This window comes from Saccopteryx bilineata, chromosome 6, assembly GCF_036850765.1.
Source record: "Saccopteryx bilineata isolate mSacBil1 chromosome 6, mSacBil1_pri_phased_curated, whole genome shotgun sequence".
Classification (NCBI taxonomy): Eukaryota; Metazoa; Chordata; class Mammalia; order Chiroptera; family Emballonuridae; genus Saccopteryx; species Saccopteryx bilineata.
Genome location: NC_089495.1, coordinates 134,010,706 through 134,082,794, shown reverse-complemented (window position 1 = coordinate 134,082,794; position 72,089 = coordinate 134,010,706). Strand labels below are relative to the sequence as shown.

Sequence of the window (72,089 nt, the reverse complement as noted above, 5' to 3'; positions counted from 1 at the left end):
AGTTGCCACTTGGCACCGCTCTTTGTTGTATAAGTGAGCTCAGTGGGGTCCCTTAGCACTATGGAGGTGACACCATCCCAGCTGCCACTTTTTTCCTTTTTTTTTTTCCTTTTTGCAAACATGGCTTCTTTCTCTGCCTCTTCTCTAGCAGATTTTAGCAAAACAATGGCTCCTCCCAAGCAGGAATATAATCCAACCCACCACTTACAATCAACTGCCTTGCTCTGAGTGGCTGCCCAGCACTATTTCTAACAATAAAAGTAGCAAACTAAAAAAACACAAATTTTACAAACTCATTTTCCCAAAAGTGGGCTATTCTAGTTCACACCAGGTCCTCAATTTCCCCGGGGACATAGTAACCCTATAATCCCCTGAGAACCCTTTCTTACAATTCTTGACCATCATGGCTAAAGCAGTGGCTTTCCCCTGTGAACCTCATGCCTCCCAATCAGATGACAATTATGCCACACAAAGGAATTGGCCCTGTGGGAGAGAGTCAGAACCCTCTCCTAGTGTCAGTCTTGTTCATTCTGCACTCATTCTCTTTCCCACAACTTCTCACACACCAGTGGAGGGTGACAAGTCACTACTCCTAACCTATGGAGGGCCTATGTGACTTTCTTGTCTTAGGGGAGAAGCAGTTGGAGGGTCTGTTCCTGATAATCCCACCCCCATAATCCTATCACTCATGATCCCATCATACATTCTCCTTCCTGGAGCTGCAATTCATTTCAAGGAACTGATAACCAGCAGTGTCCACACCCATGGTTTGTTATTTTCCAAACATTTCCATCTGGCCCTGTTCCCTTTTCTTTCTCTAAGATTCTTCTAAAGAAAAGTCCTAATCTTTTCTATTTTCCTTCTTAATACTATTCCTACCCTGTATCTTCCAAATGGGTAAAACTTCTTTGGGTCAGTAGATAAATATCTGAAACTAGTTTCTACTCTATACTTCCTCTAGCACTCTCTTAGGTCTTCAGTTAGTTTTAAGCTTTAAGCAATATATTTCTATGAATTTTGCTAGCTTTATAATTTGTGGGCTTGTTTACGAATTTCCCTTCACTTTTGCCCTCTGATTTTAAGCCAGAAATTTCCAATTGAAATCGCCTCTTTAAGGCTAAGTGCCTCACACAAGAGAAGAGATAGGAGCTAACAGAAAAAGCAATTTCCTCTGGGGAAAAGTCAGAGCCCTGAAACTAGAGGTCTTGGATCCAAGAAAAGAAATCTAGCAAGTCCAAGAAAGGAGGCTCGGACCAGAAAATGTCACAAGATATTTCTCTGATGAACAAAGAGAAACTTCAGAACAGACAATTTACCATGTACATTTACACTTGACTTTTAGGTAGTTCAATGGACAAGGGAAGGGGTTGCCCTGCCAGAGACCTCTCAGGTGCTCACCTGGCCACGTCCCTCGCGAGAGCCACAAACTGGAAACTCAGGTGCAGGCACCAGAGATCCCCACTCACACACCAATCAGGGGGTTTTAGACAGAAACAATAAAAGCAAAGAATAAGATCTCAACATGGACAGACAGAACAAAGGTGTCCCTGGAAATCCGAGTGTTGGGCAGATAAAATATATTATGCTCACTTTGTTAAAGATGGCACTGCCCACATGGAAGCCCATTGCCCAGGTGACATTAATGTGTGTGGGGGGCAGGCAGGATCCTTGTATCCTGGGGCTTGGTTTTAGGACTAAGCCTTTCCCACCCTTTTTGATGTGGGGTGTTGCACTCTCATGAGGAATCCCATCATGCCTCAGATAAGTGACTCTGTATTAGAGACTTCCCTATTTGTATATTGGATTAAAGGTTTGGATTTCTACACTATAAAGTGGGGCAGATCATGAGCTTGCTTTCTCTTGGTTCCTGAGATTAGCATGAGAGAGGAGAGCAGAGAAAGGCCACGTGGAGGAGGCCAGGAGAAGCAGCCAAGATGGTGGAGTGCTGAGTGAGAAGCCAGTTTGTGCAGAGTTTGTGCAGGAAGAAGGAAGGAGATGGGGAACAGAGGTGATTAAGTCTGGTGAGCTAGGAACCTTTGATTCTAGGAAACTCAGATAAGTCAGTGGCTTTGTGAGCACTGACTGAGTGGGTTTTGGAGCCCAGTGTGTGTTTTTATTTGCCCACTGGGTGCAAGCTAGGATTAAAGATGATGGCCCACCAGTTCTTGGCTCCATTGTTTCATTACCGTCTGTCCGAATCCAATGCAAACCTGCACGGGACCGGCAACTGTGATAGTGGCCGTGGCTACTGGGTTTACACTGATGCAGGACTGATTAACTCAGTCCCCACAAATTATCTTCCCCGACAGCACAAACGTATGTCCCTGGAAGCCCGAGGCAGGACTTACCTCTCCACCAATGTCTCGGTCTTGGAGAGCCTATTGTGTGAGTTTGATCACATCCGATCCTTTGCTACAATAGTTTCAAATTGACTAGTCACAAACAGAAAAGCTAGAATAGAATTCAGAACAGACAGAAAGCTGGAATTCAGCAAAATATTTGCCTTATTTACCTCTGGAGGTCAGAATTTACACTCCTCGATTTCCCTGCTGAATCATTGAATTTAGGGACTGGGGGTGTCTGCCAAGAAGTTGTCCGAGACCCACAGGAAAACTGGAGCCCTGGACTATCTCAGGGGGCGCCCCTCCTAGAGATCCAGTGGGGTCAGGCAACCTTCTGGAGAGGCCGGCCGGTCCAGGTGTCTCCATCCGGTGATGCAGAACACCAGCATACTGGATGAGCCCCCAAATGTTGTAAAGTACTATACCTTAATCCACGAATTACACAGAGACACCAAGTCCAAATGAATTTTTGAGGAATTAATTAGCTGGCTAGCTACATGGGGCACAATCCCAAATCATGTAGGCCTTTTCTTATCATTCTAGACCTTCTTTTATACAAAATCAAGTACTGGTTGGGGTGGGTAAGGAGGGAGCATGGTACAATAGTCAATTACTAACAAGCTTACAACATCTATCTACAGCAGTGGTCTCCAACCTTTTTTGGGCCACGGACTGGTTTAATGTCAGAAAATATTTTCACGGACCGGCCTTTAGAGTGGGACAGATAAATGCACAAAATAAAATTATGCTACTGGCGTAAAAACTGTGGTATTTTTAAATATAATTGTCGAACTTACTATATTTATTGAGCTAAGTTAAAGGAGGAATGAGCATGTCCTCATTATTCAGGCTGTATTTAAATTTGTTATTCTGACATTGTTTTATGTCTGACATCAATATATAATATGATAGGTTCAGGCTCGCTACCAATCATGAACCTACAACAATAAAAATAAACATGAATCCACTGTGTACTCGTATGCAACTTTATTAGAAGTGTCCTCATAACATCGCACCAACAACATAACATGAGTAACATCCTCTCTGCCTCCAAACACTTTCCAGTCACTATGGTAATGTTTAAACATGCCTTAAAAATAAGGCACCAAAATAAGGCACCAGAAAGTTTTTTCCTCTGCTGCTATCTGGTGTTCATTTTGAAATTAAAAGCTGAGTGCATGGAACCAAAAACCTGTCAATCTACTTTTACACCACTGATGTGTCTTTTCCCATCTTCCTACCCTCCTGGAATCCTGAGAGTGATGTATACCTCTAAACAAAGGGATCATGAGACCATTCCCCTTGCTTGCAAAACCTTCATTCTGTAACATTTTATATGCTTTCTAATAATCATCCCTCTTGAAATCTTTTTTTTTTTTTTTTTTTTTTGTATTTTTCTGAAGCTGGAAACGGGGAGAGACAGTCAGACAGATTCCCGCATGCACCCGACCGGGATCCACCCGGCACGCCCACCAGGGGCAATGCTCTGCCCACCAGGGGGCGACGCTCTGCCCCTCCGGGGGGGGGGGGGTCGCTCTGCTGCAACCAGAGCCACTCTAGCGCCTGGGGCAGAGGCCAAGGAGCCATCCCCAGCGCCCAGGCCATCTTTGCTCCAGTGGAGCCTTGGCTGCGGGAGGGGAAGAGAGAGACAGAGAGGAAGGAGGGGGTGGGAGTGGAGAAGCAAATGGGCGCTTCTCCTATGTGCCCTGGCCGGGAATCGAACCCGGGTCCCCCCCGCACGCCAGGCCGACGCTCTACCGCTGAGCCAACCAGCCAGGGCCTTGAAATCTTTTATATGTATAAAAACTTGTAAACTAAACAAGTGGGACTAGCTTATTAGGTTTCCTAAGCTAGCCCCAACACTTTTAGCAAAGGTATTTCCAGTTAGCCTCTCTCCTTATCCTAAGCTAACCATTTTGTTGTGGCGACAGGGATGGGGGGTAGACACTAGAAGATTTGGGTATGTCTTTGCCGGGTATGTAAAACAATTATCACTACTGTGTTATCTTGTGGTCTTGATGTGTAAGAATGCTTTTTCCTTTTAATAGATCCTGTAGATCAGTGGTCCCCAAACCCTGGGCCATGGACTGGTACCAGTCCATGGGCCATTTGGTACCGGTCTGCAGAGAAAGAATAAATAACTTACATTATTTCCGTTTTATTTATATTTAAGTCTGAACGATGTTTTATTTTTTAAAAATGACCAGATTCCCTTTGTTACATCCATCTAAGGCTCACTCCTGATGCTTGTCTTGGTCATGTGATACGTTGCTGCTAAAATTAAACCCATAAACTAACAAAATGAGTGAAAAACAAAATTCCATCGAAAGTTTTTTTGCGAAGTGGAAAAGGGCCAGTGAGGAGACAGAAGAAGAACCTACAACCTCGAAGAAAAAGAAGGCTTTATTTAACAGACAATACTAGGAGTCCTACTTGAAGTATGGATTTATCATAACTGGTGATTCTCGTGCACCAAGGCCACTCTGCATAATATGTGGTGACTGGCTAAGTAATGAGGCAATGAAGTCTTCAAAACTGCTTTGCCACTTGGAGACCAAGCACCCTACTTTAAAAGACAAGCCTTTTGAGTATTTCGAAAGAAAAAGGCATGAACAAGGACAGAAACAATTACTGGTGGCCACTACATCAATAAATGCGAGTGCACTGAGAACATCATACTTGGTGGCTAATCGTATTGCTAAGGCTAAGAAGCCATTCACCATTGGTGAAGAATTGATCCTTCCAGCCACTAAAGACATTTGTCATGAACTTCTAGGAGAGGCTGTGGTTAAAACGATATGCCTCTTTCAGCTACCACCGTCACACAGCGCATTGAGGAAATAGCAGAGAACATTGAATCACAATTGTTGGAAAGGATTAATAAATCACCATGGTATGTTCTCCAGGTTGACGAATCTACAGATATTGACAACAGGGCGATGCTACTTGTTTACGGGCGTGGTGATGCTACTTGTTTACGTGCGTTATCTTTATCAACAGGATGTGCATGAGGATATGTTATGTGCACTATCATTGCCAACCAAAACCACAGCCGCAGAACTATTTAAATCGCTGAATAAATATATATCAGGAAAACTGAAAAGGTCTTTTTGTGTCGGCATGTGCACAGATGGAGCTGCTGCCATGACCGGAAGGATGTCTGGTTTAACTACTCGGATTTAAGGAGGTTGCACCTGAATGCGAGTCTACGCACTGTGTCATCCACAGGGAAATGCTGGCTAGCTGAAATATACCACCGGAACTTAACAGCGTATTGAATGATGTCGTTAAAGTTATTAACCACATCAAACCACATGCCCTTCACTCACGCCTGTTTGAGCAGCTTTGTGAGGAAATGAACGCGAAGCACAGACACCTTCTCTTATACACAGAAATAAGATGGTTATCCCGAGGGAGGTCCCTGGCCAGAGTGTTCGAATTACAAGAGCCGCTGCAGAGATTTCTCTCAGACAAAAGTCACCGCTAGCAGCACATTTAAGTGACGAGGAATGGGTCGCAAAACTCGCTCACTTGTGCGACATATTTAACCTCCTCAATGAGCTCAATCGGTCACTTCAGGGGAAAATGACAACTGTCTTCAAGTTGGCAGATAAAGTAGCTGCATTTAAAGCCAAACTGGATTGGTGGGGACGACCACCAAACGCCCTGGCTGGATGGCTCAGTTGGTTGCAGCATCGTGCTGAGATGCAGAGGTGGCTGGTTCAGTCCTAGGCTAGGGCACATACAGGAACAGATTGGTGCTTTTGTCTCCCTCTCTGCCCCTTCCCCTCTCCAGACCTGGTAATAATTCCTATTTTAAGACCCTCACATGCCTCAGCTTACCTACTGTTCCCATTTGCCAAATGAGACAGGGATGATTCCATTTCAGAGGTGTTTGAACTAAAGATTGATTCTAACATAGTTCAAAGTCTAGAACCGATGGTCCAAGATGGGCCAGAAGAGTGTGCACACACAGTATCCTGGACAAATCAAGCAATCCAAGTACTCCTTCCAGCCTTAAGAAAATCTGCACATAACCTGATGGTTCAGCTTGCCATGTTCTCACCCAAGGTGGTGTTTGGGGTGGAACTTGGGCAGGAAATGAGATAGGATAGGTGGAGAGGGAGGAGGTGGCTTGGCCCTTCCCAGGTGCTCAACCAACGGCAGACCCCTTTAAGAGTGCCCTCCCCACTTCAGACAGGGCCCCTCCCTGTCTGATGGCACTTTAAAATCTGTTCTTTAGTCCAGAGCATTGATCTGCTTCTACCCATGTGTACCTTCCTCTGAGGCCTCACCATTGACATAGCTTCCCACAGGCTCAGAATGAACTCTAGAGCTGACTTCTGGCTCCACCATCTAAAAGCAAATTAATGAAAACTCAGTCTCATCACTCAAATTGGGAGAACCGCTTTCTCTCGGGTGACTGTGAGAATTCAGGAAAGTTCATTCCTTAGAAACCACAGTCTGAGAAGGGATACTGAGGGGCCACCTGAAAAGGGGATGCATCCAAAGGAAAAGGGCAGAAGGACTCAGTGCCAGAGGCGGATTAGGGACGGTTGAGGCCCCGGGCGCAGAAGAAATACTGGGCCCCTTACATTATGAAAAAGTGTGAAGTTGAGGTTTTGCAGGGCCCTTCAGAAGTCAGGGCCCAGGGTGCGCACCCGGTACGCTCACCATTAAATCCACCTCTGCTCAATGCCCATAACCCCCACCATTATTATGACTTGCTCTTGAACTTCTCCAGAAGCAGAGCAGCTATGGCACAGAGGGGCCAGACCCACAGGCTGCTGGGCTGTTTTCCCTAAACTCCTTCCTGGCATCTAATTTGAGATCCTCAAGCTGTAGCAATAGTTCATATGGCCTTACTGGGATCTCTGTAACATTGGGACTCTCCAACCTATTCACTTAAAAAAATTAATTTTTAAAGTTTTTATTAATTTTAGAGAGAAAAGACAGAGAAAGGCGGGGGAGGAACGGGAAGCATCGAGTGGTAGTTGCCTCTCCTGTGTGCCTTGGCCAGCAGAGCTTGGGGTTAGAAACCAGCAACCTCAGCATTTCCAGCTCAATGCTTTCTTCACTGTCCCACTGCAGATCAGGCTCCTTAGTGATTTTAGAGAGCAAGAGGAAGAGGAGGGGGGGGGGGAGACAGATAGAGGGTGAGAGAGAAAAACATTGATTTGTTGTTCCACTTATTTAAGCATTCAATGGTTGCTTCTTAAATGTGTCCTGACCAGGGATCAAACCCACAACTTTGATATATTGGGAGGACACTCTAACCCACTGAGTTATCCAGCCAGGGCTTCACCCTATTCCTTTTGTAAGTTAGCTCTCAATATGCCAATGTGGCTTCTCTGTGTCCATGGTTTAGAACTGGGACACCTTCCAGTGCGTGTTGACCTGGGCCTCCTTCACTCACTCCTGCCCGACTGGAACACAGGGGACAATGAACTTCTGAGGACACAGTGGATTCCTGAAATGGGCCATCAAGCCGAGAAATACTTGAACTTTCGTGCTGATTAAGTTTAAGCTAAATGGAATGTTGAAGCTTCTTCCTAAAACAGGCTTTCCTAGGTTTATAAAATATAATGTCCAAGTTCCTTACATCTCTTTCTCCACCGATAGCCAGCTAGCTGTCTATGAAAACACAACAACCATTACTTGACAGACACCAGACAGAGGCCACAGACAGACTTGGGACCCCATAGACCCCCACATTCCTCCTCCTAAACAATAGGCCCCAAACCAAAAGTAGGACCCTGGGCCAGGGCCCAAATCCAAACACTGTTCTCCAGACCCAAGTCAGACCCTGGAACCCAAATGCCAGACACCAGAAACTGACACAAGAACTTGGACACCAGATGCCACACATTACATCTTATGGCTAGAGCTGTGTGTGGGTCCCACACTGGAAACCAGGACATGGAAACACAAATATAAGGACTCCACACCCCAGATGCCACACAACTCAATATAGATTCAACCACAGACCCCGGAGACTGAATCCACATCTGTAACCAAGACTCTACAGCCAAACTCCAGACATGCAGACAGACAACGGACCCAAGTTTCCACACGACTGATGCAGGAGCTGAACCGAATCTTCACAATGTAAACACAGCCAGGACTCAATACAGAAAACTCATGACTCTGAGTTCAAGCAGCTAGTTTCTCAGATGTGTTTTCATGCCAGTGAAAATGAGGGAGCACTACATAATTCCACCAAACCCTACAGAAATGAACCCAGGCAGCTGACAGTGAACAAAAATAACGGTGACCCTAGCTGGAAGCTGTCCACATCTCAGCTGCAGCATGGTCCTGTAGTTAGTTTCTCATCCTTTATCTTCATATGCCCAGCTCATCGAAAGTGTGGGGGATAAAAAAACAACAACAACAAAAAAAAACACATTTCCTTGAACCTTGTACGTTCCAACAGCTGTGCTAATAATCAAGCTCACTTTGATGTAATTCCCATTTTAAGCCCATCACAGGCCTCATTTTACTTATTGCTCCCATTTCCAAGGTGAGGCTGAGACAATTATCTCCATTTCACAGATATTTCCATTTAAGACTGATTCTGCACTGGCCAGGTAGTTCAGTTGGTTAGAGCGTCTTCCCAATGTGTCACGGTTGCGGTTCCATTCTGTCATAGCACATGCGAGAGGCAACCAATGAATGCATAAGTTAGTAGAATAACAAATCCATGTTTCTCTCTTTATCCAAAATCAAACTTAAAAAATTTTAAATGACCAGAAGTATATTTTGTGTCATTCCCAGAGGTTTTCAAGGAAGATTGCGCACTCCTTTAATAGAGTTCAAGTGCATCAGAGGAATGGAGGACACTTGAATCCATAACTAAACAGAAGTTGGAAACTATGAATTTTGTGGGAATCTGCCCATGAATAAAAGGACTATTATATCTGAAGGATACTTTTATAAGATACCACAAAGTACATGCATTATGGGCAGACATGTTTGAAGATATATTTACCTTTTATGGCCCCATCAGTGTCCTGCAGCCACACCATCACCCTCCTGCGTTTCCAGCTCAATATCTACAGATCATGAGACTTCTTGGCCTTCACACTCATGTCATCCAACTCCTTATAATAAATCTTTCTATACATACACCCAGCTGGTCCTATTTCACTTCAGAACCATGACTAATACAATTACCTTAAGGAAGTTTGGAAACCTTGCAATGTGCTTTTATCAGTTTTGAAATTCATTCAAAAAAAAAATTTAACTCAAACACACATGGTTTATTACTGTAAGACAAATAATTTATATTAGGGCTTTTTACATTTCTGTTTCCAAGGTCCCTGAAAACTCTGAAGTACCAAGATGTGGAAACTGAGAAAAAAACAATGACTTGATTCACCTGCAAAGGCATGTGGATAAACAGGAAAGGATATTATCATCACGACAAAACAATGAAGTGTGAAAGCTGATCAGAAAATTGCTATATGTGAATTCCAGAATCTCAGAATGGTATTTTAAATAGAGAATTGATTGCTGGTGCATGAAACCAAGTGAGAAACATGAGTGAATGCTACAAAAACAAAAAATGGTACAATAACAAAACATTTACAGGAACAAACAAGAATGTCATATAGTGGTGGCTGAAAGGCATAAGCCACTCGAAGCCCCTGAAGTCCAATAGGTGAGATCAAACCGTCTCAGGTCCTACCTTTTCCAGACAACGATCCAGAGCCTCCTTCAGACAAGCTTTTCCCCATCACCTAGAATGTGGAAGATGATTCATCTCAGCCAGGCTCTGTTTTGAACACACCTGATGACGTGTGGTAAATAAAGCCCTAGCCCACAATTGCTGAGGTCAGGGAGGGCTCAAGGGCAACTTCAGTTCAACGAGAAAGGAATACTAACTTTGGTCCCTAGGACATGGGTCACTGGGACAGATTTTTTTTTTCCACAATGTGGCTTCTCTGATGTTGAACAAGGTATGAAGTTCAGGTGAAGCCTTTCCCATATGCATCACACTCATGGGGTTTCTCACCGGTGTGGATTTTTTGATGTTCAATAAGGCTTCTGTACCTACTGAAACTTCTCTCACATTTGTTACATTTATAAGACATGGGAATCTCAACATCTTCCTGTGGACTCTCTGTCTTCCCGTGATTCTTGCAGGTATCTCCATGCTCAGGATCCTGAACCTTTCTGTCACTATGGACCCTCTGATGTTTCAGGAAATGTGAATTCTGTCTAAAGGTTTTACCACACATGCTGCACTGGTATAGCTTCTTCCCCGTGTGGATTCTGTGATGTTCAAGGAGGCTGGAGCTCTGGCTAAAGGCCTTCCCATAGTCATCACATTTGTAGGGCTTTTCCCCAGTGTGCGTTCTGCGGTGTTTGATAAGGTCAGACCTGGTACCAAAGACCTTACCACAGGGGTCCCCAAAATTTTTACACAGGGGGCCAGTTCACTGTCCCTCAGACTGTTGGAGGGCCGGACTATAAAAAAAACTATGAACAAATTCCTATGCACACTGCACATATCTTATTTTAAAGTAAAAAAACAAAACGGGAACAAATACAATATTTAAAATAAAGAACAGGTAAATTTAAATCAACAAACTGACCAATATTTCAATGGAACTATGCTCCTCTCACCAACCACCAATGAAAGAGGTGCCCTTCCAGAAGTGCGGCAGGGGGCCGGATAAATGGCCTCAGGGGGCCACATGTGGCCCGCGGGCCGTAGTTTGGGGACCCCTGCTTACCACATTCTTCACATGCATAGGGTTTCTCACCAGTGTGGACTCTGGTGAATGACAGGGGCTGAGCTCCCAATGAAGGACTTGCCACAGTCTTCACACTCATACTGTTTCTCCCCAGTATGGATTCTCCTGTGCTTAGTCAGTCCTGAACTCTGAGCAAAGCTCTTTCCACATTCATAACACACATGTCGCCTCCTTCCAATGGCATTTTTCTGCTTTCTTTGTGAGCCGCCCTCCTGTTCACTAGTCCCTGCACATGTAGGTATCTGGGCAATGGCTTCACCCTGGTGGCATGGTATCTGCCCAGGCTCCTGTTCCCGATGTTCCTCAGCTAGAGGCAAGTCTCTGATCGTCGTCTGTATTTCACCACTTGAAATAACAAAGGGCCAGCAACTGTCAGTTACAACCTGGCAGGGAGGAAAGCTCTCTGCTGAGCCCCAGGGGGCAAGAACGACAGAGGTCTGTCTGTGCCATGAAAGAGTGCGTGTACAGGAATCAGAATGGAAGGACAGAGGGAAAATAAGAGTGCTGGGAGAAAGGAGACCCGGAACAGGAAGGGTCCTTCGGGAGAAGAGTACCACTGAGAATGGAGGGAAGGGGTGAGGATTGCGTGGGGGTGTGCACAGAGGCTCTAGGTTCTAGGGATCGTCCGGCAGGATGTGCACCTAGGAATGGATAATAAAGTGCTGAGCAGAAGGTGATTGTAAAGCAAAGCAGGTAAGAGGACTTCTGAGCATTCTGTACGAATTAGAGATACACAGAGCTCAGAAAAGCATCGTTACCTCTGCTCTCATCCTGGGCAGAGGCAGGGTCCACTCACAGGGCTGGCTTCGGTGCTGGAGGATCTGAGTTGAAGTCCCCACTGTACCACCAATGGGCTATGCGGACACAGATAAGCCAATGCATCTGTGAGCCTCTGCACCCTCATCTCTGCAGTCAGGCTATGTCATCATCAGTGTCTAAGTCACTTCTAGCTGTCACACTGGCCCTATGGTGTTTCATGAAGAGATCTCGCCCCCTATAGCTCTCCTCCCATCAGGGAGGGAATCCACACTGACTGAACATCTGCTCTGAGCCATACCTGTCCTGTCTCATCCCACATAACCTAATTAGAACGCTAGGCAAGAAGGGTTAAAGAGCGAGTCAGTCACAGGGTTCAGAACCCATGATCTGAATCCAAACATAGTGGGTGGGACTCGGTAGCTTCTAACAGCCCAGCAGGTTCTAATACACAGAGGAAGCCAGGAAACATGAGCGGTGGGTGCCCATCCATCTTACCTAGGGAGGTCAGAGTGCCACAGCCGTCCCATCTCTCACCTCCGCAAACGTTCATCTTAGCTGACTTCAACTCTGTCCATCCAGGGCAGATGGTCAGAGCCACTTCTTCCATTTTCAGCAACCCCTGCAACAATAGGTAACCACACCTACCTCCCCTGCCCAAGATCCATCCCAGAGCTGGGCACATACAGAGAGAATGTACGCCCTGTAGAGGGGTCCATGAAAAAGAGCAAACAGGCACGCTCTTACCGACTTCACCCTCGTTCTCATCACCAAAGGAAGGAAATACTACACACATTAGGAAAAGTACTTTCACTTAATCCTAAACAGTCCAGAGGGTGAAATGGTTCGGGAAACAAGGGAAAGTGCCCTGAATGCAGTGACACCATATCCAAACCTGTCAAAAGTTACAAGGGTGGGGGCTCACATTAATACCTTTTTAAATACAATGAAATCTACGTCTGAGGTGAAGTAGGAAAGGAAAGGCTGGGTAAGAAGTGAAATCTCAGTTTAAGTAAAGATTGTCCCCAGTGTATCAGTAAACTTTAAACAAGAGGATATGCCTTCTCTGTCCCTTCAAGTTTAAGTTCCTAGAGAGCAGAGGCCATGTCTTTATATGCACTAACAGCATAGTTGATGACACTTGAGAAAACAAAACTACATCATCAGGACAAAATCCTCAGTTTGCATTGGCTGAATTGCTCTCACTGAACAACAAAAATCCCACTGAGAAAGGAGCTGACCAGACAGATGGGTAAGGAAGATAGGGGAAGCACAGACAGCCCACCCCCCAAGCTGGGAGTAAACCAGGAACATCATCTTAAGTGGGCACCCAAATAAAGGCAGACAATGGTTAGCCAGCTTGGGATAGATGAGAAAACAAACCCTGTGTGGAGCAGGGCGGGGCTGGCGGACCTGGGAGGGAAGGGATCTCACCATGAGCTCAAGAGCAGGAACAGGGTGCTGGTGCTGGGGAAGGAGGGGCTCCAGCTCACGTGGGACTCTGGGGTGAGTCTGGCAGCCACCATTGCATCTTCTGTGTGGCCCCCTCCCAGGGCAAGCCCAGGAACCTGCACAGCTGAGGAGAGCTCTGCATGAGATCTAACCTCACACTCAGCCTCCCAGCCTGTGGAGTTCGAGTTCAAACACTGGGTTAGGACATTCCTGCCAAGCAGTTTACACAGTGTGCTCCTTTCCCAAATCCCTGATCTCTCCCAGCTCCAGCCCCAAGGCCCTGAGAGATAGGTGTGCTCTGTAGATACACAAAATCAGTGGACACTTTGTAGGAATGAGATAATGAATGAAAAATAAGAAAAGTTTTTCATCTGCTGATTATCTGAAGGCTGCCAGGGAGGGGGAGAAAAATAAAATTTTAGTTAAAATAATTTTAGTAGTTGTTAGGGAATTTCTGCTTTCATTTTAAAAACCCACACAAGCCCTGTTGAGGGAGCTCATTTTGTTAGGGCATCATTTTCCCCATCATCAGGTGCAGGCTCAATCCCGGGCAAGGCACAGACAAGAATCACCCACTGAACCCATAAATAGGTAGAAACAAATCACAGTTTCTCCTGCAATGTCCCTTACTCTCTCCCTAAAAGTCAATGAATAAAAATAATAACTAAAAAGAGCAAGACAGGCTACTCCAAGAAATGATAATTAAACATCAGGTTATACAGAATTTGCTCAGATTCAAGTGAGAGGGAAGTAAAAAGAACTCAATTCTTTCTAGAGAATGCAAACTTTGTTTTTAATTAATAAATATTTATTGATTTTTAAAGAGAGAGGAACAGAGAGAGAAAGAGAAAGAGAAAGAGAAAGAAACTTTGAGCTCTTGCTCTACCCATTCATGCATTTATTGGGTGATTCTTATATGACCCTTGACTGGAAATCAAACCCACTACTTTGGCATGTCAGGATGATGTTCCAAGCAAGTGAGCTACCTGGCCAGGTCCTAGGAAGCAAAGGTTAAAAGGGCACAAAACAGCTGGTTTACACTAGAACCTCTGTTAAGACATAAAGACTGCACGTTGGCTGGCACATCCCAGTGTTGTTTCTTGGAAACCTATACTTGACCAGGGCCCATGAGAAAGTACCAAAGAAGACACGTCCGTGTCCTAAGGAGTGAATGCCATGCTATTTTAATAACATACCTAGGGTTTAGAAGATTTATATTCTTTCATAAGCAACAGTCCTAAAATCTGTGGGATAATCTGGCTGGCTTTACAGATTCTGTCTACTTTCTGGCAGTGTATTATTGTGTTTATTTGCTGTCTTCCCCATTAGAATTAAGCTGCATTGTGGGAAGGACTCAGCCTCATCAATGGCTCTGCCCCAGCACTGGCAACACTGGCTACCACAGCCATGATCCTCACCTTTGTCTAGTAAGGGCTGAGATCCATGGATTCATGTTTGAACAGAGCTGTCATCTCTGGAAATGGCTACTTTGTGACCTGCAGGATGGTGTCAACACTGCCATCTTGCAACACAGCAGTTCTTGATTCTGGTCACCACCTGGGATATAGAAGTTATCCTTTATTTTCATTTATTCATCAAACACTTATATAGAAATTTCTATGCACCTAACATTGTTTCCTAAAGCACTAAAAACAATTCATTTAACATAGAAAATAACAACCTTAGGTTGGTACTATTCTTTTTCTCCTTTTAAGTCTTTTTTTTTTTTTAATTTTTTTCTTTTTTCTTTACAGGGACGGGGGGGGGGGATAGATAGGGACAGACAGACAGGAACTGAGAGAGATGAGAAACATCAATCATCAGTTTTTCGTTGCGACACCTTAGTTGTTCATTGATTGCTTTCTCATATGTGCCTTGACCACGGGCCTTCAGCAGACTGAGTAACCCCTTGCTTGAGCCAGCGACCTTGGGTCTAAGCTGGTGAGCTTTTTTTTTTTTTTGCATTTTTCTGAAGCTGGAAACAGGGAGAGACAGCCAGACAGACTCCCGCATGTGCCCGACCGGGATCCACCCGGCACGCCCACCAGGGGCGACGCTCTGCCCACCAGGGGGCGATGCTCTGCCCATCCTGGGCGTTGCCATGTTGCGACCCTCCTGGGTGTCGCCATGTTGCGACCAGAGCCACTCTAGCGCCTGGGGCAGAGGCCACAGAGCCATCCCTAGCGCCCGGGCCATCCTTGCTCCAATGGAGCCTTGGCTGCGGGAGGGGAAGAGAGAGACAGAGAGGAAGGCGCGGCGGAGGGGTGGAGAAGCAAATGGGCGCTTCTCCCATGTGCCCTGGCCGGGAATCGAACCCGGGTCCTCCGCACGCTAGGCCGACGCTCTACCGCTGAGCCAACCGGCCAGGGCCTGGTGAGCATTTTTTTATTTTGTTCAAGCCAGATGAGCTGGCGACCTCGGGGTCTTGAACCTGGGTCCTCGGCATCCCAGTCCAATGCTCTATCCACTGTGCCACCGCCTGGTCAGGCTGGTACTATTCTTAGTTCCCTTTCACTAGTGGGGAAACTACGGCAAGGACAGATTAAGCAGTTTCCCCAGTGTCACTCAGCTAGTAAGTGTCAGTGCTAGGGTGGAGCTCAGGTAGAACAACTCTAGAACTCATGCTCTTAACCATTACTCTGTGCTTCCTTATCATACAACATTTGTGCTTTTATGGAAACTCCTTGGGAAATGGGGCTAAGTTCTCAGAGAATACTAGTATCTTTTCTTATCTGAAAAATGAGACTAATGATTTCCAGCTTACAGGGCTTAGGAGACCAGTAAATAAGGTCACAGTAAGTGAAATCCCCTATGCAGGTCCCTGCACATGGTATGTCCCCATGGAATGCAGCCTTCCATCCATGCATTAATAGTTCAGTCAGTTTCAAGTTACTCTCTCAAGTGCCCCTCAGAATTCCCCACATCTATCAAGGATGAAGATGACTGAAATGAATTTTTACTGTTACGGCACTAGAGGGCACTCTTTCCCAAATATTCCATCAGTGTAAATAGAAAACAAAATATTTTTCTTACTTTTACTAGCCTCCAAGAGATACTTAGCATTTTCTTCCATTATGAATGGAAGCAACAAAGCCAAATGGCAACAGCACAGCTGAGGATTTGTCTGCAATAAAAACTGCAGTGTTCACAAAGCCCAGGAACAGATGAAGAACCGTGGCTGAGCACAGGCACGCAGCCCCACCCAGCCCGCAGAACCCAGGGCTTGCCGCCGAACTCATGAGTGCAGCTCCACCCGTGGAGGCAGGGCGAAAGCCCAGTAATAGGCTGAGACCTGAGGCTGAGCGAAAGTGCTGAGGTGCAACCCCACTCGTGGTGCCAGGGCAAAGGCCAAGGTGCAACCCCACTCGTGGTGCCAGGGCAAAGGCCAAGGCTTGTAGACCTGGGCACATGAACACAGCCCCTCCTGTGGAGGAGAGGGGGAAACTGCAGTGACAGCCTCAGCCGGCTGTCACCGGCAACACAATACTCAAACACCAGAGGCAGTGGCAGAGGGGGTGGTGGGCCTGCAGACAGACCACACCAGGAAACACAAGAGGCCACACCCATTGGGCTACAGTGGCCACGCCCTTCTTATACACAGACAAAATGGGAAGGCAGAGAAATGCAACTCAATTGAATCAAGAGAAATCCCCAGAAAAGGACTTGAATGAGTCAGATCTAACCAAATTACCAGATTCAGAGTTTAAAATAATGATTGTTAGGATGCTCAAAGATCTTAGAACAATAGATCATCATAACAAACAACTAAATAAAGAGATAGCAAGTATAAAAAAGAACATTGAAATAATAAAAAAGAATCAGTCAGAAATGACAAATATAATATCAGAAATGAAGAACACAATGGAAGAAATTAAAAGTAGGATGGATAAAGCTGAGAATTGAATCAGCAAGTTAGAGGGCAAGATAAACGAAGGCATGGAAGCAGAGTAGCAAAAAGAAAAGAGACTCAAAAAAGTCTGAGGAGCCCTGGCCAGTTGGTTCAGTGGTAGAGCGTTGGCCTGGCGTGCAGGAGTCCCAGGTTCAATTCCTGACCAGAGCACACAGGAGAAGCACCCATCTGCTTCTCTACCCCTCCCCCTCTCCTTCCTCTCTGTCTCTCTCTTCTCCTCCTGCAGCCAAGGCTCCACTGGAGCAAAGATGGCCCGGGTGCTGAGGATGGCTCTGTGGCCTCTGCTTCAGGTGCTAGAATGGCTTTGGATGCAACAGAGCAACGCTCCAGAGGGGCAGAGCATCACCCCTTGGTGGGCATGCTGGGTGGATCCCGGTCGGGCGCATGCGGGAGTCTGTCTGACTGCTTCCCCGTTTCCAGCTTCAGAAAAATGCTAAAAAAGAAAAAAGAAAAAAAAAAGTCTGAAGAAACTCTAAGAGAGCTCTGTGACAACATGAAGAGAAATAACATCGCATCATAGGGGTTCTGAAGAAGAGAAAGAACAAGGGATAGAGATGTTGTTCAATCAAATCATAGCTGAAAATTTCCCTAAATTGATGCAGGAAAAAGTCACACAAGTTCAAGAAGCACAGAGAATTCCATTAATGAGATACCCAAAGAAATCTACACCAAGACACATCATAATTAAAATACCAAAGCTAAGTGATAAAGAGAAAATACTGAAAGCTGCTAGAGTAAAAAGGCTATCACCTACAAAGGAGCTCCCATAAAGATGATGTCCAACTTCTCAACAGAAACACTTGAGGCCAGAAGGGAATGGCAAGAAATATTCAAAATAATGCAGAACAAGAGCCTACAATTAAGAATACTTTATTCAGCAAGGCTATCATTTAAAATTGAAGGAGAAATAAAAAGCTTCCCAGACAGCCTGACCAGGCGGTGGTGCAGTGGATGGAGCATCAATCTGGAATGCAGTGGATGGAGCATCAATCTGGAATGCGGAGGACCCAGGTTCGAGACCCCAAGGTTCCCAGCTTGAGCGTAGGCTCATCTGGCTTAAGCAAAAAGCTTATCCGCTTAGACCCAAGGTCGCTAGCTTGAGCAAGGGGTTACTTGGTACACTGAAGGCCCGCGGTTAAGGCACATATGAGAAAGCAATCAATGAACAACTAAGGTGTTGCAACAAAAAAATGATGATTGATGCTTCTCATCTCTCTCCATTCCTGTCTGTCCCTATCTATCCCTCTCTCTGACACTCTCTCTGTCCCTGAAATAAATAAATAAATAAGTAAATAAATAAATAAAAAGCTTCCCAGACCAAAAAAAAAAAAACAGTCAAGGAATTCATTACAACCAAACCAATGCTATAAGACATGATAAGGGGCTTGTTGTAAACAGATCAAAGGAAAAAAAGAATATAGCAAAAGAGGAGTACAGCTTTAAAAATAAAATGGCAATAAACAACTACATATCAATAACAACCTTAAATGTAAATGGATTAAATGATGCGATCAAAAGACATAGGGTAGCTGCGTGGATAAGAAAATAGAACTCATACATATGCTGTCTACAAGAGACACACCTTAAAACAAAAGATGTACATAGACTGAAGATAAAAGGATGGAAAAAATATTTAACGCAAATGGAAATGAAAAAAAAAGGTGGGGTAGCAATACTTATATCAGACAAAATGGACTTTAAAACAAAGGCTATATATAGTAAGAGCTAAAGAAGGTCACTACATAATGATAAAGGGAGCAATCCAACAGGAAGATATAACTGTTATAAATATCTACGCACCTAATATAGGAGCACCTAAATATATAAAGCAGACTTTGATGGATATAAAGGGCAAGATCAACAGCAATACTATAATAGTAGGGGATTTCAATACTTCACTAACATCACTGGATAGATCCTCAAGAAAGAAAATTAACAAAGAAACAGCAGACTTAAAGGACACACTAGATCAACTCGATTTAATAGATATCTTCAGGACCTTTCACCCTAAAGCAGCAGAATATACATTCTTTTCAAGTGCTCATAGTACATTCTCTAGAATAGACCACATGTCAGGGTACAAAAGCGGTCTCAACAAATTTAAGAAGATTGAAATCATATCAAGCATTTCTCTGATCACAATGGCATGAAACTAGAAATCAACCACAACAGAAAAACTGAAAAATACTCAAAGACTTAGAAACTAAATAGCATGTTATTAAATAATGAATGGGTTAACAATGAGACCAAGAAGAAATTAAAAAGTTCCTAGAAACAAATGATAATGAGCAAACAAAAAAAAATTTATGGGACACAGCAAAAGCAGTACTGAGGGAAGTTCATAGCATTGCAGGCATACCTTAAGAAGCTAGAAAAAGCTCAAATAAACAACTTCACCCTGCATCTAAAAGAACTAGAAAAAAGAACAGCAAGTAAAGCCCAGAGGTAGTAGAAGGAAGGAAATAATAAAGATCAGAGCGGAAATAAATGACATAGAGGCTAAAGAAACAATACAAAGAGTCAATGAAACAAGAAGTTGGTTCTTTGAAAAAGTAAACAAGATTGATGAACCTTTAACTACACTCATCAAGAAAAAAAAGAGGACTCAAATAAATAAAATTAGAAATGAGAGTGGAGAAATAACAACTGACACAACAGAAATACAAAGGTTTGTAAGAAAACACTATGAAGAACTATATGCCAAAAAATTAAGACAACCTAGATGAAATGGACAAATTCCTTAAAACACATAATATTTTAAAAATCAATCGGGAAGAATCAGAAAACCTAAACAGACCGATTACAACAAATGAGATCAAAACAGTTATCAAAAATCTCCTAACAAACAAAAGCCCGGGGCCTAATGGCTTCACAAGTGAATTTACCAAATATTCAAAAAACTAACTCTTATCCTTCTAAAGCTATTTCAAAAAATTCCAGAGGAAGAAAGACTTCCAAGCTCCTTTTATGAGGCGAGCATAATTCTGATTCCAAAACCAGGCAAAGATAACACAAAAAAAGGAAATTATAGGCCAATATACCTGATGAATCTAGATGCTAAAATCCTCAACAAAATATTAGCCAACCGGATCCAACAATATATAAAAAAAATCATACAGCATGATCAAGTGGGATTTATTCGGGGAAGGCAAGGCTAGTACAATATTCGCAAATCAATTTATGTGATTCATCACATAAATAAAAGAAAGGTGAGCCCTGGCAGGTTGGCTCAGCGGTAGAGCATCAGCCTAGCGTGCGGAGGACCCGGGTTCGATTCCCAGCCAGGGCACATAGGAGAAGCGCCCATTTGCTTCTCCACCCCTCCGTGCTTTCCTCTCTGTCTCTCTCTTCCCCTCCCGCAGCCAAGGCTCCATTGGAGCAAAGATGGCCCGGGCGCTGGGGATGGCTCTGTGGCCTCTGCCTCAGGCGCTAGAGTGGCTCTGGTCGCAACATGGTGATGCCCAGGATGGGCAGAGCATCGCCCCCTGGTGGGCAGAGCGTCACCCCTGGTGGGCGTGCCAGGTGGATCCGGCCGGGCGCATGCGGGAGTCTGTCTGACCGTCTCTCCCTGTTTCCAGCTTCAGAAAAATGAAAAAAAAAAAAAAAAAAAAAAGGTGAAAAACCACATAATAATTTTAATAGATGCAGAAAAAGCATTTGATAAAATCCAGCACCAATTCATGATCAAAACTCTCAGCAAAGTGGGAATACAGGGAACATACCTCAACATGATAAAGGCCATCTATGACAAACCCACAGTCAACATCACACTAAATAGGCAAAAATTAAAAGCAATCCCCTTAAGATCAGGAACAAGGCAGGGGTGCCCCCTTTCACCTCTTTTATTCAACATAGTTCTGGAAGTCCCAGCCACAGCAATCAGACAAGAAGAAGAAATAAAAGGCATCCAAATTGGAAAAGAAGAAGTAAAAGTATCATTATTTGCAGATGATATGATATTGTATATAGAAAACCCTAAAGTCTCAGTCAAAAAACTACTGGACCTGATAAATGAATTCAGCAAGGTAGCAGGATATAAAATTAATACTCAGAAATCAGAGACATTTTTATATACCAACAATGAACTGTCAGAAAGAGAAATTAAGGAAACAATCCCCTTCACTATTGCAACCAAAAAAATTAAGTACCTAGGAGTAAATTTAACCAAAGAGATTAAAGACTTGTACTCGGAAAATTATAAAACATTGATAAAAGAAATCAAGGAAGATACAAACAAGTGGAAGCATATACCGTGCTCATGGTTAGGAAGAATAAACATCATTAAAATATCTATATTACCCAAAACAATTTATTCAATGCAATACCAATTAAAATACCAATGACATACTTCAAAGATATAGAACACATATTCCAAAAATTTATATGGAACCAAAAAAGAACACGAATAGCCTCAACAATCTTGAAAAGGAAGAATAAAGTGGGAGGTATCACTTCCTGATATGAAGTTATATTAAAAGGCCAGTGAACTCAAAACAGCTTGGAACTGGCATAAAAACAGGCATATAGATCAATGGAACAGAACAGAGAACCCAGAAATAAACCCACACCTTTATGGACAACTGATATTTGGCAAAGGAGGTAACAGCATACAATGGAGTAAAGACAGCCTCTTCAACAAATGGTGTTGGGAAAATTGGACAGCTACCTGCAAAAAAATGAAACTAGACCACCAGCTTACACCATTCACAAAAATAAACTCAAAATGGATAAAAGACTTAAATGTAAGCCGTAAACCATAGCATCTTAGAAGAAAACATAGACAGTAAGCTCTCTGACATCTCTCACAGCAATATATTTGCCGATTTATCTCCACGGGCAAGTGAAATAAAAGACAGGATAAACAAATGGGACTGTATCAAACTAAAAAGCTTTTGCGCAGCTAAAGACAATAAGAACAGAATAAAAAGACAAACTACACAATATTTGTAGAGAGAACATATTTGACAATACGTCTAATAAGGGGTTAATAACCAAAATTTATAAAGAACTTGTAAAACTCAATACCAGAAAAACAAACAATCTAATCAAAAATGGGCGAAAGAAATTAATAGACACTTCTCCAAAGAGGACATACAGATAGCCAATAGGCATATGAAAAAATGCTCAACATCACTAATCATTAGAGAAATGCAAATTAAAACCATAATGAGATATCATCTCACACCAGTCAGAATGGCGCTCATCAACAAAACAACACAGAATAAGTGCTGGCGAGGATGTGGAGAAAAGGGAACCCTCCTGCACTGCTGGTGGGAATGCAGGCTGGTGGGAATGCAGACTGGTGCAGCCACTGTGGAAAACAGTATGGAGATTCCTCAAAAAATTAAAAATCGAACTGCCTTTTGACCCAGCTATCCCACTTTTAGGAGTATACCCCAAGAATACCATAGCTCTGTTTCAAAAGAAATGCACCCCCATGTTTATGGCAGCATTGTTCACAATAGCGAAGATCTGAAAACAGCCCAAGTGTCCGTCAGTGGACGAGTGGATTAAAAAGCTTTGGTACATATATACTATGGAATACTATTCAGCCATAAGAAATGATGACATCGGATCATTACAACAACATGGATGGACCTTGATAACATTATACTGAATGAAATAAGTAAATCAGAAAAAACTAAGAACTATATGATTCCATACATAGGTAAGACATAAAAATGAGACTCAGAGACATGGACAAGAGTGTGGGGGTTATGGGGTGGGGCGGGGGAGAGGGAGGGGGTTGGGGAAGGGGAGGGGCACAAAGAAAACCAGTTAGAAGGTGACGGAAGACAATTGGACTTTGGGTGATGGGAATGCAGCATAATCAAATGTCAAAATAACCTGGAGATGTTTTCTCTGAACATATGTAGCCTGATTTATCGATGTCACCTGGTTAAAATTAAAAAAAAAGACTGTGAGGGTCCTGGCTGGGTAGCTTGGCTGTCTTGAGCATCATTCCACTACGCCAAGTTTGCTGGTTTGGTCCCCGCTTAGGTCACATACAAGAAGCAAGCAATGAATGCACAGCTAGATGGAACAACAGACTGATGTTTCTCTCTCTCCCACTTCTCCCTTTCTCTCTCTCTCTCTCTCTCTCTCTCTCTCTCAAACCAATTAAAAAAAAACAATTAAAGTACTCTGATGAAGAGTTTTGGTTCTCCGGCTGGGGAGTGAAAAAAAGAAACATCAGCCACTAAGTAACCAATGTGTGAAGGCACTTACTGACACCTTCCCCTCTCACTGCCACATCTTGAGATTTGGATGTGCCTCTTACACACAATACTCAGTGAGGCATGTAATCAAAATGAACTCCTTGGAGGTGGCACTGTGATCTGAATATTCTGTGATGACAGGAGGGCTCTCAGGAGTAAGGAGAAGGAGTGAAAAGGAAGGTAAGGAACAGGCTCAGGCACAGAAGGGCTGAAGTTCCCACAAGAGCATCTGCTCACCTGCAACCCGGCTGATGTAAACTCAGGCCCTGCTGCCTTGTCTCTGGGATTCTTTTCCTAGAGAGAAGATAGTCCCTGGGGAACAGACCCTGTGAAGAGAGGAGACAAGAGTCCTGAGTGATACACAACAGTCTTTAGGAATGCCTGTTGGGGGAAACCCAGCCCCACTAATCTTTCGTTTGTTACACATCCAAGAACTAAGATAAAGCTCTTACTGTCTAAGATAGAACATCAAAACAGTTTCCACTGTCAGGAATTCCACAGTTCTAAAACTTGATGGTCTCCCACCTTAAAATTGAGTGGTGTTTATGAAGTCATGAGGTGCTTTACAGTGAAGCACTTTCCACACACATAAAGAAAATTTTAAATCCTACCTGATAATAAAGACAGGGAGGAAAGAAGCTAATGATAAAGGAAACATGAGGCACAGACACTGAAATGGAAAAAAATAAGTACAGAATAGAGAGATAAGGCAAAGGGGAAACCCAAGAGCAGAAAAGAGGAAGATGAGAAGAGAGGAAATAAAGATATAAAAAAACCAAAGCTGGATGACGTCAGAGTAATGGCGGGGTAGGAAGTGATACCGATAAATCTCCCCCAAAACTCAACAAGATCTTCAACCAGAAACAGAAAAACCTATACTTGGAGCTTCCAGATGCTTCGCAATACACCCAAAGAGACTTATCAACTGCAAACCTCTAGCTGAGCGTGCCAAAGGGGCAGAACCCGGGGTACAGAGTCACCGACCAGGAAGAGGGAGAGAAAAGAAAAAGCAAGAAGATAACCTCTCAAAATCAAGAATAATCTGCAGACTTTATAACCTATCCCATTTTATTATATTTGTTCATTTGTTTCTCTTATCTTCATTCTTGATACTTTTTTTTCCTCCTCCAATTTGGCCGATTAACTCTCTACCGGTCTTACTCTCTCCTCTCCTTGAACTACACTACCCATAAGTGTTACATCTCCCATTATCTTTTCTCTTCTCTTCCTTTCTCTCTATGAGGGTTGCACTCTAAAACCCTTAACTCTCTCTCTCTCTCTCTCTCTCCTTTCTTTTTTCTTCTTTTAGTGGTTCCCTCTTTTTTTCTCTCTCTCTCTTTCTTTTCTCCCTCTATATTAGTTTCTTCCTTTCTCCTTTACATCTCCTCTCATTCAAACCTCAATAACAAACAAATTATCTTATCTGGGACTCAAACTTATGTTTGTGGCATTTTGGGGGGTTTTTACTTCACCTTTTTAACTCACTAGCAGTGCTCCCATCCCTGGCTCTCCATATTATCTAGTTCTTGTTCCACTAAATACAATAGTAATTTTTTAATTTGTCCCCACATTTTTCCATTTTCCTCTTATTCCTCTCATCATAACTCTTAGACAACCAACACCTAAAAGCATATCATTTTATTCTTGACCCAAATTTTTTCCTTATTTGCTTTTTGTGGGTCCATACGCTCTTTTTTTTTCTTTTTTCTTTTTTCTTTTTTTTTTTTTTTTTTGCCCCTTTATTACTTTTCCCCAATTCAGGCCCTCCATCACAGGCATTGTTTGTTATAATTCACAGTCCACCACAAGATTTTCTCAAGAGGGGAGAGGAGAGGAGAGGAAAAAAGGAGGGGGGGAATAATTTCCTTTTTTAAAATATTTTTTTTTTATTTTATTTTTCTTTATTTCATTATTAATTTTTTTTTAAAAAAAACAACTTTTCGATTTTTTTAATTATTTTTTTTAACTTTTTATTCTTTATTAAATCTCATTAATACTATCAACAAAACCACCCTCAGATGCCATTAAGGAAGAGAAAATCGAATATCATGCATACAAAAGAAAGAGAGGTAACACAGCTAGATGAGGAAAAATCTATGGAGAAAAAATTTAATATATTGGAAACCTTGGAGCTAAATGACAGAGAATTCAAGATAGAAATCCTAAAAATCCTCCGAGATATACAAGAAAACACAGAAAGGCAATTTAGGGAGCTCAGAAAACAACTCAATGAACACAAAGAATATATGAACAAGGAAATTGAAACTATAAAAACAAATCAGGATGGTTTCCGGCTCCTGGAGGGGCACGCGAGGTTAAACCGAGAGGAGAGAGAAAGGGAGAGAGAGAGAAGGTGGGGAGGAGCTGGAAGCATCAACTACCATATGTGCCTTGACCAGGCAAGCCCAGGGTTTCGGACCGGCGACCTCAGCATTTCCAGGTCAACGCTTTATCCACTGTGCCACCACAGGTCAGGCCCTGTAAGACTTCTTTATAGATTCTGGATATTAGTCTATAAGGTCTGTAATTTGAAGATTTGTCTCCCATTCTGTGGGTTGTTTTTCACTGTATTAATAGGGTCTTTTGCTGTACAAAAAGTTTTTAATTTTGGAAGAGGAAGATGGCAGCGGAGTAGGCGGATGCACAGACACCCAGCTCTCAACACCAAACTGGAATACAAATCAATTTAGAAAAAATCAGCATGAAAAACCAACACTGAACTGCAAGAACAGCTCTCAAAAACCAAGGAGCAAAGAGGAAGCCACAATAATCCTGGTAAGGAGTGCCTGAATCTCCTCTGCTTACAGGAAGGGAAGGAGGGGGGTGAGGCTGAGAGCCCAGAGAGGATTTCACAGAGGAAAAAGAGCAGAAACTACTGCTCACAGCCACTTACCTGGCGACCAGGGAGCAAGGTGGGTTGAAAAGACCAGCTTATCTCCCAAGTGGAAAAGACAGGGAGAGGGACAGACTGTGAGGGGCTAAGGTATGCAAGAAACAAAATAAAAAAGCTGACTCATTCGTGCTGGAGGCGGCCATAGCTGGGGGAGTGACTGAACCTTTCACAAAACAGAGCTGAAGTGCTTCCGGATCAGAGATCTCCGGACATCTATCCAGCTCCAATCAGCACAACAAGACACAACTGAAAACAAGAAGTGGGGAGGAGGGGCAGTAACTCAGGTCTCCATGGAGATCTGAGATACACCTCCCCCTACTGAAGCTGAGAGAAAAAACCCTGCCCCCAGTGAGATTAGTTGGAGGAAGAGACCTTCAGCGTCTCAGGTTACACCCACAGCATTCCTGGATACAGTTTCAAGGAAGCCCCCTGCTGAGATCAGTTAACAAGACTATCACCTGTTAAGAAAACAAACAAATCAAGACTTCAAAGCTGCCCAAATCCCAAAGTGGATTACAAATAATAGCTGATACCAACCCAGGAAGACCTAAAAATAACACAACTGAAAACTGGAGGCAGACAACACCAAGCCTAGACTCAATCAACTCTACAAATAAAAAAAAAAAAGAAGATGAGAAAACAAAGGAGTGCAATCCAAATGAAACCACAAGAGACACTTTCGAGAGATGAACTGAGTGATATGGAAATAATCAAACTTCCAGATGCGGAGTTCAAAATAATGATTGTAAGGATGCTTAGGGATCTTAGAACAACAATGGAGGGGGAGTTTGAAAACCTAAATAAAGAAATAGCAAGTATAAAAAAGAATCAGTTGGAGACGACAAATACAATATCAGAAATAAAGACCACAATGGAAGGAATTAAAAACAGGATAGATAGAGCAGAGGATCGAATCAGCGAGTTAGAAGACAACTGGAATGAAGGCATGAAAGCAGAGAAGAAAAGAGAAAAAAGACTCAAAAAGTCAGAGGAAACTCTTAGAGAGCTCTGTGACAACATGAAGAGAAATAACATCCGCATCATAGGGGTTCCTGAAGAAGAAGAAAAAGAACAAGGGATAGAGACTTTGTTCAATCATATCATAGCTGAAAACTTCCCTAAATTAATGCAAGAGAAACTCTCACAAATCCAAGAAGCACAGAGGACTCCATTAAAGAGAAACCCAAAGAAACCTACACCAAGGCACATCATAATTAAAATACCAAAGCTAAGCGATAAAGAGAAAATATTAAAAGCTGCAAGAGAAAAAAAAAGTTATCACCTACAAAGGAGCCCCCATAAGGATGACATCTGACTTCTCAACAGAAACACTTGAGGCCAGAAGGGAATGGCAAGAAATATTCAAAGTAATGCAGAACAAGAACCTACAACCAAGACTACTTTATCCAGCAAGGCTATCGTTTAAAATTGAAGGAGAAATAAAAAGCTTCCCAGACAAAAAACAACTCAAGGAATTCATTACAACCAAACCAATGCTGCAGGAAATATTAAGGGGCCTGGTGTAAACAGATAAAGTGGGAAAAGAATACAGAAAAAAGAAAAAAAGAAAAAGGAATACACCTTTAAAGAAGAAAATGGCAATAAACAACTACATATCAATAATAACCTTAAATGTAAATGGATTAAATGATCCAATCAAAAGACATAGGGTAGCTGCGTGGATAAGAAAACAGGACCCATACATATGTTGTCTACAAGAGACACACCTTAGAACAAAAGACACACACAGATTGAAGGTAAAAGGATGGAAAAAAATGTTTCATGCAAACGGAAATGAAAAAAAAGCTGGGGTAGCAATACTTATATCAGACAAATTGGACTTTAAAACAAAGGATATAGTAAGAGATAAAGAAGGCCACTACATAATGATAAAGGGAGTAATCCAACAGGAAGATATAACTATTATAAATATCTATGCACCTAATATAGGAGCACCCAAATATATAAAACAGACTTTGATGGATTTAAAGGGCGAGATCAACAGCAATACTATAATAGTAGGGGATTTCAATACCCCACTAACATCACTAGATAGATCCTCAAGAAAGAAAATTAACAAAGAAACAGCAGACTTATTGGAAACACTAGATCAACTCGATTTAATAGATATCTTCAGAACCTTTCACCCTAAAGCAGCAGAATATACATTCTTTTCAAGTGCTCATGGTACATTCTCTAGGATAGACCACATGTTAGGGCACAAAAGTGCTCTCAACAAATTTAAGAAGACTGAAATCATATCAAGCACTTTCTCCGATCACAACGGCATGAAACTAGAAATGAATCACAGCAGAAAAGCTCAAAAATTCTCAAACACATGGAAACTAAATAGCAGGGTGTTAAATAATGAATGGATTAAGAATGAGATCAAAGAAGAAATAAAGAAATTCCTAGAAACGAATGACAATGAGCATACAACAACTCAAAATTTATGGGACACAGCGAAAGCAGTGCTGAGAGGGAAGTTCATAGCACTACAGGCACACTTTCAGAAGCTAGAAAAAGCTCAAATAAACAACTTAACCCTGCATCTAAAAGAATTAGAAAAAGAACAGCAAGTAAAGCCCAAATGTAGTAGAAGGAAGGAAATAATAAAGATCAGAGCAGAAATAAATGACATAGAGGCTAAAGAAACAATACAGAAGATCAATGAAACTAGGAGCTGGTTCTTTGAAAAGGTAAACAAGATTGATGCACCTTTAAGTAGACTCACCAAGAAAAAGAGAGAGAGGACTCAAATAAATAAAATTAGAAATGAGAGAGGAGAAATAACAACTGACACAACAGAAATACAAAATATTGTAAGAAAATACTATGAAGAACTGTATGCCAAAAAACTAGACAACCTAGATGAAATGGACAAATTCCTTGAAACGTACAATCTTCCAAAAATCAATCTGGAAGAATCAGAAAACTTAAACAGACCAATTACACCAAAGGAGATCGAAACAGTTATCAAAAAACTCCCAACAAAGAAAAGTCCGGGGCCCGATGGCTTCACAACGGAATTCTACCAAATATTCAAAGAAGAACTAACTCCTATCCTTCTCAAACTATTTCAAAAAATTCAAGAGGAAGGAAGACTTCCAAACTCCTTTTATGAGGCGAGCATAATTCTGATTCCAAAACCAGGCAAAGATCACACAAAGAAAGAAAATTATAGGCCAATATCTCTGATGAATATAGATGCTAAAATCCTCAACAAAATATTAGCAAACCGGATCCAACAATATATGGAAAAAATCATACACCATGATCAAGTGGGATTTATTCTGGGGAGGCAAGGCTGGTACAATATTCGTAAATCAATCAATGTGATTCATCACATAAACAAAAAGAAGGAGAAAAACCATATGATAATTTCAATAGATGCAGAAAAAGCATTTGATAAAATCCAACACCCATTCATGATCAAAACTCTCAGCAAAGTGGGAATACAGGGAACATACCTCAACATGATAAAAGCCATCTATGAGAAACCCACAGCCAACATCATACTCAATGGGCAAAAATTAAAAGCAATACCCTTAAGATCAGGAACAAGGCAGGGGTGCCCCCTTTCACCACTCTTATTTAACATAGTCCTGGAAGTCCTAGCCACAGCAATCAGACAAGAAGAAGAAATAAAAGGCATTCAAGTTGGAAAAGAAGAAGTAAAACTATCATTATTTGCAGATGATATGATATTGTATATAGAAAACCCTAAAGTCTCAGTCAAAAAACTACTGGACCTGATAAATAAATTCAGCAAAGTGGCAGGATATAAAATCAATACTCAGAAATCAGAAGCATTTTTATACACCAACAATGAACAGTCAGAAAGAGAAATTAAGGAAACAATCCCCTTCACAATTACAACCAAAAAAATAAAGTACCTAGGAGTAAACTTAACCAAGGAGACTAAAGACTTGTACTCGGAAAATTACAAAACATTGATAAAAGAAATCAAGGAAGATACTAACAAGTGGAAGCATATACCGTGCTCATGGTTAGGAAGAATAAACATCATTAAAATGTCTATATTACCCAAAGCAATTTATAAATTCAATGCAATACCAATTAAAATACCAATGACATACTTCAAAGATATAGATCACATATTCCAAAAATTTATATGGAACCAAAAAAGGACACGAATAGCCTCAGCAATCTTAAAAAAGAAGAAGAAAGTGGGAGGTATCACACTTCCTGATATCAAGTTATACTACAAGGCCATTGTGCTCAAAACAGCCTGGTACTGGCATAAGAACAGGCATATAGATCAATGGAACAGAACAGAGAACCCAGAAATAAACCCACAGTTTTATGGACAACTGATATTTGACAAAGGAGGTAAGGAAATACAATGGAGTAAAGACAGCCTCTTTAACAAATGGTGTTGGGAAAATTGGACAGCTACCTGCAAAAAAATGAAACTAGATCACCAGCTTACACCACTCACAAAAATAAACTCAAAATGGATAAAAGACTTGAATGTAGGCCGTGAAACCATAAGCATCTTAGAAGAAAACATAGGCAGTAAGCTCTCCGACATCTCTCGGAGCAATATATTTGCTGATTTATCTCCACGGGGAAGTGAAATAAAAGACAGGATAAACAAATGGGACTATATCAAACTAAAAAGCTTTTGCACAGCTAAAGACAACAAGAACAGAATAAAAAGACAAACTACACAATGGGAGAACATATTTGACAATACGTCTGATAAGGGGTTAATAACCAAAATTTATAAAGAACTTGTAAAACTCAACACCAGGAAGACTAACAACCCAATCCAAAAATGGGCAAAAGAGATGAATAGACACTTCTCCAAAGAGGACATACAGATGGCCAATAGGCATATGAAAAAATGCTCAACATCACTAATCATTAGAGAAATGCAAATTAAAACCACAATGAGATATCACCTTACACCAGTCAGAATGGCGCTTATCAACAAAACAACACAGAATAAGTGCTGGCGAGGATGTGGAGAAAAGGGGACCCTCCTGCACTGCTGGTGGGAATGCAGACTGGTGCAGCCACTGTGGAAAACAGTATGGAGATTCCTCAAAAAACTGAAAATCGAACCGCCTTTTGACCCAGCTATCCCACTTTTAGGAATATACCCCAAGGACACCATAGAATGGCTCAAAAAGGAGAAATGCACCCGCGTGTTTGTGGCAGCATTGTTCACAATAGCGAAGATCTGGAAACAGCCCAAGTGTCCGTCAGAGGACGAGTGGATTAAAAAACTTTGGTACATATATACTATGGAATACTACTCAGCCATAAGAAATGATGACATCGGATCATTTACAATAACATGGATGGACCTTGATAACATTATACGGAGTGAAATAAGTAAATCAGAAAAAAAACTGAGATGAATCCATACATAGAAGGGACATAAAAACGAGACTCAGAGACATGAACAAGAATGTGATGGCAAGAGGGGCAGGGGGGTTGGGGGAGGGGGGAGGGGGTGAAGAAGGAGAGAGGGGTTAGGGGAGGGGAGGGGCACAAAGAAAACCAGATAGAAGGTGACAGAAGACAATTTAACTTTGCGGGAGGGGTATACAGCACAATCAAATGGCAAAATAATCTAGAGATATTTTCTCTCAACATATGTACCCTGATTTATCAATGTCACTGCATTAAATTTAATAAAAATAAATAAAAATAAAAAAATAAAAAAAAAATCAAACAGAGATGAAAAACTCAATTCACGAGCTGAAAAACGAAGTAACAAGCTTAGCTAATAGAACAGGTCAGATAGAAGAGAGGATTAGTGAAATAGAAGACAAGCAACCTGAGGCACAACAGAGAGAAGAAGAAAGAGACTCAAAAATTAAAAAAAATGAGATAGCCCTACAAGAATTATCTGACTCCATCAAAAAGAATAACATAAGAATAATAGGTATATCAGAGGGAGAAGAGAGAGAAAATGGAATGGAGAACATACTCAAATAAATAATAGATGAGAACTTCCCAAGCCTGTGGAAAGAACTAAAGCCTCAAGTTCAAGAAGCAAACAGAACTCCAAGTTTTCTTAACCCCAACAAACCTACTCCAAGGCATATCATAATGAAATTGACACAAACCAACAGCAAAGAAAAAATTCTCAAGGCAGCCAGGGAAAAGAAGAATACAACATATAAAGGAAGGCCCATTAGATTATCATCAGATTTCTCAGCAGAAACTCTACAAGCTAGAAGAGAGTGGACCCCAATATTTAAAGTCCTGAAAGAGAGGAACTTTCAGCCACGAATACTAAACCCATCAAAGCTATCCTTCAAATATGAAGGAGAAATAAAAATATTCACAGATACAGAAAAGATGAGGGAATTTATCATCAGAAAACCCCCACTCCAGGAATTACTAAAAGGGGTTCTCCAATCAGATACAAAGAACAAAAAAAAACAGAGCCACAAGTAAAAGCTCCAAGAAGAACACGATAAAACCAAATTTAAACTGTGACAACAACAAAAAGAAAGAGGGGGAGAAGATGGAGATTAACAGTAGCAAAGGACGATGGAGTGCAAAAGTACTCACAAAATAGTTCGCTACAATGAACAGGGTAGGGACCCTTTTCATTACTCAAAAGTAACCACCATTGAAAAAACCACCACAGAAGCACATGCGATAAAAAAGATAGCAACAGAGGAAAGATGTATGGAATACAACCAAATAAAAACAAAAGATAGAAAAACGAAAGAGAAGGATCAAACAAGACACAAAACTAACAGAAAGCAAGATATAAAATGGCAATAGGGAACTCACAAGTATCAATAATTACACTAAATGTAAATGGATTAAACTCACCAATAAAAAGGCACAGAGTAGCAGAATGGATTAAAAAAAAAAATCCAACTGTATGCTGCCTACAGGAAACTCATCTAAGTAACAAGGATAAAAACAAATTCAAAGTGAAAGGCTGGAAAACAATACTCCAAGCAAATAACATCCAAAAAAAAGCAGATGTAGCAATACTCATATCGGATAATGCTGACTACAAGACAGCAAAAGTACTCAGAGACAAAAATGGCCATTTCATAATGGCTAAGGGGACACTGAATCAAGAAGACATAACAATTCTTAATATATATGCACCAAACCAAGGAGCACCAAAATATATAAGACAGCTACTTATTGATCTTAAAACAAAACTGACAAAAATACAATCATACTTGGAGACCTCAATACACCGCTGACGGCTCTAGATCGGTCATCCAAACAGAGAATCAACAAAGACATAGTGGCCTTAAACAAAACACTAGAGCACCTGGATATGATAGACATCTACAGGACATTTCATCCCAAAGTGACTGAGTATACATTTTTCTCCAGTGTACATGGATCATTCTCAAGAATTGACCATATGTTGGGCCACAAAAACAACATCAGCAAATTCAGAAAAATTGAAGTTGTACCAAGCATATTTTCTGATCATAAAGCCTTGAAACTAGAATTCAACTGCAAAAAAGAGGAAAAAAATCCCACAAAAATGTGGAAACTAAACAACATACTTTTAAAAAATGAATGGGTCAAAGAAGAAATAAGTGCAGAGATCAAAAGATATATACAGACTAATGAAAATGACAATACGACATATCAGAATCTATGGGATGCAGCAAAAGCAGTGATAAGAGGGAAGTTCATATCACTTCAGGCATATATGAACAAACAAGAGAGAGCCCAAGTGAACCACTTAACTTCCCACCTTAAGGAACTAGAAAAAGAAGAACAAAGACAACCCAAAACCAGCTGAAGAAAGGAGATAATAAAAATCAGAGCAGAAATAAATAAATTAGAGAACAGAAAAACTATAGAAAAAATTAATAGAACAAGAAGCTGGTTCTTTGAAAAGATCAACAAAATTGACAAACCCTTGGCAAGACTTACCAAGGAAAAAAGAGAAAGAACTCATATAAACAAAATCCAAAATGAAAGAGGAGAAATCACCACGGACACCGTAGATATACAAAGAATTATTGTAGAATACTATGAAAAACTTTATGCCACTAAATTCAACAACCTAGAAGAAATGGATAAATTCCTAGAAAAATACAACCTTCCTAGACTGAGTCAAGAAGAAGCAGAAAGCCTAAACAGACCTATCAGTAGAGAAGAAATAGAAAAAACCATTAAAAACCTCCCCAAAAATAAAAGTCCAGGCCCTGACGGCTATACCAGCGAATTTTATCAAACATTCAAAGAAGACTTGGTTCCTATTCTACTCAAAGTCTTCCAAAAAATTGAAGAAGAAGCAATACTTCCAAACACATTTTATGAGGCCAACATAACCCTCATACCAAAACCAGGCAAGGATGGCACAAAAAAAGAAAACTACAGACCAATATCTCTAATGAATACAGATGCTAAAATACTAAACAAAATACTAGCAAATCGAATTCAACAACATATTAAAAAAATAATACATCATGATCAAGTGGGATTCATCCCAGAATCTCAAGGATGGTTCAACATACGTAAAACGGTTAATGTAATACACCATATCAACAAAACAAAGAACAAAAACCACATGATCTTATCAATAGACGCAGAAAAGGCTTTCGATAAAATACAACACAATTTTATGTTTAAGACTCTCAACAAAATGGGTATAGAAGGAAAATATCTCAACATGATAAAGGCCATATATGATAAACCATCAGCTAACATCATATTAAATGGCACTAAACTGAAGGCTTTCCCCCTTAAATCAGGAACAAGACAGGGTTGTCCACTCTCTCCACTCATATTTAATGTGGTACTAGAGGTTCTAGCCAGAGCAATCAGACAAGACAAAGAAATAAAAGGCATCCATATCGGAAAAGAAGAAGTAAAGGTATCACTTTTTGCAGATGATATGATCCTATACATCGAAAACCCCAAAGAATCCACAAAAAGACTACTAGAAACAATAAGCCAATACAGTAAGGTCGCAGGATACAAAATTAACATACAGAAGTCAATAGCCTTTCTATATGCCAACAATGAAACAACTGAGAAGGAACTCAAAAGAATAATCCCCTTCACGATTGCAACAAAAAAAATAAAATACTTAGGAATAAACATAACAAAGAATGTAAAGAACTTATATAATGAAAACTATAAACCATTGTTAAGGGAAATCGAAAAAGATATAATGAGATGGAAGAATATACCTTGTTCTTGGCTAGGAAGAATAAATATAATCAAGATGGCTATATTACCCAAAGCAATATACAAATTTAATGCAATTCCCATCAAACTTCCAACGACATTTTTTAAAGAAATAGAGCAAAAAATCATCAGATTTATATGGAACTATAAAAAACCCCGAATAGCCAAAGCAATCCTAAAGAAAAAGAATGAAGCTGGGGGCATTACAATACCTGACTTCAAACTATATTATAGGGCCACGACAATCAAAACAGCATGGTATTGGCAGAAAAATAGACACTCAGACCAATGGAACAGAATAGAAAGTCCAGAAATAAAACCACATATATATAGTCAAATAATTTTTGATAAAGGGGCCAACAACACACAATGGAGAAAAGAAAGCCTCTTCAATAAATGGTGCTGGGAAAACTGGAAAGCCACATGCAAAAGAATGAAACTGGACTACAGTCTCTCCCCCTGTACAAAAATTAACTCAAAATGGATCAAAGATCTAAACATAAGACCTGAAACAATTAAGTACATAGAAGAAGACATAGGTACTCAACTCATGGACCTGGGTGTTAAAGAGCATTTTATGAATTTGACTCCAATGGCAAGAGAAGTGAAGGCAAAAATTAATGAATGGGACTACATCAGACTAAGAAGTTTTTGCTCAGCAAGAGAAACTGATAACAAAATAAACAGAAAGCCAACTAAATGGGAAATGATTTTTTCAAACAACAGCTCAGATAAGGGCCTAATATCCAAAATATACAAAGAACTCATAAAACTCAACAACAAACAAACAAACAATCCAATAAAAAAATGGGAAGAGGATATGAATAGACACTTCTCCCAGGAAGAAATACAAATGGCCAACAGATATATGAAAAGATGCTCATCTTCTTTAGCTATTAGAGAAATGCAAATCAAAACGGCAATGAGATACCACCTCACACCTGTTCGATTAGCTGTTATTAGCAAGTCAGGTAATAGCAAATGTTGGAGAGGCTGTGGAGAAAAAGGAACCCTCATCCACTGTTGGTGGGAATGTAAAGTAGTACAACCATTATGGAAGAAAGTATGGTGGTTCCTCAAAAAACTGAAAATAGAACTACCTTATGACCCAGCAATCCCTCTACTGGGTATATATCCCAAAAACTCAGAAACATTGATACGTAAAGACACATGCAGCCCCATGTTTATTGCAGCATTGTTCACAGTGGCCAGGACATGGAAACAACCAAAAAGCCCATCAATAGATGACTGGATAAAGAAGATGTGTTACATATACACTATGGAATACTACTCAGCCATAAGAAATGATGACATCGGAACATTTACAGCAAAATGGTGGGATCTTGATAACTTGATACGAAGCGAAATAAGTAAATCAGAAAAAACCAGGAACTGTATTATTCCATACGTAGGTGGGACATAATAGTGAAACTAAGAGACATTGATAAGAGTGTGGTGGTTACGGGGGGGAGGGGGGAATGGGAGAGGGATGGGGGGTGGGGAGGGGCACAAAGAAAACAAGATAGAAGGTGACAGAGGACAATCTGACTTTGGGTGGTGGGTATGCAACATAATTGAACGACAAGATAACTTGGACTTGTTATCTTTGAATATATGTATCCTGATTTATTGATGTCACCCCATTAAAAAAAATAAAATTATTAAAAAAAAAACAAAAAAACAAAGAGAGTGGATAATGGGGGCGGCTATGCACGTGTGGGAGCAGGGGATATATGGGAAACATCTGTACACTCCTTTCAATTTTGCTGTGAACCTAACCTGCTGTACAAAAATTAAGTCATACACACATACATATATGAAAGAGACAGTAGCCATGAGCTAGAAAATACCAGCACAAGCAGTGGATGCAGACAGCCTGGGAAACAGATCTCTAGTTCACCTGTCTCAGGTAACCCAGAGAAGGCCTGGGGTTATAACTAGTACGCAGAGTTTCCACAATATTTGAGAGGGGAAGATGATAAAAACAGCTCTTGAGAATGAGAAGGTGTGTTTCTGAAGGAGAAGAGAGTGTCCCCAACCCTATCACACACACCATGGCAGCAGGGCATCCTATAGGGTTTAGGGAGCAGTGTTTTCAACAGCCTGTCTGCAAACCGCTCACCAGAAATTTTGTGCTGGTCCACAAAAGTTAACCATCCTGTTGTATGAAAATTATAGACCCAATGATCTGCCAGATTAGCTTATGCTCAGAGTGATTTCTGCCTTAGCAGTCCCTGAAATAATTCTTTTTTTAACCAGCCCCCAACTGTAAAAATTATGAAAACCACTGGGAGGACCGAGGAAGCCAACCCTCTGCCCAGGAAGACTTTTGCTGGAGTCCAACTCTCTTGAGATACTGTGTGCAGATCTTCAAGCCCCCACTTATATTAAAGAATCTCGTATGTTACAACCACTGTTAGCTTTCACCATTCTGGTGACTCACTTCCATTCATTACCCCTTCCTCTACTCCAGTGATCATTTCATAGGTAAATGAGAATGCTTACCGGCTTCTGCTCCTCTGCAAACCTTCTCTTTCAAGGCTCAACAAAGGCTCACCTCTCTTCCACTCCACAAAAAAACTTTTCCCTCAGGACTGTTGGGCTCCCTTCCTACCACCGCTGAACCTCTACACACACAAAATATTTGAGGCTTCGTGTGGTGGTGGTTTTTCATAACAAAAGAAAGAAGATAGAACCATAAGCCAAGAAAGTAGGGAAATATAAAGTTCTGTTTATGCTGCAGCGGGTAAATACACAAGTCATCTGAGTCCTATACATTTCATCTCCCTTTGATGCTCTCATGTCATTTGTTATACGACCATCTGCTCTGCACTAATCTGTCAAAATATCAATATTCACAGATCTCCAATGTAGCGACTGGTAAACAACAATTGTGGTAAATCTTGAACCCTCTGAAATTACATGAATAATGTTGTATGTACAGTAGCCCTGCCTTATCTGCAGGGGACACATTCCAAAACCCTCAGTAGATGCCTGAAACTACAGACAGTACTGAACCCTATATATACTATGTTTTAACTATACATACTCTTTTTTCCGCTTAAAGGAAGCACTCTACGGTTTCTCTCTGGCACATCCAAATTACCAGCATCACTTACACTTTGGGGCTACGATAACGTAAAATAAAGGTAACTTGTACACAAGCACTGAGATAGGACAGTCAACTGAGATGGCTACTAAGTGACTATGGGGTGGGGAGTGGACACACTGGACAATGGGTGAATTCATGTCCTGTGCAGGATAGAATGGGATGGCATAAGATTTTATCATGCTACTCAAAATAGCTCACAATTTTAAATTTATGAACTGTTGAAAGTAAACCGTAATTGAAAATACTAAAATAAAACTTAAGAATTGTTTATTTCTGAATTCCTTCATTCAATATTTTTGGTCTGCTACTGACTGGGCATTATTGAAACCTCAGAAAGTGAAACCACAGGTAAGAGAAAAATACCATACATGATTTCCCCAGGGAAAAGAGCTAATAGTTTTCAACAAATTCTGGGGGAAATGGTAGCACCCTTTGCCATGAAGGTTACTGCCCCGTGTAGTTGTAAGGTCTCTTTGAACTGTCTGGGGACTTTTCTCTGTTCTCCTTAATCCGTCTGCATTCTGTGTGCGGCTTACCCCACTGTACAAAGCTGACATGTAACCTAGAGCTGGGATGGTTTTCCTGTAGGTGAAGCCTGGACAAGCAAAGTGAGAGAGCCCTGCACACAGCGGTATCCTCACAGTGGAAAAGGAGAGAACCCATTTAAGTCTAAAGCTATATTTAAAATGACTGAAAGATTAGATTAGGCTGGGAGGACATTCAAGAAAATGTTATCACAGGGGAAAGACAAATCTGTGTAAAGCTACCAAGTAAATATTTAAAATACCCACAAGGGTAGAGTAGAGATGTGTAATAGAAAGAGAATTCTGGTAAAAGACCAGGTGACTTAAATTCTAGGAGTTTCTCTGCCTCTGTTGGCCCTGGGCAACTCATTTAAAGTCTGAGTTTTACTTGTCCTAATTATTTAAACATTAAGGATGTTGGACAAGAACATTATCAAATTCTAATATTTTATAATTTCAGGTGTTTTAAAAAAAGCTTGCTTAGGTATAGAATTAGACAAAAAACAAAATGACAATACAGATATACAAGCTTTTACTAAAAAGACCATGCAGCTGTCAGTAACCTGCTCCCAGAACCCTCACTCAACTCACCCCTGGCACTCACGCTCACTTCTTGGATGTTCTGGAGAAGTTCTGGAGGCTCACACTTCAGAGTGGTCACCCCAGGCAGGAGAGCTGGAGGCTCTGACATTGCAAGAGGCTCCTTGATATTCTGTCACCAGTAGACCCATGAACTGTCCCTGAGTGTAGACAGAGGCCTAGGGACAAAAGATTCACCTTGAAAAGGCATCCTGATGGGAACTAGACCAAACAGCAGTTAGGGACATCTTCCAGGGAACACAAAACAAACCCCATTCAATCCTCTAAAAAGCAAATAAGACAGAGAATAAGACAGAAATTCATTCATTCAGCACACATGGACGCACACTTGCTGAGACCCAGGCTCTGTTCTTATGCTAAGGACGCAGCAGCAAATGAGAGATGAGATATCTCTGCAAAGAAAACCAAACCAAACCAAACACCCCAGAGGGATGCTTAAACTAGTGGGTGAAAGTTTCATGAGGAATATAATATGCATGTTGTCTCAGCATGTATCCCACAGATTACTTATTAATTATGCAGAGGAAAATGGTAACTTCCTAGACAGACACCTCACATACCACCCTGACTTGATCAGTAATGGGACAACTCACAAACTGCCTGGGGGAGTACAGTGAGAACATACTGTGATTGCTATAGTATTCTGGCCAAAAACGTACAACCTGGATCTTAGCATGAGAAAATATAAGACAAACCAAACTGATTAGTACTCTTCAAAAATATCAGTGTTATGACAAATGAAAACTGAGCAATGTTCCCACATTCAAGGAGATTAGAGACATGGCAACTAAATGAAACACTTGATGCTGGATTATATCCCGAATCAGGGGAAAACTGCCATAAAGAACATTACTGGAATACTACAGTAAAATCTGAACACGGATCTCCTTTTGGATGACAGTACCATAACTTTAATGTCCCTAAATTTGATAATTATATTCTGGTTATACAGGCAAGTCCTTGTTTTTCAGAAATATAAACTAAAGTGTTCAGAGGTAAAGGGGTATAATATCTGCAACTAACTCTCAAATCGTGCCTGAATAAGTGCATGTGTGTGTGTTAGTCAGTGTGCATGTACACATATACATGTGCAGAGAGAGACACACATCACAAAACAAATGTTGACAATTGGTGAGTCTGGGGGAAGACTACACCGGGGTTCTCTGCACTATCCTCCCAATACTTCTCTAAGTTGTAAGTTATTTAAAAATAAAAGATAGAAATGTTCTCTTCCCACCTGTTGTCCTGTGTCTCCTGTGTGTGTCTATCTCTATATTCAACAGCGCTGTCACGGCCTCCTCCCGGCTCTGTGGCTGCTGCTCCCGCACCCAAGTCTGCAGCTCGGTGGGCAGGATGCTCAGGAACTGCTCCAGCACCAGCAGCTCCAGCATCTGCTCCTTGCTGAGAGTCTTGGGCCACAGCCACAGCCAGAGTTCTCGAAGTTGGGCCAGAGCCTCATGAAGCCCAGTCACTTCCAAGTAGCTGAATGGCCAAAAGCGCAGGCGGCAAAGCTCCTGAGTGTGGGAGCACCTCTCCTGTGAGCTGCATGTCTCCTCCCACATGGAATCTTCTGCCTTGATGTTCACGAGACTGTCCCTATTTGCAAGAGCAGAGCTGTGCAAAGCTTCATCCATGCTGAGCTTTACGCCTAGGATTTCCAGGAAGATGTCATGGACAGCTGACCCCTGAAGAACACAGGTTTGAACTGTGAGGGTTCACTTAGGTGCAGATATTTTTCGACACCATAAATGTATTTTCTCTTCCTTATGATGTTCTTAACATTTTTTCCTCTAACTTACTTTATTTAAGAATACAACATATAATACACATAACAACAACAAAAAAAGACGAGGAAAAGTTTTGCTTAGCTGTGATGTACGCTTTAAGAAATGTTTTCCCAAATGCACATCTGAGTCATTGATCATATCATGAAAATTACGAGCTTCAAGACACCATGTACCACCTTTACATTCCTATCCTTACTGCAGGTTGTGCTTGTCTATATTATTGTGAAATGAGCCCAGAGGTAAGGTAAGGAACATGAGGGAAGGAGGGTTAACAACAAGGATGCTTGAGAAGCTTATACTTAAGGAATAATGTAACAGAGATGAATATTCCCTCAAAGGTCATCTATCTCTCTGTATGTCTCCCTGAAAATTCCTCCTCACACGAGGGTAAAACAGACCTTGTATCCAAAGTTTCCTCCAAATCCTTTTGTGACAAGACTTTACCACTCTTCTCATCAAGAGGTGGAGGCTATTTCTCCTTCCCTTGACTCTGCTGGCCTATTATTTACTTTGAATGACAGAATACAGCAGAAATGACACTGAAAGGAGGTGGTGCTCTTGTAGCTCTTGGCACACGACCAGGGGATTGCCCTGCTATGGGAAGCCTGAGCTAGCCATGCCAAGAGGTCACCGAGGAGAACAAGGTGCTGACGCTTCCAGAAAGCGTGTTGTCCCCAAACTCCTCAGGTGCCCGCCGGATGATTGAAAATTTTTCCCCAACCACCCGTCCTTTATGGCTGAGACTCCCCTTCCAATTGAGTGGATTTCCAAGGCCCGGCGCTAACGTAGCCCAAACCCAACTTACAGACAGAAAGCTGTTTTGTCCTGGGAGCCCTGGAGGGCAGGGACCGCACCCCAGCGCCGTGCCCCGCGAGGTCAAGCAGGGTCCCACCTGGTGTCCAGCCGCACCCGGAGTGGCAGGCGAGTGACGCGGCCGGACAGGAGGCGCAGAAGCCCGAACGTCCGCTGCGGAGGTAGCACCACAGCGCGCAGGGCTGCGCGCACAGTGGGCGCTGATACGCGCACGTCTAACATGGCTACGCGGGCGCGAGGAGGGCGGACCTGCACAACAAAGATGTACCGGCCTCTGGAAAGCCGCCGGAGCGCGGAGCACCTGGACGGGGGTCGTCAGCGAAAAAGGGGTACGGGGTACGGGGAACAGGCGGCCAGGAGAGTGAAGGAGCTGACCGGACCCGAGAACGGGGGCGCCGCGACCTGGTCCGGGGTCGTCCTGCCGCACCGTGCCGTGACACACAACGACCGGCATCTCTAGGACCGGGTCTCACGTCTCTCTGGTGCACCGGAAGGACCCCCCACCCAGGCCTCCCGGGGGACCCTCGCCGGGCTCTCATTTGTGTCAATCATTACAGTTGAAACACAGGCAGATGATAAAGGCAAAACTGAGTCTGTCTTTAGGGCCATCACAGGCTGCAGGGGTTGAAGGACGGTTGCCCGCAAGCAGCATGTTATTTTTTAAACTTAAATATATAGATTATGTATGCCCAGGAACTCCAGTTGCATACAGACAATAAAATGAAGTATCTCACTTTTTTTTTTTTTTTAAGTATCTCACTCTTAACTGTTGTTAATGTTTTGTGCAGATCTTCCCAGGACTGGACCTACCACATACATAGTCGCATTCAATAAATGTTTAGTGAGTAACTATGTACCTATATAGTTGAAAACAAGTATAGGATCATAATATAATTTTGCACCTTAGCTTTTTCAGTTAACTAACTTGTAGATCTTACCATACCACCTTGTTTTTTGACAGCTACATAGTATTTCATTGTGTGCAGCATAATTATCACTATTGATGTATATAGGTTCTATTTTTTCTTTATAAGTACTGCTGCAGAAAACACCACTGAATGTTTTTACATTCTCTTCTAATTCTAAGGTAAATATTACCTAGTGGAATTGTGTTGACCACAAAATTTTTTACATTTTGCTCCCCTATTTAATGTTTGAAGGCACTGTTGTTTAAAAGTAAAAAAATCTAACAGAAAAATTCAGCAAAGATAAACATGGCTTTCACAAAACTGCAATTATATATGACCAATGAACATGTGAAATTGTGTTCAACTTTGATAGTAAAAAAATTATTTTATAACCCTTTAAAAAGTAGACCAACTTTGTACACACTAGATTATCAAATATTCAAAATAATAATTCCCAGAGTTGACGTGGGTGTGGAAATAATGCACATTTTTACAGGATGCACAGATTTTCAGACTTATAGGATTTGGGGAATGGCAATCTGGCAACTGTATTGAAAGCCTTAGAAAATATGCCTACCCGTTGTCTCACAGATTCTAGTTACCAGAGTGGAGTCTCCTAAGCTTAATATTCTTCATCACGGCAATGACATTTTTTATTTATTTATTCATTTTAGAGAGGAGAGGGAGAGACAGAGAGAGAGAGAGAGGAGAGACAGAGAGAGAGCTGGGGGAGGAGCTGGAAGCATCAATTCCCATATGTGCCTTGACCAGGCAAGCCCAGGGTTTCGAACTGCCGACCTCAGCATTTCCAGGTCGATGCTTTACCCACTGCGCCACCACAGGTCAGGCGGCAATGACATTTTTATATTCATAATATAAAGACCATGATCTCTAAGCTGACTTTATTGACTTTCAAAAAATTCCAGAACAAGCAACATTCTAAAATTGCAACATCAGTATTTTTTAAAAAGTCCAATTTCTTCCCTCAGACATTTATTGAGTTATGTCTATGCAGCAGTCACTGGACTGGCACTGGAGTTGTCAACTAATACAGCTGCTACTTGAATAAATTCAACACGGTTTATTCAAATAACTTATGAATCTCTTCTCTAGTATAAATAAGACCTTAATTTCTAACTTGAATCAATGAGGTATTGTGGCAGAGATGGGGGTGGAAAATGGTAAAATTAAGCAATCTTTGCTTTCCAAAATGTCTCTGCTGGTTAGGGGTGGGGAAGGAGTGAAGGTTAATGAAGGTAGTGGGGGAATACGCTCATCATTAATCTCACTTTAAGACACCATTGAGAGCCCTGGATAGATAGCTTGATTGATTGGTATCATCCCAAAAGACAGAGGTTGCCAGTTCAATCCCCGGTCAGGGTACATACAGGAGCAGGCCAATGTTCCCGTCTCTCTCCCTTCCTCTCTCTGTAAAATCAGTTAAAAAAAAAGAAGAATGGTATTCATCTTTGACACCCCAGTACCATCTAAGGTCAAGTTATTGTGGAAGAAAGTGGACTTCAAAGAAAATAAAGTAGAAAGAGCCTTCAAATTGGCCCCTACGAATTCTCTGATGCCAGAATTGGCTAGGGTGATATTTCCTAAAATGCAATTTGCCTGTTAGTGTACTGTCTCTGAGGTTCCATAAGGAGAAGACACCTCAGCAAGCCAGTTTGTCTTTGTGGTATCTCTGATGTTGAAACAGACCTGACCTCTGCCTGAAGGCTTCTCCACATTCATTACACTCATAGGGTTTTTCTTCATTGTGGATTCGCATGTGCTGAGCAAGGTGTGAGTTCAGTCGGAAGGCTTTCTGGCATGTATTACACTTGAAAGGTTTTTCTCCAGTGTGAATTCTGTGATGTCGAATAAGGTCTGAGGTTAAACTGAAGGCCTTCCCACACTCATGACACTGGTGGCTTTTGGAGTGGCTGTGGATTCTGTGATGGTGGGTGAGGAGCAGGGCCTGACTGAAGGTTTTCCCACACTCCTTGCATTCACAGGGCTCCTCCTGACTGTGAATCCTCTGGTGTCGACTGAGGTGAGAGCTACGCCTGAAGTTCTTTCCACAGTGGATACATAGAAAAGGTTTCTCTCCAGTGTGGATTCTGAGATGTTCCAGGAGGCCTGTGTTCTGGCTAAACACTTTCCCACACTCCTTGCACTGATAAGGCTTCTCACCAAGATGAATTTTCTGATGTCTGACAAGGTGTGAACTTCTCTGAAAGGCTTTACCGCACTCGTGACACTGATGACCTTTCTCTCTGGAGCGAACTTTCTGATACCCAGTAGGACTGGAAGTCTGACATGTTTCAGATTCATAGAGCTTCCCTGCCATGTGTGTGCCTTCATGTTTAGCCAGGTGTGAACACTGGATGAATCCCTCCCCACATTCAGAGCAGCTATAGGTCTTCTCCTTTGGCTTGGACTCTTGGCTTTCTAAGTGACAGCCTTCATACTGAGCCTCTGTGGGCTCAGGTATTTTTCCAGACAACTCCATTTCTCCACAAGAGTCTGTCTCTACAACCAGTGTCCCATTCTCAATTATTGTCTCTTCACCTGAAACATTAAATATAAGTCACCAATTACTTGACTTTTGGTGCTTGGGAAAAGGAATATATAATTAGAAGGGAAATATTTAAATCAAACCATGTATGCAAAGTGGAAATGTTGTGGGTGTTGGTGTTTGTATAGAAAATATATGGAATGATACACAAGTAACTGTTAATAGTGGCTGCCTTTGAGGAAGGATGGAGGTTGTGGTGGGAGGTGACTTATTCTTATAGTTTGACTTTTATGACATAATACACACACACACACACACACACACACATGCTAGCAAACTGTCTTAAAGGGAATGGCTATATATTCTTGGAAATGACTTGTCACATGTAAAATTAAAAACCTAGGTCAACTGAGGACCCTGGGGCCAATAATAAAGTAAAAATGAAGAAATGCAGACATTGCGCCAATTTTATCACTGACCAGCTATGTAACTGTAGATATGTAAATTAAACTTCAAATCTTCCAGAAGAAGGGGACCTTTGAAGCAGGATCCAAAATTTAAAAAGTAGGTAGTTGGTAAAGGAAGGCTTTAGAATCAATATCAACAATTCAAAAAATAGACATTTACTGACGGTCTACTCTAGGCCCGGGACTGTAACAGACTCAGAAAACAAAACACAGGCCCTGCTATTCTGTCTAGCAGGAGAAAAATAGACCTTAACCAGCAACTGTAACATAATGTGATCAGTTATGAGATAGAACATATAGTGGGGAACCTGACAGGGACTTAAGGACAGAGAAAGTGATGTCTAAGTTAGGTCCTGAGGATGAGTAGGAATTAGAGAGAGTGAAAAAGAACTATTCCAGACAGAAGAGTCTCAGAGAAGAGGGAATGCAACTAGGCAGAATGGGACATAGGAGACTCACTGTCCCAATCTGTCTGCGATAGGGCTTTCCCCAGGATACAGAACTGTTGGTGCTAAAGTCTAAGCAAATCAGAAGTTGGTTATGTTAGTGCACTTGAGGCTACGAGGTCAGCAGACACTAGAATATGATGTGTGAGGCCTTTGTAAACAGCTACTGGAAGTCACTGAAAGTGGTGGTTTTTCTTATTTTTTACTCTTTATTACAGAATGTTTCAAATATTAAGAAAAAGATTAAAAGAATAACATTACTCAGCTAACTGAAGGGTTTTAAAGAGAGGAGCAACATTAATAAATATGTGTTTAAATGACGAAGTATGAACAGAAGGTAACTTCAATGGAGGTACTGAGATGACAAGCAGGGCTTGTATCAGATTGAAAAGTAGAGAATAAAAATAAAAAGGTCAGAAATTAGAAAGAGATATTTCAGTGTCAAAGAAAACATAGTAGAGCAAAAAAATACTCAGGGTGACATTTAGAAATAAAAGAGCCTGACCAGGCAGTGGAGCAATGGATAGAGCATTGGACTGGGACACGGGGGACCCAGGTTCAAAACCCCAAGGTCGCAAGCTTGAGCGTGGGATCATAGACATGACCCCATGGTTGCTAGCTTGAGCCCAAGGTCGCTGGCTTGAGCAAGGGGTCACTCACTCTGCTGTAGCCTCCGGTCAAGGCACATATTAGAAAGCAATTAATGAAGAACTAAGGAGCTGCAATGAAGAATTGATGCTTTTTATCTCTCTCCCTTCCTGTCTGTCTCTCTCACTGTCTCTCCCTGTCACACACACACACACACACACACACAGACTGTGGTCATTTACAGTGACTTAAAGGCAATAAGAAAAAATAATGAAGTCTGTGGCTAGAATTCTGTGTCTTGGGGGAGAACCTAGAATTCTTTATTCACCTGACAGTAATGGAGTGAAGATCCACACAGGAGGCTTCAGTTGTAATTAAAATACAAAACAAACAAATAAACAAACAAAAAGGATAGGCTACAGGGGAAATGTTTGGGGTTATAGGATCTTTTATATCTTGATTGTTATAGTGAACAGATGACTGTAATTACTTTGTGAAGGTCACTGAATTGCACACTTACAAAGAGTAGGTCTATAATATGTAAACTGTACCTCAATAAACCTGACTCCAAACAAGAACGAAAAACAGAATGCCCAGGGTGCTGAGCAGGGCTCTCACATGCAAAAGACGCAGTCTGTTTCTTACCCTGTTCTGTTTCAGGCTTCAGAACTGCATGCTCAGGTCGGATCTGCCGGGCCTGCACTATGTTCCCAGCTGCCTTCTCTTCCAAACGCATGTTCTGTTTCTTTACCTGTTCTACATCCTAGGGACAATTGGGTACAAATGGGTATAGGAGGAAACTGCTGTTCAGAAAAACATTCCAATGTCAGGAAAGAAAGTGAAGATGCCAGAGAAGCAAAAAATAGCATTCAGTTTCCTCCCAGCAGAGAAAAGGTAAAACCTACAATGAGCAGCCAAATCAAAAAGCCATTGAAACAGAATTCAACGGTTCTCATCCCACTGCTCAGCTCATGTCCTCTTCTCCAGTTGAGATCTCAATTCCTGCTTTCCTGCAAAAGAGCACATCTTACCTTTTCCACCTGTTGTTCTGTTTCTTGGAGCTCTGACTGCAAATCCTCCAGTATAACCACGGCCTCCTCCCCGCTCTGTGGCTGCTGCTCCCGCACCCGAGTCTGCAGCTCAGCGGGCAGGATGCTCAGGAACTGCTCCAGCACCAGCAGCTCCAGCATCTGCTCCTTGCTAAGCACCTCGGGCCGCAGCCACAGCAGGCAGAGCTCATGGAGCCGGCTCAGTGCCTCTCGAGGTCCTTGGGTGTCTTCATACCGCAGCTGCCTGAACTGTCTGCACAGTGGCTCCTGTCCAAGGCCTGTGCCGTTTCCTTGCCGCTTGAATCCCTGTTTCCAAGCACAGTGGTGATCCTCCTTCATTGCTTGAAGCCCCTTCTTCTTCAGATTCAGAGGAGCCAGGGAAGGAGCACTCATCAATACTGTCGCCATCCCCAGTTTCAGATGACTCTCAGTTTTGGAGAACTTTCTTTTGACTATCTCCTCAGGGATACTTCTGGAAATGTAATAACAAGAATCACAGAAACAATAACAAAAGCAATAGCAATACCCCTTTGTTGGGTGTGTACATTTCCCATGATTACTATCCATTTTGTCTTCTCTAAGAAAAACATTCCTAAAAATGGAACATGAACACAATAAGAAAACTGTTTTACAAAAGATTGCCAACTAATGGAGGAGGAATAATACATCTGAAAAATCCCCACATAGCTCTCGATGAAACCACTGATTCAATCAGGGACCACAAATGGGTGGAACCGCTGTGTGAAAGGAGTAGGGGGAAAGGACATTCTCAGTCTCGATGAATCTCCACACTCACCACTTATTAATTACAAAGGGAAAAATGGAGATAACACTAACTTAATCCAGTGATCAAATCTAGCAACCCAAACAGTAAGACAACCAACCTTGTGCCTTCCCACCTGTATAGTACTTTTGTTAAAAGTGTTTTGTTTTGAAAGAAAAAAAAAATGTTTTGTTTTGTTTTGTTGTTTTTTTTTTCTTTTGTGACAGAAACAGAGAGAAAGGGACAGAGAGGAAGGGAGAGAGGTGAGAAGCATCAACTGATAGTTGTGGCACTTTAGTTGTTCATTGATTGCTCTTCATATGTTCCTTGATGGGGGGAGGGGGCTCCAGTCGAGTCAGTGACTGCTCAAGCCAGTGACTGCTCAAGCCAGTGACTGCTTAACATGATCCCACATTCAAACCAGTGACCCATGTTCAAGCTGGTGAGGCTGCGCTCAAGTTGGATGAGCCCATGCTCAAGCCAGCAACCTTGGGGTTTTGAACCTGGGACCTCAATGTCCCAGGTCGACATTCTATTCACTGCACCAACACCGGTCAGGCCAAATCCTACTTTTCTTAATGGAAGTGTAACAGTCCAAAAAAGTGGTGAATGATGATTATTAAGCAGAACTAAAAGTTTGGTATTTTATCTAACAACTTGATTGGGCCATGAGGTGCTCAGATATTTGGTCAAACATTATTCTGGGTGTTTCTAAGATGAGATGAATACTTAAATCAGTAGACTGACTGAAGCAGACCTTCCTCCATAATTTCGGTGGCCTTTATCCAATCAGTTGAAGGTCTGAGTGAAACAAAAAGGTTCCCCCCTAGGAAGAGAATTCTTCCTGCCTAATAGGCTTCAAACTGGGACTTTCTTCTTGCCTTTGGACATGACTAAAAACATTGGCTGTTACTGGGTCTTGAACCTGCACCATCGAAAGTAACCACACCATCGAATCTCCTATTTCTCAGGCCTCTGGACTCAGCTGAGAAGTAATTCATTGGCTCGCCTGAGTCTCCAGCTTGCCAACTCACTGTGCACATCTTGGGACTTGCGAGCCTCCACAACTGTGTGAGCCAATTTCTAATAATAAGTCTTCATCTATGTATATGTCTATATCTATATATTGCTTATTGGTTCTGCTTCTCTGGAGAACTCTGAGTAATAGAATATTGAATTAGTAGTGACTCACTTTTTGTGATGTTAATTACATATATCAAACACAAAATATAATAAATAATTTGAAAAGCTGATCCTTCCAGCCTCCTTTCATTTCTCATGTTCAGATAGACCAGTGGTAGTTAACCTGATCCTTACTGCCCACTAGTGGGCATTCCATCTTTCATGGTGGGCGGTAGTAGAGCAACCAAAGTATAAATAAAAAGATAGATTTAACTACAGTAAGTTGTTTTATAAAGATTTATTCTGCCAAACTTAGCAAAAATCCGACATAAAGTACTTGGTAATTATTATTATATGCTTTAACTTGCTGTAACGCTGTTTTATAAATTTTATAAAGTAATTTCCCTACTTTATAAATCACCATTACTATGGAACCGGTGGGCGGTTAGAAAATTTTACTAATAACAGATACAAAAGTGGGCAGTAGGTATAAAATGGTTGACTACCCCTGAGATAGACCAAGTTCTATTGATTCTATTTAAATATCACTCAAACCATCCACTTCTCTTCATTTTCTTTCCCACCACCTTCTTTTACCCAGACTACTGCAAGTGGCTTTTTGATTCACCACTGTAGTTTCTCCCTATAGTCAATGATCTTTCTTTTTTTTAATTATTTTTTTAAGACTTTATTTATTCATTTTAGAGATGAGAGAGAGGGGGATAGAGAGAAGGGAGGTAGGAGCAGGAAGCATCAACTCCCATATGTGCCTTGACCAGGCAAGCCCAGGTTTCAAATGTGCAACCTCACCATTCCAGGTTGACACTTTATCCACTGCACCAACACACATCAGGTGTCAATGATCTTTCTAAAGAGAATATATGGTTATGTCTCTGCTGTGCAACTGTATTTAATGGCTCATCGTTACTCTTAGGATCAAATTAAAAACATCTAATAGGATTTAATATTTTCTTGTGATCTAATGAACTTTTAGTCCCTCACTCTTGCCTGCTCCTGAGTCCTTCCACATATCACTCCTCCTCCTGGAACATCTTCAACCTTCCAATTTTCTTCTCATTAATGCCCTTTCACTCTTCATGCCTTATAGCACAACTTTTCCACGTGCTTTACATGCACTAATGAAGCCCTATCAAGAAAATAATATTACTAACTTCATTATACAGAGAAGGGAACTGGGACACGAAGAATTAAATAACTTATTCAAGGTCCCAAAGCTGTACCTCAGATCTTTCCTAGAGCTGTGGTGCTACGACTCTATCTTTGTCTTCTCTCTTACTCTCACAACCCCCATCTGATCCAACAGCAAACTCTGTTGGCTCTACCTTCAAAGGAGATCATTAAACTGACCACTAGTAACCACTTCTACAACACTGTCCAGGATATCCTTATCTCCTACCTGTATTACTTTTAACAGTCTCCTAACTTTTCAGTTCCCCTATTCCATTTCTTGCCCCTCCACAGTCTATATATCTCAACATGAGTCCCCAGCTACAAATGCTTTAAAACACAAATCAGATGTTTTTACTCTGCTCAAATCTTCCAAAAGCTCTTTCACATCAAAAAAACGACCTAATTCCTTACACAAGCCAATGCCTCCCCGCAACCCCGATCTCGGCGGTATCATCCTCAACACTGAGCTCACTCTGGTCTCCTGCTATTCCTCCAATGTGTCAGCCAAGCTCCTACTTTAGAGCCTTTGCACTGGCTGTTCCCTCTGCCTACAAAGCTCGAGACCCCCAATAACCACATAAGTCTCTTCACCTCCTTCAGGTTTCTACTCAAATATTACTTTTTAAGGCTTACCCTACGTATGAAATTGCGCTCGCTGCATGGAAAGCTGCAGCCAACAGCGCTGTCTGGTGAACGAGAGGCCACAGCTCCGCCGCCTCGCAGGCCCAGGACACCCCGTCCGCGCGGCCCCTCAGCGCCCGCAGGGAAGGAGCTGCTCGCCCACCCTGGGCCGCGGTTTCTCCCCGAGTACAAACACCTGCCACCCACCAGGGACCCACAGGACTAGCCGAATGCCCACTCGGACCATTTGGGCTCCGCTGGCGTCGGCGCTTCCGTAGGTGCGCACGTCTCCGCTCTAGGAACGCCGGAGGACCACAAATCCAGGGATGTAGCTCTACAAATGCCTGACGACCGCGGCTCTAGAGATGCCACTCTAGGAACGCCGGAGGACCGCGGCTCGATGGCGTCCTGCGCCCTCCCCCCCCCCCCTCGCCCAAGGCTCTGGGCCCTGTGGCTGTCAGGATGAGCGGATGGATGCGACCTTGGGTGTTTTTTTCATTTTTAAGCCGTTATTTTCTTCGTGTAAAATTAAGCCAGCTAAGTTTACTGTTATCACAAAAAAATTGGCATTTCCCCTGTGCGCACTCAGATAATTAAAATACAAACACATGGGCTCTGGCCGGTTGGCTCAGTGGTAAAGCGTCGGCCTGGCGTGTGGAAGTCCCGGGTTCGATTCCTGGCCAGGGCACACAAGAGAAGCGCCCATCTGCTTCTCCACCCCTCCCCCTCTCCTTCCCCTCTGTCTCTCTCTTCCCCTCCCGCAGCTGAGGCTCCATTGGAGCAAAGATGGCCCGGGTGCTGGGGATGGCTCCTTGGCCTCTGCCCCAGGCGCTAGAGTGGCTCTGGTCGCAACAGAACAACGCCCAGGAGGGGCAGAGCATCGCCCCCTGGTGGGCAGAGTGTCGCCCCCTGGTGAGCGTGCCGGGTGGATCCGGGTTGGGCGCATGCGGGAGTCTGTCTGACTGTCTCTCCCGGTTTCTAGCTTCAGAAAAATACAAAAAAAAGAAAAAATAAATAAAATAAAATATAGACACATGGTTTACCATTTCTCCCCAATTTAAAAAGCCATTAAGACCGTTCCAGTCGGCTCAGTGGATAGAGCATCCACCAGGGGTGCATCCCCGGTTCCATTCCTGGTCAGGGCACGCATCTGCTTCTCTTCCCTTCCTCTCCCTCTCCCTCTTCTCTCTTCCCCTCTAGCATCCAGTGGCTCGATTGGTTCTCAAGGGATGCCCAGGTGCCGCTGAGGATATCTTGGTTAATTTGAGCATCGGGCTCCAGAAGGGGTTGCAAGGTGGATCTTAGGGCACAAGCCGGAGCCTGCCTATCAGCTCTCCCCTCACTTAAAAAAATAAATAAAAAGAAAAATATGAAGAAAAACACAAAGCCATCAAACCCATTGGCAAAAAATAAGTGTCAAAGAATTTTGAAGATTAAATTGAAGAATGAGCATATATTTGGATTGCAAAGTTTAAGATAAAATTACTGTGGGAGAGAATAATCAACACTTTGCAATGAATGTAGGATGGGAGAGGGGAAATAGCATCAATTACTTTGCCAAAATAAATTCTAAGGAAGAAAATAAATATTTTCTCTTGCTAATTACATGAAAAACCGTATTTTTATAGTCTTTGAATAAAATAAACCCTTTTAAAAATCTGAATAAATTTGTCCTGACCAGATTGCTTAGCTGGTTGGAATGGTCTCTGTTAACTTCCGATCAGGGCACAGACAAGTAGTAACCAATGAATGTATGAGTGGGTGGAGCAAGGAATGGTTGTTTCTCTCTCTCTCTCTCTCCCTTCCTTTCTAAAATCATTTTTTAAAAGTTTTTAAAAATCTGAATAAACTTTGGTTTAATCAGTTGATAATTTTGAAACATCATACTAACCATTTTATGATGTAATTTATTCAGTATTTCAAGCACTGATATTATTAGAACAGAAAAGGGGAAAAAGTTTCATTATCACAGGAAAGTTATCTTTTTCATCTTGTGTCTGAAGCTTGAATATAGCTTTTTTTTTTTTTACAGCGAGTGAGAGAGACAGAAAAGGAGAGAGATGAGGAGCATCAACTGGTAGTTCCGTCATTTTAGCTGTTCATTGATTGCTTCTCATATATGCTTTGAGGTCAGGGAGGGGGACTTCAGACCACCAAGTAACCACTTACTTAAGCCACCAACCCTTGGGCTCGAGCTAGCGACCATGGGATCATGTCCATGATTTCACACTCAAGCCAGTGACCCTGTGCTCAAGCCAGGTGAGTCCACACTACAGCTGGCGACCTTGGAGTTTTGAACCTGCGACCTCAGCGTCCCAAGTCTGCACTCTATTCACTGCACCACCACTAGCCAGGTAGAAGTTTGAATATACCTTTTAAAAATAAAAGTTACCCATGAATCTTGTAGCTTCAGTGACCTTCACCTTCCGAGGTGACAGCCTGGGACCCTAGAATGCATGAGGAGGCTCAGACACAGTCGGAGGAAACATCTACGGGCTCTGATCAGGGCGGCTCCCTACCCTGCAAGGAGAGGAAGTCTCGGGTGTGTTTATTTTATTCTGTTTGTGTTTTTTAGAAAAGTGAATGATCAATAAATAGCTTAAGTTTTATAATAATAAAAAATAAATAGGCCCTGGCCAGTTGGCTCAGTGGTAGAGCATAGGCCTGGCGTGCAGAAGTCCCAGGTTTGATTCCCGGCCAGGGCATACAGGAGAAGCGCTCATCTGCTTCTCCACCCCTCCCCCTCTCCTTCCTCTCTGTCTCTCTCTTCCCCTCCCACAGCCGAGGCTCCATTGGAGCAAGGATGGCCCGGGCGCTGGGGATGGCTCCTTGGCCTCTGCCCCAGGCGCTGGAGTGGCTCTGGTCACAACAGAATGATGCCCCGGAGGGGCAGAGCATCGCCCCTTGGTGGGCAGAGCGTCACCCCTGGTGAGCGTGCCGGGTGGATCCCGGTCTGGTGCATGCGGGAGTCTGTCTGGCTGTCTCTCCCAGTTTCCAGCTTCGGAAAAATACAAAAAATAAATAAATAAATAAAAATAAAATAATAAAATAAAGAATAAATAAATAAGTTACATGTATTTACTTTAAAACTTTCCCTAGTCTAACAAATCCAGTCAATGCAAACATTTTATTAAACTTAATATTTTGTCTTGAAGGAAAATTGTATATATATGATTTTCTTTCTAAAGAAGGGCTTTTTTAAAAAAAGTATAAGATAAGCATAAAATTTAATTCAAACAGGAAGTAAATATATGCTAATTATTACCCCTCTCATACTCCCTGTTGTGGCTGGTGTCTTAAAAGCCAGTCATATTATGAAAGCTTTGATTTATTTGCATTGCATTGGATAGTCCATGAAAATAAAAACCTTTAATGTAGCTTAACAAGTAAGTTTTAATTGATTTTAATTTATTGTGTTTACATAGATTCTAGTGTCCCCCCCAATGCATGCCCCCTCCCTTGTGTTCCCCTCAACATCCCCCTTGCCCCCCCTCAGGTTTTTTTTTTTAATCAAAATGTGCAATTTTGGCCCTGGCTGGTTGGCTCAGCGGTAGAGTGTCGGCCTGGCATGTGGGGGACCCGGGTTCGATTCCGGGCCAGGGCACATAGGAGAAGCGCCCATTTGCTTCTCCACCCCCACCCCCTCCTTCCTCTCTGTCTCTCTCTTCCCCTCCCGCAGCCAAGGCTCCATTGGAGCAAAAGATGGCCCGGGCGCTGGGGATGGCTCCTTGGCCTATGCCCCAGGCGCTAGAGTGGCTCTGGTCGCGGCGGAGCGATGCCTCAGAGGGGCAGAGCATCGCCCCCTGGTGGGCAGAGCGTTGCCCCTGGTGGGCGTGCCGGGTGGATCCCGGTCGGGGCGCATGCGGGAGTCTGTCTGACTGTCTCTCCCCGTTTCCAGCTTCAGAAAAATACAAAAAAAAAAAAAGTGCAATTTTAATTTCTGTAGTCTGGATCTTTTGGAATGGGAAGAGATATAAGGTGAGAATAAATCAAATACTATTCAATATTTTTTACAGGACAGAGCTACATATCAATAATAGTACAAATCAACTTTCAATCTTGAGGTTTTAATTTTCTAGGATTATGCTGATTTTTTTACACAAATGTTGGTCTGTTTCCATTAGGTTCATTCATAAGTTATTAAAAATATAGGCTTTCTGTTCTGTATTTAAGTAGAGCATTGCACTATTTTGCAATGCAACTCATGCCATCATGTGGCTGCATAAGAATTAGTTACCTTTTTTGTAATGATGCATCCTACTCTTCTAATTCCATACAGCAAGACCTTAAACATTATTATGAATTTTGAAATAGAAAATGTGACCAGTGATTGTTCTAAATAATCAAAACCCTCTAATTAATCTAATAAACTTAACCCATAGTTTAATTTTAAGAAACCTATAACTTTAAATCATCATATTAATTGGCTAAGAAAGAAAAATCATATTATCTTCACAAATAGTAAAAAGTGATTTAATAAAATTGAACATGCATTTCTGATTACTAGTGGGGAAACCCTGCCTTGGCCAAATAGCTTGGTTAGTTAGATCAATGTCCTGAAGCACAGAGGTTGCTGGCTCAACCCATGGGCAGGGCACATACAGGAACAGATTGATGTTCCTGTCTCTCTTTTGCTCTCTCCCTTTCTCTCTCTAAAACAATAAAATTAACATTTTTTAAAAACAGGGAAACTCCTAATAGTAGATCAGGGGTCTCAAACTCGCGGCCCGTGGGCCGCATGCGGCCCGCCGTACAATTTTGTGTGGCCCGCAGACTAATCCACGGGCTTACTTAATTTTATCCAAAATATTTTGAACTTCGTGGATTAGTCTGCGGGCTGCACAAAATTGTTCGGCAGGCCACGAGTTTGAGACCCCAGTAGTAGATGGATACTCCCCTTATATGCCAGAAACAGAACCCAAAACAAAAACCCCCCTCAGGCTTGATGGTGACTTTTTACAAGTATTCCCATAGAAATCTAGACGTATTTGTTAGGTTAAGAATAAAATGATAGAAATTTTGCCAGCTCTATAATTTCTCACTCCCTAAACTGCTGATAGCCATTGGTAAGAAATACCTTCCCTGTGTTACATAATGAAAAAAAAAAAGTACCATACAAATACCCATTGGACACATTATGCCAGTGAGAGAATTTTGTATTTTGTGATATACTGTTTTTGATGATTCCATAAAGTAACCAAAGGAGGACTTTAATGTTTTATAACACTTTTCAGTTGTAAATTAGCAGAAGCCTTGCATGGTTGCTTTCTTGGTCTGTTTCTCAGTACTGACTAAAACTCAGTGTAACTCTGATGGTTAAAACAAGCTATTTGATCTGTTCAACTTCCTAGAGCAGAGTTTAATAATAATAAAGAAGTGATTCTGATGGTTTCTTGGAAATTAAACAGAAGACCAAAAGTTCACTGTGCTGCCTGACCAGGTGGTGGCACAGTAGATAAAGTATCGACCTGGGATTCTATGAAGACAGGTTCCAAACACTGAGGTTGCTGGCTTGAGTACGTGCTCACCAGCTTGAGCGCAGGTCACTGGTTTGAGCTTGGGATCATAGACATGACCCCATGGTCTTGATTTGAGGCCAAAGGTCGCTGGTTTGAAGCCCAAGGTCACTGGCTTGGGCAAGGGGTCATTGGCTCAGCTGGAGCCTCCCAGTCAAGGCACATGTGAGAAAGCAATCAATGAACAACTAAACTGCCACAACAAGTTGATGCTTCTCATCTGTTTCCCTTCCTGTCTGTCTTCTTCTCACAAAAAAGAAACATGTTTGTTGGGCTGTTTTCTATTCCACAACTATTAGCCAGGTATTTTGGGCAAAAGTACTTAAACTTTTTTTCTAATTTACTTTATTAGCTTTCTTGAGACAAAGTGATCAACAAATTCCAACTTTCAAATATCTCTTAAGACAGATTTACTACCTTCCTAATACCAACATTAAATAGTAAGTTTAATGTTGACATAATGACAGCACAAAATACTCTCATGAGAATGCCACTGCAGGAGTTACACTTCAAGCTTGTTGCATTCTGTGTATGCTGTCTCTTGGAAGAAGAAATCCTCCAATCTTATCTTGGCTTAATTAGAAGCCATAGTTTCTTAGCTGCATCTTTTCCCAAGTGAGAATGACAAAGATATTTAATTGTATAGCTAGTGTTAGGGAATCTTTGTAGGACTTTAAAGGGCAATATGACCAAGTGTTTCCCAGAAAAAGCAATTCAAAGGGGGAAAATATCTGAATGGTACATGATAAGGGCTAATTTATTATTTGAAAAGTTCTTCAACAGTAAAATCATCAACACAGTAGGAAAATAGACAAAGTTTATAGTGAGGGTAGTTCATATATATATATATATATGCAAAAAATAATTACAAAAGACTCATACACCTATACAAAAAGAAGCTCAACTTTATTCTTAAAGAAATAAAAATAATAAAGCATTTGAGATCTTGCTTCCTGGTATGTCATGGTTTGACTCAAATAAACATAATTATCTTTAAAAAGAAAATTGAAATGCTATTTTCAGCTAACAGATCGGCAAATATCAAAAGTTGCAGTACAATATTGGTAGTTTTGTTTTTTTTAATTTTATTTATTCATTTTAGAAAAGAGAGAGGGGGGGAGAGAGAAGGGGGGGGAGCAGGAAGCATCAACTCCCATATATGACTTGACCAGGCAAGCCCAGGGTTTCGAACCGGCAACCTCAGCATTTCCAGGTCGGTGTTTTATCCACTGCGCCACCACAGGTCAGGCTACAATATTGGTAGTTAAGTGTGCAATCTGGTGCATTTTCATTTCGGTATCCTTTCTTTCCCTCTATAGCCCATAAACTGACCAATTCTACAGATCTAGGAGTAATTTATTTCCCTGGCAGCAACATCTTTTTACGTGCATGGGAATGTGATTTAAGCTAATTCATTAGGCTGTATCTCAGGATTGTTTGCAATGCCAAGACAAAAATGTTCTCTCTCTCTTCATAGGTGGACCAGAAAATAGATAACCTAACTCAGAAGCTTTGGCAGACTTTTTCTTATTTGAGAGAAATTGGCCTGAGTAGGAGAATGGCCTACAGAGAATAAAGAGGAAAGTCAAAGTCTTCTTAAGCCACACAGGAAGCCTGTCCTCCTGCTTCACTTTTATCATTGGTCAGTAAATCTCTATTTTATAACTCAGTCTGTTAAATGCAACCATAAATATACAATCGAGTCGTTTGGTCTTTCTGGAGTTTTTCTGGTTCCCCCTGTGGCAAATGGTCCCATGAGGCAATGAAGCCCTCAAAGACAGAAAAGTCAGAGCAACAGAGGGTAAAAACCCTCCAGGTTGATAGCTCCAACCTTTATTCTGTAACAATATGCTTGTATGTATGAGGAAGTCATGAACAGATACAGAAGACACCAAGAACAGATTTCTTTGGGGAGAAAGATCAAGGACTTCAGTACAAAACTCACATTTTACTGACTCTCCTATGGTGTTGATTATTATCAAAACCATGTGCATGCTAAAGAGATCTCAAAAAGCAGCTTTTTCTTGTAGGACTTACTAACATAGTAGGTACACTATTACCATAAAGCCTTTTTATACTACTTTGGTCATATAAAATTGTTCAAAGTTCTGCTGTAGAACAAAAGTTCTTATTTGTCATCTTTCCCCTTTGTCTTTCTGTACACCATCTCTCGGAAACTGGCTAGAATGTTATTTTCTCTTTTTCGTCTCTCTTTTTGATTAAAGGATGCAAGGACTCTCTTCTCATCTGCACTATAGATCTGGTTCTCTTTATACAGTTGCACAGCTTCCCTTCTGTGATGCCCGCTACCAATCATAACATAACCTGAACATTCAAATGAAGCAATCTCTTCACTTGTCAGCTCAATTTCACCTCTTCATGGAACATGCTTTCCAGCTTTTACATACTCAGCCATAGCTGCGCCTTCACCTGGAAGCAAAGCATGGCCATAGTTCAAAAGTTTCTCATCTTGAGAGGTGTTTATTATAGGTGCTTCTGGACCTATGAGATCCACAGTACCTGCAATCTTTGAGTGCTCAATCCAGTATCTTCCAGCAGCTCCTCTTCAGAATCCTTATATAGCTTGAGTCACTGGATTCTTTTTCAGTCTTCTTATTCTTTTCTTGTTTTTCCCTCATCGGAACTTCTTTTTCTTCTCTTTGTTCCTGGATTTTTTTGGTTCTCTTTTTCCCATCATCAGAGCTAGAATTAATGTCAGAGTCTGAATTACTGTCACTATTATCATAATTTCTTTTATATTTCCTTTTGGAACTCTTTTCCTTCTTTTCTTGTTTTTTGAGCGACTGGTCTTCCTTTTCCTTTTTCTTCATAGCTGGAATCAGAACTGCTGGTCTTCTGAGTTTTTACATCTTCATCTTCAAATAGGGTGTGATCATCATAATCCTGCTCAAGAAACTTTGTAGAAAGCCCCCACACCTCAGGAGCTCACAATTCCCCAATCCTTTTCCTCTCAGCCTCCTCTGCCCATAGCTCTCCTCCATCTCGCAGACTTCTTCCCACTGCCTGTCGCCTGCGTAGCGGTGGTGATGGTAGCAGTGTCCACCGCAGTAGATGGGAGAGAACAAGGAGATGCGCAGCCCAGCAGGCAGCTCTGGAGACCCGGAGCCAGCGAGGGGTAAGGAGCAACGGGAGAGATCCCACAGCGGCTTGAAGCCCTGGCGGCCGCGGGAGTGAGAGCGGAAACGGCTGCTCCTTGATGAGCTACGTCATCGTCCCTGGGAGCCCAGGGTGTCCTCCGAAGAGCTAGACCAGGACACTGGTTCCTTGGGCCACATGTCCTCAGGTGACCGAGTGGTTAACGCTGGAGTGTCACCTCAGGGAACGTGGCTGGCCAACAACTTCTGGGGCGCCCACAGTGTTGCGCAACTTCGGCTTCTGGCTGGTTGCCGGGGAAGCTCTGCTGTGCCAGCACTAGGCGAGGCAGGCATCAGTTTCTGTCCTGAGTGGGTGGGGGGTACCGTCAAAACTGTGTTTGGGGTTTACGATTCCCAGCCTGAGCCCCATGGAAACATAAAGATACAAATATTGATGGACTTACAACCTATGCAACTTACGACCATTGGACTGTACGACCACAATCGCCAGCCAGGACTGCTCCGCCTCTGGCAGCACATGCGTTCCCCAGCTGGGCGTAGGACAGTGCGGACCAGCTTACCGCAGCACTACCATCTCCGCATGCACCGTTTCAACTGTTATCCCAGACTCGGTACAACAATTTGTGTTTTGTGTCTTGGATATTTTTCATCAAATCCCTCCCAAGATGTCTACCAAGAGGAAATTGTCTTTGCAAATATTAAACCAGTTGTACTGGTAATGCAGTGTTTTACTTAAACCTGACGAATGTAAAAATAAGTAACAAAATGATGTAGAGATGATACAAATGGCAAAAAATGAACAAAGAAAATTATGATATATAACAATGAAAGAAAATTATGATAAAATATGACTTAAAGATTTTTATAACATCATTTCACAGTACTGTACATATAGCCTACTCAACTTACGACCAAATCGTGTTACAACCGGTCTGTTGGAACCCATCATGGTTGTAAGTCAAGCACTAGCTGTATTTGCATCAGTGAATCCTTCTGATGTTCAAACATTTCCTAAGATATTTGCTTTCTCCCTCTTTGCTCCTCTGTTCTCACTTCCGTCCTTTTAACCATGCCCCTTGCCGGAGGGACCTGACCTCCCATTGACCATTTTCGGGGCAGGGAATTGGTTATTAATGACTCCCCACCAACTTGTTCCTACTGGAATCAAGAACCAGAACTTCACCTGACCAGGCGGTGGCACAGTGGATATAGCATCGGACTGGGATGCAGAGGACCCAGGTTCAAGACCCCGAGGGCGAAAGCTTGAGCGTGGGCTCATCTGGTTTGAGCAAAAGCTCACCAGCTTGAAACCAAGGTCACTGGCTCGAGCAAGGGGTTACTCAGTCTGCTGTGGCCCCACAGTCCAGGCACATATGAGAAAGCAATCAATGAACAATGAAGGTGTCTCAACAAAAAACTAATGATTGATGCTTCTCATCTCTATCCGTTCCTGTCTGTCTGTTCCTATCTCTCTCTCTCTCTCTCTAAAAATAAAAATAAAAATAAAAAAGAACCAGAACTTCTTTGGAATCTAATTTTGAGCTCAGCCTTTTAGCCAAGTGAAGGTTCAGATTTTTATTCTTAAATTCACACTTTTCTACCTAGAAACAGGTAAACTTCCAACTCAACCCTGTAGATGTCTCCGTCTGTACTTTTTTCAGAAACATTGTGATTTTGGAACCACTTTGCCCACAAACTTGTTTCACTCTGAAATGACAAACATTTCATATAGGATCATTTCCCCCTCGTCTTAAAATGTGTGCAGGGAATGCTGTCATCTTGATTATAGTAACCTTGATCTGCTCACCTAGTTGACAGACTTGGAAAGTGATGGAAAAGCTAATCTGAATTTAGGAATGGTGCTTTCCTGATACTGGATTTCTAAACAATAAAATGGGGAAATTAAATTGAATAGGACCCAATTAGATCATTTGATCCAAGTAGAATTTTAGTAATGTGATGGAAAGAGGTAAGAACTGGCATGATGCCCTGCCACAAACTATGCTAATTTAGGAACAGGCAAATAGGAGGGAATGTGTAAGTGAATGGTCACATGTATAGTGAAAATATCACAATGGATCAGTATTGTAGATTCCCTGTAAGTAACAATGTCATACTTTATATAAAAATTTTTCCTCTGGCATTATAAACTACTTTGTAGGCTAATGAAATGGATGTATAAGTTTTGCTTGTGATAACTGTAAAATTAAACTATTGTAGTTAGTGTCTTATGAGGATTTTGACTATTAATGGATTGATGAAATATACCTTTCAGATAACGTATAGAGAAATTAGTTTTAGAATATATTTTTGTTCTTTAAGTAAGCTATGACCAGAACAGGAGTCAGCCAACTTTTTCTGTAAAATGCCAATATTAAGTATTTTATATTGTTTGACCCAACAGGCAAAATTGAGGATATTATATACACACATATAACAAGAGAAAAACAAATTTCCATACTTACTGATGAAACAGAATTATTATTCAAAACATAATAGAGTACAGTTTTTAAAATAAGGTCTTAAAGTGGCAAGAATGAAAATTTTTTTGAGGGAATTGCATTTTACTTAATTAGAGCTCTGCCATTTCAGATTACTCATCTGTGACTTGCCTATGTGTTGTTGTTATTCAGGGTTTCATGAAGAGGAGCTGCAAAGGAATGAGGCAGCAAGTGGAGGACCCCAATCTTTCCAGGACTGAGGTGACTTGGACAGATCAGCTATCCAATTTATTAATCAGACACATGACATCATGGGTGAGGAACTAACAAACAGAATACAATGTACAATTTTATTATTTACTTTTGCAAAACCGATTAGATTGCTCTTGCCCTTTCTGAGATATAACACCACACCATCTGCTTTCTGAAACCTGACCTGCAGAAAGCTCCAGTAGGGCCAAGCATTGTGACCTTTAGCCTTCTCTGGGCGCGACTGCCTTCAGTCAAATATGCTTGCTCTCAACCTTCACTTTCTCAGGACGGGAACAGAGTCACTTGGTGCCTTGGCTTTTGTCCAACACCTATGAATATTCCTTGTCAGTTTGGGGGTCAGAATATTGGCTTTCTCTTGTTTATTTGTAGAAGTTCATTGTATTTTCTGTGTATTGATCCTTGTTGATTATGTTGGTTACAAATAGCTCTGTCAGTCTTTTGTTTGTCATTTCCACTTGTTTCTGGTATCTTCTGATTTTAATGATATAAAATTTACTATTTTTTTTTCTTTGCATTTGTGCAGTTTGTGTATTTGTAAAGATATCTTGCTTTACCCAAGAGCATAAAGAAATGTTCCTACTTTCTTCTGGATTGTGAAGGTTTTGCTTTTTGACTTTTAAATGTTTAAACTATTGGAATTAATTTTGTGCTTGTGTCAACCAAAACTTTTTTTCATTTGGATCAAAATATTACAGCATCAATTATCAAATGTTTATACACATACACCTATATACCTACATCTATATTTGTTTCTATAAGTAACTCTAGATATTGGGACCTTGAGTTCATGCTGACACCTTTAATTCCAATTCAACACTACAGGATTTATTTTGGCTTTTCTCTTTTCCATGTTTGTAATTCCTTCTTTGACATGTGAATCCTGGCTCCCAATATGTTAAGTATATTTACCTATTTCATTGATTCATCTTGTATGTAATCAATTTTCCCATGTCTTCTTGCTCTCCTCAGTTGGGCTCAGACCTCAAATCAACAAGTGGTGACACTTGAATGGGCTCTTCAGAATAGATTGTAGAAATGTCTCAGTCAATTCTGCCAAAACCTGTGTTTCCACCCCTGTGAACACCCTCTCCTCCCCCCACTTGGGCTCCAAACTCATTCTGGGCTGGGCTGCTGCTTTCTCTCCTATTTCCTTTGGCTCCACCTAAAGGCTTTTGGACAGAATTATTCAAATGAAAGGCAAATTTTTTATTTAATTAAAAAATTACTGCCTGATCAGATGGTGGTACAGTGGATAGAGCATTGGCCTGGGATGCTGAGGACCCAGGTTCAAAACCCCAAGGTTTCCAGCTTGAGTACGGGCTCACCAGCTTGAGCACGGGGTCACCAGCTTGAGCGTAGGATCATAGATATGACCCTACAGTCACTGGCTTGAGCCCAAGGTTGCTGGCGTGAGCAAGGGCTCAGCTAGAGCCCCCCAATCAAGGCACATATGAGAAAGCAATCAGTGAACAACTAAGGTGCTGTAACAAAAAATTGATACTTCTCATCTCTCTCCCTTTCTGTCTGTCTCTTTCTCTATCACTAAAAATAAATACATAAATAAAAATTACTATGAAAAATTTCAAATATAAAGAAAATATTACTGTGACACCCCCATGCCTCTCACCCAACTTCAAGTCATCTTTGTACCATTTTTTTTGTTTCTTTTTCTAGTTCTTTCAGAGTATATAAAGCCATTTATTTGATGAAGAACCTAGCTCTTACACCCTATAAAATGTCCCCCATTTTGGATTTGGTTGATTACTTCTTTTAAGTATCATATTCACCTGCATATATAAGAATAACCTAGCAAATTTTACAGTTATTCACACCCGAGTCCCAAACCTCTGACATTCTGATATAATTGATTTTGGTTCTAGCCAAGGTATCAGGATGTTTTAAAAGCTCCCCAATGATTCCAATGTGCTGTGGGGTTTGGAAACTGTGAACTTTGCTTGTTTCTGTATGTCACCTATACATAGGTCTTAAGAAGCTTAATTAGATTTAGGTTCTTTCATGCCAGGGCAATGCCCTGTTACCTCCGGTGCCAGCTAGCTCATCAAGAGAAAAATATTTTCTAGTTTCATTTGTAACAGCCTTTGGGACCTCTCATTTTCTTAAGTTCTATCCCTTCCTTATTATTCTTTTTGCTTTTTAAGATTTTACTTATTTTATAGAGGAGAGAGACAGAGAGAAGGTGGGGAGAAGCAGGAAGCATCAACTCCCCTATGTGCCTTGACCAGGCAAGCCCAGGGTTTCAAACCAGCAGCCTTAGCATTCCAGGCCAATGCTTTATCCACTGCACCACCACAGGTCAGGCCTTATTGTTCTTTGAACTGCAGAGGAATAGACTGAGTAATAAATACTCAGGAATCACTGCAGTGTTATTTATAATGACCAAGCTGTAGAAGCAACCCAGGAATTAAAATTGTGTACATATATACAATGGAATATTATTTGGTCTTAAAAAGAATAATATCTTACCATTTGCAACAAGATGGATGGACCTAGTGGGTATTATGCGTAATGAAATAAGTCAGACAGAGAAAGACAAATACCATATGAGTTCATTTACATGTGGAATCTAAAGAACAAAAAAAATGAACAAACAAAACAGAAACAAACTCATAGACACAGAAAGTGGAATGGTAGTTGCCAAAAGAGGGTTTGGGAGGCTGGGTGAAAAGGTGAAGGGATTGAGAAATACAGATTGGTAGTTTCAAAACAGTCATGGTGATGTAAAGTACAGCGTATAGTCACTGATATTGTGATTAACTATGTATGATGCCAGGTGGATACCTGAAATATTGTGGGCACCACTTTGTAAATTATATAACTGCCTAACCACTATGGTGCACACCTGAAACTGATATAAAATAATATTGACTATGAACTGTAATTGGATAATAAAATTGAGAAAACTCAGGAAGTTGCCAGCATGATACAGTACTTTTCCACTTAAAACTTTTATCAAACTTGCAATTCCATGGGCTGGAAAGGAGACTTACTGATATCTCAGTCAAGCAAAATAACGGCAATCCTTCTGGCTTAAAATCTAGCCCCATTTGGTTCAAAGGAATCTCAGATGTTTCTTCCATTTTAGAGTAGGCTTAGCTTATTAGCTTATTATAGGCCCAGCATTGTTCTAAGCACTTTACATTAAAAACTTCCATAATGCTTACAACATCCTTATCTACTATTCTCATAGAAACTATTTATCTTCCTCTCCTTACAGTTCCTTTAGAAATCCGCAACAAAATTTAACTGCACAGTCCTTATACTTGCAAGTTGTAAAATACTTTTAAAGAAACCTCAAAACGAATAACAAGAGCACTTACAATATAATTGCAACTGAAATGTAATAACACTGTGCACCAAAATATACAGGAAATTCTAACCATCTTACCTGCACCTAGGAGCAAAGAAGAAAACCTGACTCTTCAGCACTTTTTCACTTTTCTTCATCACCTACGAGAGTAATTCTATGGCACCTCACCTTCACGTGGTCTGGATAATGGCATCACCTGGAGCCTGACCCTAGGTCCCCAGTCCCCTTCTCACTGCAGGTTCAGACTGCACTGTGCCTGAGTCCGTCCGCCCCACACCTCACCTCTCGGGTCCTCCCCGCGCACCTCTGGCCTTCAGACCCTCCATGGCCGCCATTCGTTCAGTATCTTTCAGGGACGCATCCATTAGAAAGTGACAGGACCCAACCCGTATTGCAGACCTAAAGTTTAACAAACAAAAATCATAAAGATAGCCTTGGACAGTTCACTCAGTGGATATAGACTGTGGGCCCGGCGTATGGACAACCCAGGTACCATTCTGGGTCAGGGTACACGGAGAAAGGACCATCTGCTTCTCCCCGCTCTCTCTCCCTCGCCCTCTCCCCCTCCAGCAGTGCAGCGTGGCCCCAGCACTGTCAGCCTCAGGATCTGAAAACAGCTTCATACTAGAGCATCTGCCCCAGATAGGGTTGCTGTGTGGCTTCCGATGAGGTACATGTGGAAGTTTGCATCACTATCTCCCCTACTCTCACCTAAAAAATAGATAATTATTATAGAGGTTATAAAATTAAAACAACTCTTTAAAGAAATTACTCACATAATACAAAGATGAGCCACAAACAAGGATGAAATATTTCCTTGCCATGTATCTGATCAAACATTTCTACTCCATACAGTGACATGAAGACAATAAAATGACCTTTCTGATCAAAATTCACATGGTTCTCTAAAACAAATAATAACCACGCTGACAAATAGCTTTCTAGCTAAACACAAACCTGGCCTGGTAACACAGTGTGGACAAAAAGGGATTCCATTAATAGGGTCCTTCTCGTGATCTGTTAGAAAATTCCATTCATTCCTCTTGTGGCCATCGATCTGGAAACCTATAAGAAAAGAAAATGGTGATACCCATTCCATTAACATGTTTTCAACTAAACTTCTAAAACATCCCCCCAAATAAATCACTACTACAGTTAAAATGTATTAAAATGATAAAAATGTTACATTTCAACTTTCTACAAGTCAAATTTGCCCCCAGGGCATATTCAGCCAAGATGGCGCATTTCATTACAGAGAGGGTGGCGGTTACTGGGGAGTAGTGCAGACACTAGAATGCTGCTGAGCACCTACTATGCAGAGAGCCTTCACCCACATCTAAAAGTACCCGGGCAAAAAACATCTATATTACTGAGAAGACAAGCCTTACTTTCTGGGAAATAAAATGAAGAGTCCATGACCACACAACAGCATGTCCTTTGCTATCCTACCCCTCAAAGCATGCCTCTCTTCAAAGACAACATGGAGGCTGAAACGGAAAGAGCAACAACAACAAGCACAGAACTCGCCATCTTCCAAAGACTGTTTACAGTTATCCTAGGCTCAGGAGGCACCTGGGAAAGTCTGGAGGAGATACCTTTTCCCTGAAGCTGCACATGATCCATCATTTACAACACACGTATGACAAAAATAATCTCCAACAGTAACCATCTTTTTTAGAGTATTACACCTTTGACAATTAGGTTCCCGGACCATCAACATTCTCCTAACGAAGGTGATCACTTACAACAAAAACACTCTAACAGGACTCTTAATCTCTTCATGTATATTATTGTCAAACATTAAACATTTTCCAGCCCTGCTTGGGTGGCCTGATGCAGTCAACATTGACCATGCAAAACATGGTAGATTCGACCGTGATGCCCCACCACCACCTCCACACCACTGTCAGGACACCACAAGAGTGCACAACTACATAAAGCACCTAAGTTAAACAACAGGAGCTCATACCCCCCTCTCCATCTTTCTCTCCATCCCCCACCCCCTACCCCTGATAACCGCTTGACTTTTCCGTTTCCATCAATAAACTCAGACTAACTCACCTTTTCCTCTCAGGACCATGGAGAGCACTCCTGAGCAGCTACTATTACACAATGTTCACCTGCCTCACTAAAATGAATCCAGTGGCAAGCACTGTCTCTGGTATGCATCCTGAATGATGACTGAGCAAAGCTATCCTGGGCATTCACGTAACACCGACGCCAGGGAGCCCCAGGCATGAGTGCCATGCGGTCGGAGAGGCAACTCCAAAACCCCTGCCTGCCTGACAAGGGAAAAGAATATCTGCCACCTTAAGACACAAAATCACTTCATGAAACACTGTGGGCATCTGGCCTCCGTTGCTTTCTCATGGCTCCTATATGCCCGTTTCACGTTTGTTCTGTAATATACCTTACCAAACTGTGGACAATTGCCAATGCGTGAGTCTCTCAGTGGACCTGAAGGGGGACACGATGTCACTTACACAATACTTCTCGTTTCTAGAACACCTTGCATCCAGACCCTTTCCTCATTTAGAATGCTAAGGACTCTTAATATTCTATGAATTACTCCAGTTAAATAAAAAAAGTTTTACATACTTATGCCAATTTCCAAAACATGTCTATAAATGTATTATAATACAATTTAAAACATCAACCACATTTTTTATGATCCTATTGCCTTATGTTCACTTCACGAACTAAAACATAAAGGATAATTCTGGAAAAATCCATCCATGGAAGAAAGCCCGAAAATGCATAAAACTTCCTTGTATTCTACAGATACTGAAATGAAACAGTACATTGCCACCTTCTAAATACACAATTTGCACAAAGGGAAGATGTGGTAATAAATACAAATTCACATGAAATTTTTTGTAGAATAAAAACTCCCTAAATCACAGGTTCATAGAAACAAGAACCAAATTAAATTTACACAATATATGGTATATTGGAAGGCAAAACTGGTCCTAAAAATAAAATACTGGATATTTATTTTCACATGCTTCATGAACCGGTGATCTGTCGTCACCCTCCGTGAGGAACAACGTCAATTCATACATCACGGGGCAAACAGGAATAACAGGCAACATCATAATGGTACAAGGGGCTGGATATACCTCTGTCAGGAATGCAGCCCACCTTTCAGAACCAATCTGACCCACACATCAACCGCTAAGGATGTGCAAGTATAACACAAGTAGCCAAGAAGATTCCATATACATAAATACTCCACTAGACTCCCAAAAACAGCATGTTAAAGCTCATGTTTAAAAACATTTGGAGCTTTTTTTTAAATGACTACAGGGAATGATAACACAAGTTTCTACCGATTTCTATTCGCTGAAGTTTTTTTTATTTTTTATTTATTCATTTTAGAGAGGAGAGGTAGAGACAGAGAGAGAGAGAGAGAGAGAGAGAGAGAGAGAGAGGAGAGACAGAGAGAGAGAGAAGGGGGGTAGCTGGAAGCATCAACTCCCATATGTGCCTTGACCAGGCAAGCCCAGGGTTTTGAACCGGCGACCTCAGCATTTCCAGGTCGATGCTTTATCCACTGCGCCACCACAGGTCAGGCCTTCGCTGAAGTTTTAATGGACTATGTGGGTGCCTCTCATGGCTTTCCATCGGGAAGCCTGTAAGAACAGGAAATTACATTATCATTACATTTCCAAGTTTTCAAAGGAACATCTAAAACAGCCCCCAAGATAAGTCACTAGTACAATTATAAAATAATTACAATGGAAACAGAATAAAAATACTGCATTGCAATCCTGTCACATTCCAGAAATGATCCAAGTTTCCACCTCACTCGTTTCTGGACCAAAGGTGACTATGCCCCCAGGGAGTATTTGGCCAAGACTATTCCGAACACGGTGGGGTTCTACAAACAACAAAAACAAAAAACAGGTGTTCCTGAGCACACTGACACAGATTCACCCCTCACCCTGGACAAAGAAGGATCTGGCCCAAAAGGTCAATACCACTCAAAGACAAACTCTACTCTATATGGAACACAAAGAGTACAGTTCAATAGAAACAGCAGGTATTTTGCATCCTAGATTGCAAATGCTGCCTCTCCTAAACTAGCCACATGGGAGCTCACTCCTACAGGACAACAACTCCTCATGGCTGCTGATTTACACTCAACTACCTCAGTGACATGGGACTATCTGCAGTATTCAGAAGTGTCTCCAACACAAATCCTGAAGAGCCAGACCTATCCTGGCCTTTAGCTGGACTTCCAGACCACACGCCGAGGAACAAGCATCGCGTGAAGCTCGCAGGCTACATGGAACCCCCTGGCCTGACTACTGGGGACAAAGACTCTGGGACATCTTAGGACACTGAATCATGTTGTCAACCACAAGATGCATCAAAGCATCCTTGCTTTCTCATGACTCACGACATGGTCTTCAGTTCTGCTTCAATACTGTAACTTATTGACCATCCTAGTCTCTTACTTTCCCGCCTATACCATGTACCGGTACTTTTTTCTAATTCTGCATACTTGTTTGGGTATGACTTTGTCAGATGACCTACATGGAGATCCCCTTTACTTGCAAAATGCTTCTTGTTTCTAGAACACCTTCCATCTACACCCTTCATTTATATTCCTAAGGATTCTCATCATATTTTCTTTATTAATCAACTTAAGAAACAATTTTACATACAATGCCTTCCCAAAGATGTCTATACTTGAAACATAATGTCACACATGAAAACATTGCCCACACTTTTAATAACGCTATTGCCTTAGTTTCAGTTCACCGATTAAAATACAAAATATAGGGAAAGTATACAAAAAGCAGTGAATAGAAGAAATCACAACTACATTGAATAATTTCCTTCTGGCATACAGCTACTAAAATAAACTGCTGGGCTAACTCCTTATCAATAAACATAAATAGTGTAATTATTGCCACTAATTAATGGATGCAAATTCATACACATATTATATATGACAAAGATTTCTCTTTACATTAAAAAAGATTATCATGATATAATAAAGTGGTATTGTTGACCAAGGACGCACCAACAGAATTCTAGACTCAGGGTGAAACAAAGAAAAATTTATTACACTCGCGAGCGGGCCCAAGGCAAGGAAATGGCCAAGAGCCCCGAGCCACTTCAGCAGGCAAGTTTTATACCTATTTTCAGGGAGAGGAGTTGTAACAGTTCTCAGGGTAATTGATGGGCAAACATCTGCTTAATTTCATGGAGGGGAGTTGTAACAGTTCTCAGGGTGATTGATGTGACATAACCTATTCCCGGTCCTTGAGGTAAGGAAGGTGTTAGACTCCCAGGATGGCTAGGAATAGATGAGTCCTTGAGATAGGAAAGTCGTAAAACTCCCAGGATAATTAGTGCAACCCAATCCTGGAGGATAGATAGGGACTTTTCCAGCTGGGGGCTTTCAACTG

At 41.6% G+C, this 72,089-nt stretch overlaps 1 protein-coding gene and 2 pseudogenes across 1 annotated transcript; all 3 read right to left on the bottom strand.

The window, feature by feature from the left end:
- Positions 1 to 10,246: 10,246 nt before the first annotated feature.
- On the bottom strand, positions 10,247 to 14,863 carry LOC136307862 (zinc finger protein with KRAB and SCAN domains 4-like; annotated as a pseudogene).
- Positions 14,864 to 44,170: 29,307 nt separating this feature from the next.
- ZSCAN26 (zinc finger and SCAN domain containing 26) lies at positions 44,171 to 52,270 on the bottom strand. The gene is made up of 4 exons (XM_066234810.1): positions 52,008 to 52,270; positions 48,281 to 48,770; positions 47,895 to 48,012; positions 44,171 to 45,801 (listed from the first exon to the last, which is right to left on the bottom strand). The coding sequence occupies exons 2-4, from the start codon at positions 48,704 to 48,706 to the stop codon at positions 44,903 to 44,905; spliced, it is 1,443 nt and encodes a 480-aa protein (XP_066090907.1). The 5' UTR covers positions 48,707 to 48,770; positions 52,008 to 52,270; the 3' UTR covers positions 44,171 to 44,902.
- A 7,369-nt stretch (positions 52,271 to 59,639) lies between these two features.
- LOC136308364 (NKAP-like protein) lies at positions 59,640 to 67,004 on the bottom strand (annotated as a pseudogene).
- Between the last annotated feature and the right edge of the window lie 5,085 nt (positions 67,005 to 72,089).

What these genes read in the sequence shown, in the direction of transcription:
- ZSCAN26 (XM_066234810.1), bottom strand. Translation starts at nt 48,706, where the DNA reads ATGGCGACAGTATTGATGAGTGCTCCTTCCCTGGCTCCTCTGAATCTG. An exon ending in CAGAACAACAGGTGGAAAAG is followed by an intron (nt 48,013 to 48,280) that starts GTAAGATGTGCT and finishes AATTGTCCCTAG; the next exon opens with GATGTAGAACAGGTAAAGAA. An exon ending in GAAGCCTGAAACAGAACAGG is followed by an intron (nt 45,802 to 47,894) that starts GTAAGAAACAGA and finishes TTAATGTTTCAG; the next exon opens with GTGAAGAGACAATAATTGAG.